This window comes from Meles meles, chromosome 4, assembly GCF_922984935.1.
Source record: "Meles meles chromosome 4, mMelMel3.1 paternal haplotype, whole genome shotgun sequence".
Taxonomy (NCBI): Eukaryota; Metazoa; Chordata; class Mammalia; order Carnivora; family Mustelidae; genus Meles; species Meles meles.
Window position 1 is genome coordinate 136,049,471 of NC_060069.1, and position 72,089 is coordinate 136,121,559.

The following is a 72,089-nucleotide window of genomic DNA, read 5'->3' on the forward strand; positions in this document are numbered from 1 at the left end:
AAGATATTAATGTTTTCTTTCTTCAGACAAGTAAAATTGGCCTCAAGAATGAACAAGTGACCTAAGAGAAATGTGCCTGATGAGTCACTCTGAATGTTGCTGAACAAGTCCCAGGCTGTTCCAGCTACCAGGACCCCATGTTCCAAACTCAACTATTTGACTTTGACACATTCTCTCTTTCCTGCCTTGCCTTCGGGTGACCCCCCAAGCTAGAAGATGACAGATGCAGCAGAGAGATTCCTGACTGCCCAAGTCATAAGCCATTCCTCCCAAGCCCACTAACTCTTAACCCCTGAAGTGGCCTGGCCTGTACAATCACCTTATCATCTCCATGTCCTAACCTGTTTTTATAATTCTTCCAGAACTCTCATCACAGATATCAGGCGATACTAGGTATTAGCAGATTTGATGATTACAGTGATTTAAAATAAGGTCTGGATGACAGGATATATTTATATGATGTAAGCTATCTATTTAGTTTACATAAATATTTAGTCACATAAATAACATTTAAGCCCTTGAATCTGGAAGTCTTCTGAACTCATCCCTTTCTCTGCTCCATAAGTAGAATAGGGACCAGTCTCTTGCTTTCCTCTTGCAGACCCACATTAAAATGAGTTTAAAAACAAGTAGAATTGTTGAATGCCAGGCAGAAACAATATTGAAGAATAAAGTCTAATGAAGATAAGGTTTAGCTATTTAGGAAATTATCTTTGAAAAGGGATTATATAAAACTCAATTCTTAATTAATTGATTTGTCATTCTTAAATGAGAACCATTAAGCTAAATTATGAAATTATTTATCTCAAATCATTCTTGACCAGTGTATGAATAATATATAAACTGATAGAGAGCATGCAGTTTGAGTGGTTTAAGTGATTTCCAGTAATTCTTGGGAGAAAACAGAACAGAGAATGTAGTCTTTAAACCTAATGGGATGGGACACAAGACTGAAGTAAAGAGAAGGAAAAATATACCTTCCAAAAGAGAAACTTCAAAAATTCACAAGCCAAGGGGGAAAAAATCTCGGATAATGTTTAAAATAAAAAGGACACGATACAAATTCTGCACACAAATTCTGTAGGAACATATTATGGCCGCCTGGACAGGTTAAAGATATAAGAGGTTATCCCAGCAGCCACCTCAGAGATTGAATAAAGGAGTTGAGAAGAAGTGAGCTATTCACAAAGGTGCTGGAAGTCTGAACATCTAAGAAGAGACAAGCAAGAAAGCTCTTGGTTCTATAACTTTCAAGCTAAGTTTTATACAATATAATTATGTCATATTTTCTAGTTATAGAAAATGCTGCTACTTCATTCACTTGTTCCCTCACTCTGTAAAGATCTATGCATTCCTACTTTGCTTCAGGAACTGGGAATATAAAAATAAATAAAAAAAAGCCTCCTAAATCTAAATGAATATAACAAAATATCGTGGTAGATGCACAAAGACAGGTATGCAACAAATGGCATAGGGGAGCTCGGCAGGGTGGCCTAAGATGGAGGCCACAGGGATGGCATCCCAGCAGGGACAGATGAGTCGGGGGCCTAGCAGATGAGAGCCAGGGACAGAGGTGTGAAGGAAGTGGGTGCTGCAAGGAGGAAGAGCACATTTAAGAAGTTTGGTGTGTTTGGAACCTCTTTAAGATGGGGTCTATTCAGAGAAATGGCTGAAGAGGTCAGCATGTTGAATCTGGGAAATGAGAAGCCAGTCGAGTGTGTTAAGGAAAATGCAACATAATTGGAGATGAATTTTAAGAGGTTCCCACTGATTCCAGTGAGGAAAATTTATTGGAGGAGAGCAGGATTGGGTGTGGTTAGTCATACCTCATTTTCTTTCTGGCAAGGTTGCAAAATTGCTAGATCAGGAAAACCCAGTAGACATGTTTTTAGATTTCATCATGGCACTTGACAGGGAGCTCTCTTGTCAACAAGTTCTAAAAATATGTACTGATGATAGTACAATTAAGTAGATCCCTCACTAAGTTCAACCTACCTTTCTAGTCTTTTCTTGTAGTGTTCCCCTATACTTCCCAGTGTTCCAGTCATTACATCCCTTGTTGATTCCTGTGCACACCCTGTGTGTTCCAACCTCTGAGCCTTTGTTCATGATGCTCTCTCCATCCTTTCGTTTCTTCACTGTGGAAACCCCATGTATTGTGCAGTGGCCACTGCCCTCGTATGTATTTTTGTACTTGTCTTATGATCCTTGTTTTATTCCATCCTGCATTAGAGGCATTTGAGTAAGTAGCTAATACTCCCCACCACATTTTAATGTAACTTGAGGGTGTAAACTTTTTCATATTCCTCAGCAGTAAGAAGCACAAATAGATCAGTCGCCCAGACCCAGGTTAGCTCTTAGCTGTAACGCTTATTGTCTATGTGACTTGAGCAAATTGATTAACTTCTCTAACTTAAATTTGTTCTGAGGATTGAAGGAGATTATGATTTAAAGGGCATTTAAAATAGTGCTTAACACACAGGACATTCTCAGGATGCAAATATTCTCTATGAAATCATTGCTAAACCCATTACACAGATACCAGGAAGACACAAAAATGCATGTGTACCCCTCTCAGCGAGCTTACAATTTAGTGGCGACCAAAACTTGTCAATGCTATCTAATTTTGACAAGTGTGCTAAATCTAGAAAAATGTAAAAATGACAAACACTATAAGCATTTCACATTTACATTGATGTTTCGAGAAAAAACACATAAAAGTTAAATAATTTTTCCAAAGTAGCATACTTCGTTTACTCCATGTAACACATTCATACTTCACAAAAGACATTTTAATTATCCATTCAACTTTTTTTTTTTTAAGGTGGAGAAAAGTCACCCTCGGAGTATACCAAAGAAGATATGAAATAATGATGCTGAGAATTTTTTTAAAGTTTTTTTGTGTAACTTTCACCCATTCTTTTCAGCCATGCACTTCTTCCTCTTCAAATAAAACATATCCACAGAATCTGAGGTCTTGAAATGATCACAAACCACCATCTAATTCAGAGAGGGAAGAACAGGCTCAGGACCCCAAGATTTTACCAGGGTCAGGTAATGTGCTAGGTGGTTCTCTTTGCCAGGAAGCTCCTCCCCATCCTTTACCACACTGCTCTCTGCCATGGGAGGCTGACATGTGTGAACTATAAGCACAATCTCTCCTGTCCTCAGGCTTCCAGTTGGGTTCTGCCAAAGGGAGATGGCATCAAGGGACACCATTTGGGGGGAAAGTGAGGTTGAGATATTTATTCCCCCAACAGGAATAATGATGATGATGGTAGGATGAGGTCTGCAGCTTCCATCAGAGTTCCACACCTTCTATATCTACATCTATAGCTCACTCAGCCCTTGAGAAGGCAACGCTAGTCCCCTCAGCATTTCACTGTCTTTTGTTTGTTTCATTGTACCCTCTGTACCCTTTTGTAAATTGCTGTATCTTTAAGCTCTCTTCAACTACTTTGCTTGAAAATGCCATTTGGGACATTGCTGGTACCCTGCCTGACTCTTGGTTTCTAGGACAGTACTTTCCCCCCTTCACAACGCTGAGTTGAAGTGTGGAGATAAAAGGATTGCTTTCATGGGAATGGGTTTTACTTTTTTATTCAAAAATGATATTTTCTTGGAAATATTTTGATAGTCAAGAATTGACTGCAATTTCATTCTCTTTTGTGATGACATTGCGGTTTCCTTGAAGAACAGGTCAGAAACAAGATTGGAATTTTTCCTAGGCGAATTGCTGATAGAATCACGTCCCTTTCTTAGTTCTTTTCCTTCCTAGGATAAAAATGAAAAGGAGGTTATTCCATGTGATAGTGGAGCCCCCAAACAACAAGATAAACTCATAAATAAAGTCCGTCTTAAGAACACACCAGAAGTCCGTGCGTGCAATATTTCAACTATAACATAGCATGAAAAGAGGACATGCTGAAAGAAAAAAGTCAACAGGGATGCGTTTTCTTTACATACCCTCTAATAGTTCTTCTTTTATAAAAGTAATGAAAGAATAGAGTGTGGGGAGAATAGGTAGGAAGAGAAGACACGCATGCCTGGTGTTGAAGAAAAGCTATTTGTACCTAGGACATTGTAGAAATTGTTCAAGAACAATTCAGCCATGTAAAAATATGACCCTGTAATACTGCCAAGGTCAATCAGACCCGTAGTTATTGCCTTACAAAGAGCTAGCCTTAGAGGATACCATGGCTCAGAGTCTGCTAGAGTTTATACAACACCCCCCATTATTAGCATTTGGAAGATATTTTTGAACCCTGAGAAATCAATTGCACAAAAACTAAGACGTAAAAGTCATACTTTTTTTTTTTTCTGGTGGATGAGACTTTGAACAGCTACCATAAAAACATAAAGGAACTACTCAGTAACTCTATTATACCAGTGTATTTTCATTATTTGAAGAATAGTTATTGCTATATGAAATTTTTCCTATTTACACATTTATTTTATTTGGCTTTATTTCCCTAATAGAATTGAAGCCCTATAAGAAGAGACACACTTTTTATTCCCTGTTCGTTGGGCAAATTAATTAAATATTGACTCACTTATAAATAACAATCCATAGTCAGTTACCCATTAAACTTCAAATCTATATTCTCAAAAATGAACAATTATGATGTTCATACCAGAATAAGAGTAAAGAATATTGTGAAACATATGCTTGTTACCTTATTTATGCAAAAGAATAGAACAATTTCCCCCACCACCACCAAAAAACTTCTTTCTATGTGTGCATTTTATATTAAAAAAAATGCATGTATTTTTTGGTAATTTTTAAAATTACCATGTTGTAATCAATTTTTCCTTCCAGAGAATTAGGTTTGGGAGGTTTTACATTTTTTAGACTTCTGTATTGTGTGATTTTGCCATAAGGAACAGACATTGCTTTTATAATTTGTAAAAAAAAATAATAATAATAATAAAATTATGAGATCAAATCTTTTTTTTTTTAAGATTTTATTTATTTATTTGACAGAGAGAGATCACAAGTAGATAGAGAGGCAGGCAGGGCAGAGAGAGAGAGAGAGAGGGAAGCAGGCTCCCTGCTGAGCAGAGAGCCCGATGCGGGACTCGATTCCAGGACCCTGAGATCATGACCTGAGCCGAAGGCAGCGGCTCAACCCGCTGAGCCACCCAGGCGCCCCATGAGATCAAATCTTATAATATAGTGACTTTGGAGACAACTATTGTACCAAGTTAGAATCTGAATTTATAATGACCAATGATTTTGGTTTCTGTCTCTCACTGTTTGTGTGTTTCTGTTACCAGAGTAATGAAATCTTTCCCAGATTTCAGCTCCTCTCCCCAACCCACCTTGTAATATGTTTTGCAACCACCTTTCTACCCATGACCATCCACCCTAATAAATTTTTGTGCCCAGTACCGTTTCTAGGCTGAGCCAACTTTCAGGTTGTAGATAGTCAATGGTGAAAGGAACAATCCGGAGGAACAGGATGAATATGATTTTAGATGGCTGGGGGACATAGGCCAGGGGAAAGGGAGAAGAGCTCTAAAAATATCTCTTCTGCTTCCTACCTTCTCCCAAAGGCAGAGCCCTTCAATGTCTCTTTTTACACAGATTGAGGCAATTTGTATTAGAACTAGAAATACTGAAGTATCAAGTATCCTCAAGCCTGAACTGGCATTTTGCCCGCTAGTCCATGAGCCCTCTCGTTGGGTACATCCTGAAGCCTTCTTGGAGATTGCAGGTCATAAATGTGCATGATTAATTGCATGTGTTGAAACCAAAAATAATGTTATTTCCAGAACATTCAGAGTAGAGGGTGAAGCAAGATCCCAGCGGGTGACAGGAGAAATCTCTTGAGGGAGTCTGACAGTGATGGCTGAAGAAAGATTGAGCTCAGGGGGGTAGCCTGATAAACATTTCTAGTAGATAGAATAACAAAGGGATAAAACCAGACAATAAAAATTTGGTACAGATTGTGAAAGATACCTAAAAATTAACTAAAAATTAACACAGGTTCTGGAGCAGTGATTTCAGTCAAAGGGAAGAGGAATATGTAAAGCAATCATCTAGAGACATTCACGACATGGTTTCTAAATAAAATTTACCCAGTGATAGGGGAAGGCAGCAGCAGTATGGTGTCTCCCCTAAAAATAGAGATATTTACAGGTATCTACTGCCTATGGGGAAGAACAAATAGTTTGTTATTTCCCTCTTCTGGTTTATAAACTGTAATTGCTTCCCTTGGGATTGTAACTGTGTACACAAAAGTTTTCACTAAATTTATTGCAGAAGGTCTGCCCAGAACCTGGTGAAGAGAGCCCAGTGTTGGTCTTACTTGAGGCCATGCACTCTTCAACACTTCACAGCTGGCAGATCAAATATCAGAGAATAGGGTTTAAAATGTGAATACCCCAAAATCTGTCTTTAGCAAATGAGATTATATGTCCTTTCTTCCTTTCTTCCTTTCTCCCTCCCTTCCTTTCTTCATTCCTTTTTTCCTTCCTTCCTTCTTTCCTTCCTTCCTTCCTCTATCATAGATATATCTCTTTATGTTGGTACAGCTAGTGATGTCTCTAACCACAAATTATGTTTCAGAAATCCAGATACAAAGGCAATCACTTGGTCACTCTTTCTTCATGTTCAATTAATTGCTGTAGGACCCACATGCATGCTTCCTAACCGGAGGTCTCGTATTTTTCTCTTCAGGTTTCTCTGCCTTTCTTCTACCCACCAACTCCTTACCCAGTTCAAAGAGGGGCAGTTCCCACTACCATTAAGTAAAGAGAGAGCTGGAAGGGATTAATCTCTGCTGCTGCTCCTCTCACTGTTGAAGACCACCCTACACACTTGGAACAGTGTTCTAAGTTTGAACTGTTGTTTGTTGTTCAAACTGTTAGAACAGTGTTCTAAGTAAGAACAGGTTCTAAGTTCGGTCAAAGATGGTATAAAGCCCCAGCAAGTCCAGCATCTAAAGGCAAGCTAGGTCTAAGGGAGTGGCGCAGATCAGTCCTGATGTGAACTAACTCCTGAGTCTGGCCTTCCCCTCAGCTCAATTGCTTCTCCTCTTCAGACCTACCCAAGGAGGAGTAACTGATATTGACTTCTTTCTTTACACCTTTCAGATTTATCCTATGTCCACATTTCTCAGGGGAGCAACCTGGCTAACTCAGTGAGTTAGCCAAGGTGATCTATCCTTTTAATGGTGATTCCCGAGTAATTTTAAGGTACCATACGTAAATCAGGCTGATCTCTGTGACGACAAGGCACTTTTCCACCCTGGTTTAAATTATGAGGGTTTTGGCATGTCTTTCTTGAAGAAAAGGGAAAAAAACACAACTTTTACTTCTGATTGGTCACTGCTGGGTAGAGCACCCCTGTACAAATGTAGCTTTTGCTTTCAAAATTAAAAATAGTTTTAGCAAGGTACAAACCACTATCTTTAGATGCCGTAAAACCTCAGGACTTCACAATTCTCTGTAAAGCAGAACTTTGTACTCATAAGGACCCTTTTGGCTGTAAATGACAGAAATCTGACATCTAGCGAAGGAAAAACGTGAATTTATTAGTTTAGCTAACTGAGAATTCCAAGTAGGCCCAAGTGGTGTTGTCAAGGCTCTCTTTCTCTGTACCTTGGCTCTGCATGAGGTTTGTTATTGTTGTGTTGTTGTTGTTGTTATTTGAATATTGACTTAAAGTTTTCACCATGTGTCAGGAAAAGTTGTTAAGCCCATACCCTTACAGGAAATGGTCCAAAAGAAAGAGAATAGTCTTTTTCCCAATTCCCGTATATTGAATTGGCCTTGCTTGGGTCCGTGTGGGACCACCAGAGAAAACATGAAAAGAGAAGAAGTAATTCTCCAATGACAAAAGAAAAGCTGGATCTAAGAAACAGATGGGGAGAGGATGTAGCGTTGGGTCTTCTTGAGCCTATTAATGTTAATGGCCAAGTTTCCAAAGTTCTACTGAGAGCGGTAATCCTGTACATAGCTTGATCAGGCATGCAGGTGAGCACAAAAGACTCAGTACAAATCTTTGACCTCATGCCCACAGGTTTGAACTGGGTCTAAGGAGCTCGGCCTGCAGACTCATTTGATAAAATGTGCTGTCACAGATGCAAATTGGAATGTCAGGAAGTGCTTTATTGACTTTTGTGCCGAAGCATGGGATCTGAAAAGTCATTTGTTCTGCAGTCTTTTTGAAGGACAGGGGCCAGGTAATATGATCTTCTTCTACTGCGGTGTTACTGGAAAGTGGTCTGGACCTCTGTTCTAGTTCCATTTTCTGCTAATATGTAATTGTGACTGAGGGCAATTTATTTCACCTCCTGGGAACTTGGTTTTCTAATGTGTTAAGTGAGATGGTTATGTGGGTTGATTTCCAACATTTTTGATCTTTCAGGTCTGGATTTAGAAGGTTTTAACTTTTTTCATTAGTTTTCAACTTAGATGTGGGCTGGGAAAGAAGACCATGGTAAAAGGCGGGCAAAATCATTGTTCTGGACAACTTGAGTAGGTTATCTAAAAGATAATCGTAAGTCAGGTGGCTATCTTTTATTTGTTTTAATTTCTCTAAAAAAGATATCAATTCCAAATGTCATTCTTTGCTTTTGAATTACAAAAAAAAAAAAAATCACTCATTTAAGGAGGACTTTATACAAGTCCAATGAAACAATTTCAAAAGACTTAACAGAACAAGCAAATGCAATGAGCGGAAGTTTTTTGACCTAGGCTTGAACAAAATAGCTGTAAAATATTTGTCATGCAAAATTGTGGAAAACTTGAATGCAGCTTCACTATTAGATGATATTAAGGAATTATAATTTTCTTAAACACGATAATATCATTATTGCAAATTGTGTGAGACAGTGGGAAATATTCCTTGTTTTTCAGTGATGTATCCTTAAATATTGAGGGTTCTCTGTCATGATATTACATGATATTACAAATACTTGAGCAAAAAATATATTTTTATATATTATATAGCATGTAAATTATACACGAAGATCAAATGTGACACGTGAATGTTATATATATTATATATATGCATATATTATATATAAAAATAAAACTAATGTGCCAAAATATTAGCCATGATAGATCTTGATGAAGGTTCTATGGCTTTATTATTAGTATATTTCATATAATAATCTTTCAACTTTTCTGTAAGCTTGAAAACTTAAAAAGAAAAAAAACTAATTGGGACAATTGATTATCCTTTAAAGTTGCAAGCTGTGCTCACCTTACATCTTCATTTCAAATACAGTTGAAGTTTTTATTTTTCCCAGTCGAAACAGCACTTAAATACTTTTAAGTCAACTAAAATATGGCACCTGGATTTTCAACATAAGCAACTATAGCAATGTAGATTTTCAACGTTAGCAAAGTGGCAGCCTATTTTCTATGAAATTAGGCCTTAAATAGAAGCCTTAATATTGAATCCCTCCCCACACATGCATTAACCCCTGAATCCTTGTAATTTTTACCAATTATATTGATGAGGCTGACTGATAGAATGGTTATGCAGCCAGACTTTGAAGTCAGTTGTCTGGGTTGGGATGCTCCTGGCCTGCCATTGATTACCTGAATGACCTTGAGCAAGGTATGGAACACCCAGTACATCAGTTTCCCCTGCTATAAAAATGGGGCAAATGTTAATCACCACTATGATGGGATCTTTTAGAAAATTGGGAGTATAATACACTTAACACAGGAAAAAAAATACTTTTGCCTCTCAGGTGACAAAATTTGTTCAAGATACGCATCCTGCCCTATTGTGAACAGCACTGAGATGGGAGATTTTTAAAAACAGAAAGGGCAGAATAGCACTGTGGCATTTCTTCCATTTTAGTAATTTCTTAAACCAAGTGGTTTAGCGAAGGTTTTCCCCAAATGCTAGAAAACTAGTATCTGAGAAAATAAATTTCTCAAGGGTCTCTAAAAATAACTACATTTTCCCAACAACTTCAGGCTGGAAATATACTTGATAGATGCTTCATGGTACTTGGCAGACATATTAAAATGATGGTGTGGCTGCTATTACAAAATATCTTGCAATCATTTATAACCAAGTAAGACTTCTTAGTTTATGTACTTATTATAAGCGCTTAGCAATTAAGGACTTGATCTCTTTGTAATATGGGAGGTTCCCATTATCTATGACATTGCTAAATTAAATATTGCCCAAGACTATAACAAAGAAATTATTTTAATGCAGATACACAAATATCCCTTTTCTTCCTAGGCCATATTATGAAAATTCAATACTATTGAAATTTATTAAATGAAACTTTATAGAAACTGCCAAAGACTTACATTTCATGTTTGTGGTAAATCTTTATGACACCTGCGTTTTACCCAAAGTAAATCTTTTCTTCTCAGGAAGGTAAGCAGCCGACGACCTCTTTATGGAGACTTCTGAGAGGGAGGTCTTCGTGTCCTCCACCATGCCAAGTACAACCCTTTGCCTATCGCAAAGAGCCATTTAAAATAGTCTGCATGATTAAAATTGTTGTCTTGCTAGAATCCATGTAAGGAAATTCTTAGCACAACTGCAAGAGGCCGACATCTAGCCCTGTGAATGAAACTTAAATCGGGGAAATCTTTTCCTCTCAGGGAGCTGTTGGGATCCCTTTGGAAACAAGGTCATTTCAGTTCAGGCCTCGTGGCTCCCTTTCCCAACAAGTCCTCCTGCAGGGAGAACCGAAATTGAAGCCGTTCAGGAAGGCCCAGTGGGAGAAGAAATGGAGTCTAGGCTCTCTTTGGGCCCAGGGACTCTGTATCAGGTTGAAGGTGATAACCTTTAAACATGGCGTCACTCACCTTCGCTAAGGGCGAAACAGAGGTCTCGATTCCATCTTCAAAATTGTCAACACAAACATCAGCACGCATATACCAGACGTTCCTTGTAAGGGAAAGTCATTTTGGTAATGTGATTCCTAAGTCTTCACCATTTCCAACTAGCACTATCACTTTCTTCTACCATTTGGAAGTTTTTAGTTTTCTGCCCAAGGTTTAGTACTAAGAAGAGTACTCAGACCTTGAAATATCCATCCATCACTGCAGGAGGACACAAGGATGCTGCCAAATTATCGGGTATTTCGTCCTCTCTTTTTCAGCTCCTTATGGGATCACCATTTGGAGCCCTCTACATATTTACATATTTATCAATTTTATCTACATATTTACTCCTAAATCTACCAATTTACCCCAAAACCCACAATACCCATAGACTTACATGCTTATAAACAATTATTGTGATTTTTATTATTATTCTCAGATTGTAAATTTGTGCCCCGTCCTCCATTTCTTTAGATTCATTTGTTCTTAAGAAATGTATTTGTAATTGTCTTTGACCATATCCCTCAATTCCAGCCCCACCTGGCGACCAAGCAAATTGGCACAATTAATGAAAATGGGAAACAGCTCTGGTTCTAGGTGCGCCCTTATCTGTGGCTGGCTGTCCCTGTGAAGGTGTATTCTCCCAGCCTTTGGTTAGCAGCCTGAGAGCCCCAGAAGGAGTGTGACGGCTGCTTACACTCTCCAGTGGTGAAGCCGGCAAATTTGGACACGGCAGCTGTCTGCTCCTGGAGACGGCCGCAAGTAACCAGTTCTGATAAGATCGGCTATCAGAGACCCGGTGGCACTGTTGTGTGTAAACAGGATGCTCTCTCTGAGACTCCAAGACACTGACACCAGCCGCTCCGGGCTCCACCTGCCCCCCCAACACGCAGGGAAGACACTTGACATCCAGGCTTGTCTACGTGGAATAAGAAGCACAGACTTTTCGGGCTGAAAACCCCTTTGGAGATCATGTCACAACACTCTTGTTTTACAGATTAAACAACGACAACGACGACGATGAAAGCCTAAGACCAGGGGAGATATGGAGATAGGTGGTATTTGTAATTGTCACAGACGCATGGATATGTATAGCCATAAGCCCTTCCGAGATGGATCACTGTCTCATGCAGAAGCTAGTACGTTTGTTGCCTTCCAAAGAGCTAACTCTGCACATTGACGAATTTCATTAAATTTAGCCTTAGACAGAAGAGGTCTTGGATCTACCCTCAAACCGTATCCACCCTCAGCACCAGCGACGTCACCGCCTCTCTCGCCTTTGTCTGAGATGAGGCACGGGAGCTCCAAAGCTGCCAGGCCCAACGATCTAAAGATGTTCACAGTCAGGGGCAGCTGGGTGGCTCAGTGGGTTAAGCCTCTGCATTCAGCCCAGGTCATGATCTCAGGGTCCTTGGATAGAGCCCCGCATCTGGCTCTCTGCTCAGTGGGGAGCCTGCTTCCCCCTCTCTCTTTACCTGCTGCTCTGCCTACTTGTGATCTCTCCCCTTCTGTCAAATAATAATAATAATAATTTAAAAAGATGCCCACGGTCAGATGTCAGAAACATATAGAAGCGAATAATTAAGAGACATTCAGCAAGTGCCATATAGAAGATTTATGTAATGTGTAATATTAGCAGATCAAAAACGAACCACATAGCAAATCAATGAAGACAGTGCAGAAAAACTCATATTTAAATCTCTGTAGTAACTTCGAACCCTAGAGAAGGGGATAAGAAGGGTGAAATGAGGGTACAGAGTAGTGCAGAGAGAAAAGTTCCACCAAGAAGTCAGTGTTTTATTTAATGTGAGTTAACATGAGAGAGTCATTTTAACAAAACAATGAAGAAGGTATCAGTTTTCTCTCTTTGATTCTTCCATTCTGTCACTAAAATTTGTATAAACAAACTCCGTTACAAGGGTCTCTTTTGGAGTACTATCCATGAACTTCAGGACTTTTCCTTCATGACTTCATGATTTTCCTTCATTTTAAGGACCCTTATATTTTATTTCTTGGTTTATATCTGTGGTCTGTCTAATTGAGGTTGTCAGAAATACGATCCTAGAATGGATAAGAAGCATTGTGGGTTAGAGGTGACCAAATAAGGAATGGCTGATGTTAATTCTCAAACTGGAGAAGACATTGGGAAATTGAGAAATTGTAAAAGTAATCCAGAAAGACTGTTACTATGACTTCAGGTTAAAAATAAACAAACAAGACATTCACAAAAATAAAATAGAAAGGCCTAAAGCACAGATTCCCAAAGTTCAAGGTTTTAGAAGTCAAGAACACGAAAATTATGACAGTAACATATCATTGTTTGCCTATAACTCGGCTGGGCTTTAAGAAATACAAGATACTTCCTTTATTTCTGAGGGGATAAAAATTAGTAAAATTTACATGACTATCCTAGAAGATAATGTCTGTCTTCCCCACTCTGTCTCTCTCTGTGCACACACACACACATTTACACATACACATATTATGTTTACATATATTTAAAAATAAAATATGTATTATATAAATGTATACATTTTGCTATATCACCTTTAGGTTTTATAAGTCCACAGACTCTCATCCCAAGAAGGTAATATATATGCATGTAGACTATGGTAGAAAGATGTTTATGGCAGAGATATTATTTAAACCACAAAATGAAATAAATCTAAATATTTAGTAATAAGATATACTTCCAATATATTGATATGTCTGTATAATGGAATGCAGTACTATGTAGTCATTAAAAATGATATTCTTCTAGAAACCATAAGGATTTATGATTTATGTAGACGTAAAGTACTAAAACAGTGCCTGGTACCTAATAAACACTCATTCAGTGCTAACTTTTTCATCATCCGCAGCGGCAGCAACATTACTGTTACTGGTATATCTTAAGACTTAGGGAGATGTTCTTATATGTAAAATGGGAACAAAGTTGCAAAACAGGATACAAATTTTATGATATCGATTTAAAAATATTTATGCATATGCCCATATGTGTGTGTGTGTGTGTTTTATACACGTGCTTAGCAAGAAGATGAAGAGTGTATTCGTTTGCTAGGACCGCCATAACTAAGTGCCACAGACCAGAGGCTTAAATGGCAGAAGTTTACCGTCTCACAGTTCTGGAGCCTAGAGGTCCAAAATCAAGGTGTCAGCAAGATTGGTTCCTTGTGAGGGCTGGAGGGAAGGATCTATTCCAGGCTTCTCTCATAGATGGTGCCTTCCCTCTAGGTCTCCTCACGTTGCCTTGCTTCTATATATGGTAGGTCACAGGGTTCAAATTTCCCCTTTTCAAAAGGACACCAGTCATGGTGGATTAGAACCCACTCAAATACCCTCACTTTAACCCAATCATCTCTGTAAGGACTCTCTCAAATAAAGGAACATTCTCAAGTGCTAGGGGCTAGGCCTTTAACATTTGAATTTGGGGGGACACAATTCAATTTATAGCAAATTATAAGTATATTAGTAATTTTAGAATTATGGATGACATTTATTTTACTCTTTTTGCTTATCTGTTATTTTCTACCCTGGACTATGACTGATACCATTAAAAAACATTTTTAAAAACAACATTTTTTAAAACTCCATGCTTCCTGTTTAGACTTTAAATGAAAATACTTTTAATTCCTCCTATAGCTCTCTATTTAAATATCACCTCCATTTCCACTGTTTAAGACTAAACACAGGACTTTTTTTTTTTTTTAAGATTTTATTTATTTATCTGACAGACAGAGATCACAACTAGGCAGAGATGCAGGCAGAGAGAGAGGAGGAAGCAGTCCCCGCTGAGCTGAGAGCCTGATGCAGGGCTTGATCCTGGGACCCTGGGATCATGACTGGAGCTGAAGGCAGAGGTTTTAACCCACTGAGCCACCCAGGCACCCCTAAATACAGGTCTTCTAAGAGAACACTTAATATTCTTCTCTTCAAAGGGGAAGTTAGAAGATTGAAGTGGATATTCAGATCTTATGTATTATGTATACTACCTGCTACAGACTTCCAGGTTATTATTTTCCCTTGGAGTTTTTGTTTCACTGTGAATTCCTGAATTGTATCGACCTAGGATCAAATGGAATTATTATGCAGCTTTCGAATACTGTCATTTTGGACGAATGCTTATTCCTCCGTCAGTTTCAGAACTTGTCAAATCTAAAGCTGATGTTGTGCATTTTTCTTGAATGGTGCGTTGCTGTTAAGTAGGAATCTTGAATATTGAAAAAGTTATAGCAGGGGTAAAACATGTTTCATACAACAGATAGGCTTCTGAGCAATCATTGTTATAGAAAATACATTAGACTTAAGTACGATCGAGTATTGTACTTAATAAAGAATAGATTTGTAAAGCAACAAAGTGATAATTTGTTTTTATATATTTAAAATTTATTACTAAATTGGGCTTTTTTTTTGACGCCAATGGTGTGCCTTGCTTACAATCATAAAAATGGTGGAATTAAGATATGCTTCACAAAGAAGAAAAGTTTATATAAGAAAAGTTTAGACAAAAATTGTTTTGAAATCTATTGTTTGAAAGTGCTATTCATTTCACTTTAAGCGTCATAGTTCATTCATGACTGAGGTAGTCTGTAAAATTAATTCATTTCTCATAATTCACGTATATTATCAACATACTATGTTTGGTGGCTTCTATGGCTAATGCTTTACCAGCCATCATTACTGATCCAATTTCATGAAATAAATCAGATGCCAAAAAAAAAAAAAATTCATGTTCTTTACTAATATTGCTGATGATGCTAGAGAATTAAAAAAAAATACTGAAGCACGTTCGGTGGCTAATATCTTGGAGGGTGAGAAAATTACTCATTATGTTAAGTAATATCTTACAGCAGCATGTAAATCACTTTAGTGATTGCTTGGAAAGAAAACGGCTCCAAAGAGAAAATTAATGTATCTGATTTGTTTATTTATTCATCTAATTTAGGGCTGAAAGATTTTTGGACTGATACTAGATATGAAAATGTGTCACTAAAATTTATTAGAGCTCAGAGCTTGGGACCTTACCTAACTATAAATACAGATTTAAATAGGTGCATGCTTGGTTATCTCTGATAGTTAAATCAGATAAGAGATTTAATATATAATTTCCCTTGAATGTTAGAAGAGAGTCTACCCATCTCTTGGTTTCTGTTGGTTGTAGCCTGGACGGGAAATTAAAAGTTAATTTTGTCTTTGTCCTTTTGTCTTTTTCTTATCAGCAGTGCCTGGGAGGCATGGTAAAGTATGCTGAAAGTGACCTTCGGTTTACTCATATCATCTTGACACAAATGAGCCGGGCACTTGTAATTTTCATTAGTGGCCCCAAGAAGAGGAACTTCCCTCAGTAGGAAATATACAACGCCCAAAACACATAGGTATTTTATATACCTCGCGAGCGATTGATTGCTTAATGAAGATTGCTTCTCAGGATCGAGAAGGTGATGTGTGAAGGAGGGAAGATGACAGTCTAATGCCAGCGTGCAGAGGGCGATGTGATTCGCTCAAGACTAGAAGCAGAACTTCTCTTTTGATCCGGTTACGATCAAAACTTGAACCCAAGCGTCCTGGCTTCTGGTACAGAATCCCTTCCCAGATTCCACCCTGCCTGAGTCGATGGAAAAGCAAATGAACTTCCCTTCTCAAATGGGGCAAGAGAACTGATTTCGGCACTCCACGGCCACGTGTCAGCATGTCATGTTGTTTCTTTACCTCTGCCCTATTCATATTTTTGTCTCTCTCAACTGAAGTCAGAAGGCACTGCTTATAAGGACACCAAGTGGCCCCATGTCAACTTTCGCTCTGTAAATTATTTTTATGAGCATACCAACCAAGGGCATATCTAAAACACATGATTGCTTTTGGCATCTAACCAACACTTCTCTGCCCCGCCCCCACCTCCCACCACCATTTGATGGGTAAAAAAAAACTTTTTCTGGTCATTCTTCTCAGATGGGATCCTTGGAACAACTGCCATGTATCATGTTAATATATCAACTAGCAAAGAAAAAAAAAATAAGTAGCCTGATGAAACCAGTCATCTGAAAGTTCAGGTTTCTGAGATCTACTCCCATTTCTTAGAAATAGGGAACACGTGACTTCAGGCTATTCCTGCATCACTTTTCACAGCCCAGTAAAAAGCTGATTTTAGAAGAATGTCCTCTTTAAGAGTCGCGACGCTAAAAATGTTAGAACTACAATCTTCTCACAGCCATGGCTGCAGAGAGAGGTGGGGCTGCAAATGACTCAGTTGTGTGTTGATGAAAAGTTTGTGTAAAGACCTTAACCTGGATTTCCTGAGAAGCCACTAAGTGTCAAGTAAACACAGGGCAGGGCATGTGAATTCAGCAACGGACACAGAGCCGTAGTCTGTGCCCTTGGGAGCCTTCTTTATAATCAAGTCAGAGCAGAGATAGAGACCTCATGTTTCCCAGGGAACATCTTCACTGGGTTGTCCTGAAGTCACCTCAAACTCAACACGTCCAAAATAGAACACGGTCCTTCTCACACATTCATCGGCTCACATCATCCCTCTATCTGCTGGGATTAGAAGCCCCACTTTCATACCAATGACCACTGGCTTCTGGGTCTGCCCTGTCTCTTGGATCTATACCTTCCGTGTCTCTGCCAACATCACTAGCTTGGTGCAGGTTGGAATTACCCCCTTACTCTGACTTTTGTTATGACTTCACAACTGGGCTCTGCAAACGCAGATTCTCCTGGAGCAGCCCACCTGGTGTGTTGATATAGGGATAGCTTCTGAAAACATTGCTATGTTAGCCACCTTACCGGAAACTTTCATGGGATCCTTCCTGCCTACAAGATAAATTCCAGCATCCTTAGTCTTGCAGGCAAAGCCCTTTCATAACTGGGGCCCAGCGTGCCTCTTCTAGGCTCATCTCAGACTAGATCACTAATGAAATAGATCAGTTTCCTCCAAATATGTGCTACGTTCTTCAGCCTCCAAGAGAATTTGAAGGAGTTCTCTTCCCATCTGAACTACCTTTTAAGATCCTACCAAACTTTTGTGTCCTTTTCAGGAATACAGAGTAAGTGTCAAAGGGCTACCTTTGGCCAACCCGGGATGGACTCCTAGCAGGTGGCCCTTATTCCCAGATACAATCAAATCATAAAATAGGTAGAGATGAGAGAACATGATACGGGAATGGCTGGCTGGGTAGCAACAGGCAAGATTACATTACAATGTGACATGTGCTGAAGACACAATCACACTATACATGTGACCCATACATTAATTGTATGGCAGAGAAAACCGCAAAAATATGTGTAACCGTAAGCAGTGATGAAAGTCAAGGAAAGTAGGGGGCAGGTGTAGAAGATGAATGGGAGGTCTTCAGTGCCCATCTTTGTTTCACAATTAGCCTTAGGGGGCATTTTTTCCCCAATAAATTCCAAATAAATTCCAAAGAATTTATTTATTTATTTGAAAGGGAGGGAGAGACAGAGAGGGCATACACAAGCAGGGAGAGGGAGAAGCAGACACCCCGCTGAGCAGGGAGCCCAATGTGGGGCTCGATCCCAGGACCCTGGGATCATGACCTGAGCCAAAGGCAGAGGCTTAACCGACTGAGCCACCCAGGTGCCCCAGGGATCATTTTTAATACTAACTTTGTTTCACTACTCACAGCTCAAGCCAGGTATAGGAAGATTACATTTAGAGAGTTAAAAAAAAAACAAAACAGAACTTTCTTATATTTCATGTTGTTTCTTTCAAATATATTTATCAAAGCACATTTTGAGGGAGGGGTGGGAAGTGCCAGTTACACAAGAAAATCTATCCTCTGCCCGACTGAAGAAATTGTTCAAACAAAGTGCATTCTTTCATAAGCACTGCTTCCTGACGTGGTCGGGGTCAGTGAGGGCTGAGGTTATTAGTTATGTAATCCCTAGTTCCTCAAACGGCAGTTCTGATTTGAACACATGGTTTCAATTAGTTGCTTCAGTTTTTGCCTCTAGATGGATTTCATTTTTAGAATCAAGAGAGGCTCAGACAATCATAGCATTTTAGAGCCACTCCTCTATTTCACCAACGTACACCTGACCCCTGAGACAAAATTGACCACACCCATGGCTCTCAGCCCATAGCGCTTTCCATAATGACACTCACAAGTTGAATTATGCCCCCCCCAAAAGACACGCTGGAGTCCTAACTGCACCCTCCACACTCCCCTCGTATCTGTGAACATGATCTTATTTGGAAATCGTCTTTGCAGACGTGGTTAAGATGGGAGAAGTTAAGGTGAGGTCATATGAAGCAGGGTGGACCCTGAATCGATACGACCAGGGTCCTTGCAAGAAGGAAAGGGATGTGGAGACAGACACACAGGAGAACAGCATGAGACAACAGGGGCCATCCAAGCTACCCCCAAGAATTGGTGTCGCCCACCAGAAGCTAGGCAGACCCAAGGAAGCCCGGCTCTCTTGACGACTTGACTTTGGACTTCCAGCCTGCAGAACTGGGAGATAATACATTTCTATTGTTTTAAATCACCTGCTTTGTGTACTTTGTTACAACAGACCTTGGAAACGAATATGCTGCCTTCTCTTTTTTGATTGCTCATTTTTATCTATGTCATGTTCTTTTGGGGCATCTCAAAACAAAATGACTTGGGTAGTGTCTGGGTGCCAGGCCCTGCCTTCACGCCGGTGAGATCATCGCCCCCCAGCCCCCGCCCACTGCTCCCGATGTACAGCTGTTTCCAACTTTGTGGCCAGGATCATCCGTAAGGTCACATTAAATCTTCCAACTGCCAGTATGTTTGCTCCAATGAGCACTTCCAATTCTGATCCCTGGATGCCTCTGTCAGCTGCACAATGGTACAGTAATGCATGTCAGACCTGCCTCTCCGTGCTGCTGTGGGGATAGTGACATAAAAATAATTTTACAAGTATAGCATTACTGGGCTAACAGGTGTCCAATACCGCTACGTGCCCAGGACCATGCTTTACATATGATGTCTCATTCAAGACCCACAAAATCTCAGAAGTAGGTATGACCATCATCTATGCCAATTTTACAGGTCATAGACATTGAGGCACAGAGAGGCTACCTACCTTGCCCAGAGCCGTATGGCAAGAGAGCAATGGAGCTGGGATTTCAAGCTACATCCAAGAGATTCCAAGGTTCATGGATTCTCCTTGTACTGTGGTGTAGGCTATGACCTTAAACTGTTTACTTTAGAAACTCACTTGGAAAACCCCCTTACTTACTACAGGAGTTTGATCACAACCCTTTTTCTAGCCTCATGTCATGTCATTACCCCCAATACCACCTCCCTGCCCCCCACCACATACAAACACACACACACACACACACACACACACACACATACACAGAGAGAGAACACAGCACAGAAGGATTTTCACCTTTGCTGGAACACCCGGGCTCTTTCATCTCTGTTTATTTTCTACATTCTGCTTGTTGGGCCCTGGATACCATCCACCATGCCCTTGCTCATTATAAGACTCCTCCAGACCCCATGACCCAGAGGAAACATCAACTTCGCTGAGTCCCAAATTCCCCCCAAGTAGCTGTTTCCTTGCTGCATCACTTACTCAAGCCTATATTCTGACACTGGGCGGGGACTAGGATGAGGCCATGAGCCACCAAGCACAACAGCTGAGGAGACACTCACTCTTAGGGCTGAGGGGCAGAATCATCTCTAAGAGGTTGGGGGTGGAGGAAATACAGAAGAGGGAGACAAAGAGGATTAAGCTTGCAGGCAAGAAAGAGAGCAGGGTTGGGTAGGTCCTGTGGGCCACATGACCTTAGCAGGGCCCCTGCAAGGTAGTAGGACCACAGTGGTCCCAGGGAGGAGGGGGGAGAAAGGTAAGGGGGAAGTTGGTTGGGGGTGGGGAATGGCTATCTACATATGTCGGAAGATGCTCTTTGGTGTCTAGCTCCCAGGTTCTCAAGGATCCAGTAGCACACCTGTACCATGGAAGTAGTGGGGCTTCTAGACCTCAAGCAACCAGCCAGGCTTAGACCATGAGCATCCAGCCATAGCCTGCAGGGACCCAAGTCAGCAGGCACCTCCTCACATGCTCTTAGCTTTGAAAAAGCACAGGAACTTTGCAGGACATGGGGATAAAACAGGAAGGGATCCTTCATAATGATTGAGATTGAACTTCTCAGATGCCCTGCAGGGTGACAGTTCAGAGCAGCACGTAATCTCCTTAAAAAAAAAAAAAAAAAAAAAAAAAGACACATGATGCTTATTGCACATACACCTCTGTTTGTGAGTCATGAGTCACACCCAAAGTGTGTTTCCATGTCTGTCTCTGTCACTGGACCATGAGCTTCTCCAGGGCAAGAACGGATATTTTTTTGTCTTTGCACTTTTAACCCTCGTACAGTGCCTACTGCAAAGCAAGCCTTGAAGAGATGCCTCTTTCGCGGATGAATGAGTAAATGAATGAATCAATCTAGCTGTTCATCGGTCTCTGAGCATTCTTCGTGCCCTAAGATTCTAGGGAGGAAATGGAAAAGTCCCAGTTGCTCCAATTCAGACTTTGGGACCGGAGCTGAAGCCCAGCCAACCCTGCCCACCCAGACAGCCAGGAGTGGAAGAGAAGGGAGAAGGAGAGAGAGGTTACTGACTTGGAAAGGCTTCTTCCTTCTTTAGGCTTTTGATTTGGGGGAGGAATGAGTGAATTTGCCTCCTTCTCTTTTATTTGGGATAGCACTAGATTCCTACGGACAATATGAGAAATCAAGGAGTTGGGCTGGGGAGCTACATCAGAAAATTTGATGCAGGACCATTGGAGGCCACCAGGAAGTGAGCTTCGGAGGAATTCCGTTAGCGCAACAGTGCAGCTTCTCTCTTTCCCCTCATGCCTACTGAAGGCTCAGAGCTCTACTATCCGGTTTCTTCCAGGAGTGTCCGTTCTGGAAGGTCATGACCAGGATAATTTGAATGGGGGAATTTCTGCTCATAACTGTGTAGTTACCCGGAGTCCTAGCACCAAGGACACCAGGACACAAAAGAATATTCTAGGGTAGCAAGGTTTCATGAGATTTCTTTAATGTACAGGTGTTGGGACTTCTCTCCAGGAGAAGATAGGACCATCAAAGAGCCAAATCGGAAATATTTTAGGGGGCAATCAGGAAAACAAAATAAAATGAACCCCACAGCTCTCATGGGAATTAATAAGCCAACAGACTGCTCACCTCTCTCTTCCCAGCCCACTACAATGAGGTAGGTTGACGATTTGATAAAAGCTGGGTCATATCACAAGGAGCCCCGGCTTCCCAAAATCTTTCCCCAACCATGGCACTTCATTCTTTGCTCCATTCCTAGGAATCCTGAGAGTCCCTTTCCTCTCAGGAGTGGAAACTGGGAGTGGTTTAGCTCCTAATTAAATTGCTTTCTCTTAGACAAATGAATAATCTGGCTATTAGTTCCCAGTTCCAAAGGTCTTATTATCTTTAACCATCTATGAGAGCTTAAGTGTCTTGCCTGTCCAAGAGGGAAGACATGGAGGCCAAGAACCTCTACCACTCTAGGGCTACTTGGCCATCTTCCCTCTTCTTCCTTCCACACCCCTTCTTGAAGTAAGAGTCATCCCATTCCTGCTCCTTTTAGGTTCTGCTGGAGTCAGAAGGATTAGGCAATGGGCATGACTGAAAGGCTCCAGCCCCACCCTTAGGTCAGGGCTCCCAGCCAGGTTACTCATAAGAGGTCACTGTAGCTGTCTGCTGCCACTGAGCCCAGGCTGAAGCCACTAGCTGTAGGTTACAGATGCACAAGGGCAAAGACCTAGGGGTCTGGCTCTATTGGCTGTAGAACCAATTTGTCATGGTGACCACATGGGTATTCCGATGACCCAGCAGCCCTCCTCATGCCCTCTTGGGTTTAAGGCTAGAGAAACAGATTTTGAAATCCAGAGAAATAGAAGCCAAGAGAGAATTAGAAAAATGCTATAAAACTTACAGACTAGAAAAAACAATTTTGCCTTTATAAGAATGTTTTTGATTTCTGATAGAAATATTATATATTCATTACATTTGTGAGCCAAATACTGACCTGACCATGGCTTTTAATTATAGTGTTAGGTTGAACCTATAATTCCTATATCAAGGAATAAAGTCAGATAAAATTAGATATAAATAAAACCAGTGTCTCTAAGCTTAAAATCTCCTGGATGCTTAGGGATCACTTTCTAAGTTCAGTAGCAATTTGTCTACCTTCTTGACCTCCTCTAAAACAAGTCTGCTTTCCCTCAAGTGTTAGCAATCATGATGTGTTAATTTTTTCTTTCCTACTTTATTTCTAGGCTTTTCAGCTTTGTCTAATTGGTCATGTTTTTTAGAGCTGCAAATTGACCAAGGATCTATCTTTCTTTCGTGATTCTTGACACACCCTGTGTATTTAAATAGATGCTTTGAAAATAAACGGTTTCATTTACAACATTGTGAGTCTGGGCAAATTCACCATTGTGTTTGGGTTAAAAGGAACAGGATTCATGGATGATCTAACTTCTATCCCTTCTGTAGTGGCTCAAATTTCTTTGACTTAAAACGTGCAGGGAAAGGGGAGACCTGGGTGGCTCAGTCTGCCTTCAGCTCAGGTCATGGTCCCAGGGTCCTGGGATCGAGCCCCACCAGGAGCCCACTTCTCCCTCTCCCTTTGCCTGCCTCTCCCTCTGCCTACTTCTCCCTGGGCGTGTGCTCTCCCCTTCTCTCTCTGTGCCAAATAAATAAATAAAATCTTAAAAAAAAGAAAAAAAGTGTGGGGAGAGTCAGAGGTCGCTTTGTGCTCAAAGCACCTTATATCTTTTTGAAAAATAGTCTTAGGTACTGATGCACTTCCTTAATATTCTCTATAATAAGGTATGCATCAATACCGTGGTAGAAACATCCAGACAACCCAAACCTGTTATTTTATTCTGTTTTATTCTTCAGTTGCTCCTAGAGTCCATTTCAAACAGAAGAATGAAAGTGATCATAGAAATAGGTTAAGTAGGGGAAAAGGAAGAGAGAAATGCTTACAAGTTGCAAACAGGAAAAAGAAATGAGGACACCAGGGCTTCAGAAAGCCTGCAAACACATCATAAACAAACAGAGGGTGCCCTCCAACAACCTTCATGTTTGTCTTTGCTCCTATGGTGCAATGTGGTGTAGTGGTCTGACCCACTGGGAATCCAGGGCCCAGCTGCCCCGTTCTGCCTCCGACTGTTCTGTACTGAATGGCCTTGGGCTGGCTGGATTGGGGCAGGGTTTCTTGATCTGAGAGCTAGGCAGATTTCCGGGCCACCAGCCTCAACATTTGGAAGTAGAGAGGGTGCAAAGGGCAGAAGGGCATTGTTACAACCAAAGCAAGACTGTCCTGTACGAACCATCCATCCAAGGACTATTATTTTTACTGGCACATTTAACATCAAACACCAATCCTCTCTGCTTTGCTCATACAGTGCATTTATTTGTTTTGTTGAGGTCCCTGATAACCTGGGCAGTTTGGAAAGGGGCGGGAGTGTGTGTGAAGAGCAAATGGATATCTACTGATGGTCTTTGCCAGTTTCCGGTGTTTGGTGTGAGTTCTTTCTGCATGTCCAGCACCATCTCTCTCTCTCTCCCTCTCTCTCTCTCTCTCCTTAAGAATTTATATTGCAGTGTTAGATTTTATAATTAGTATGACTAGCTTTTTGTATTTGTCTGTCTCAAAATGACATCATATTTACATATCATAAGGCACGATATTCAAACATATCCAAAGTCCTCTCTAAATGCGCCCCTGTTTTGAGAAAACCCCACTTGCATTAAAATCCGGAGCTACTCGGTTTCGCCGAGCCTGCTGATCAGTGAAATCCATAAATAGTTAAGAGCCTCCAGCCCATGTTAAAGAGGAAGTAAAATAGACTGATCTCATGACCCCAAAACACATCAAGAACTGCAAAATAATTGACTTTTTCCTTGGTATTTAAAGGAAATTTAGAGTGCGAACCCAGTTATTTCTGAATTGTATTTTCATCTCTTAACATGGGTATCTAATAAACTGGGAAATGATTCTGCTCTCTTTGATTTCCAAGTGCAGGCTTTCATAAGAAAATTATTGCTTTTGTTTTTTTAAAGCACACAACCACTCAAGAGGAATTGTATCAAAATTACTGTCATTTAAACCTTATGAACAAGTTATAAAATATAAAAGCTAATTCTTTAAAACGTGTGTTTTATGTTTAATGGATTTTTTTTTTTAAATGTTGAACACTGTTCTATTTAGAGCTCATTTCTGGCTTGAAAGGCGTAGAAAAGTGGTTTGAACCAATAGTAGTTTGTTTTTTGTTTTTTCCCTTTCCCTTCCCCTTCCTTCTCACCATTCTTTCTGTTTTCTCTCCCTTTCCCAAGCTCCTTTTTTTCCTCCAAGGTGTTTGAGCTCCTACTGTGTGCCTGGAATTATACTGCTGAGAGCCGTGAATTTTAAGGTGAAAAAAGACTCAGGTTATTTGGAGAGTAGTCCAGGGAGACCAAGGACCAGAATCCCCACTAGAAGCTGGGAGCCCTAGCAAGACACAGAGACAAACAGGCTGTAGGAGGTAAGGTTTCAGGGAGAGCTTCTCAGAAGAGGGGAGCTTTGAACTGATACTAAAACATGGGTAGTGACCAGCCAGGTACTTTAGGAATGGGAAAGCTAGAACAGCATACATGAAAACACAGAAAGAGAATGCAGCTAGTGCCTTGATTTACCTGGGTGGATTGGGTGTAGGGAAGTTGGAGGTGGGGGTTAGGAGATGAAGCTGGAGTCTCAGGCAGGGGCTTTCCATGTCAGGCTGTGACATTTGGATTGACTCTTGTGGGCAAGTGGGAGCCACGGAAGGTGATTTAGCTAAAAGAAGGACAGGACCACATCTGCATTTTCAGAAGTTCACCCTGGCATCTTCTAGAAGGCTGGAAGAGATGGGGGTTGGAATTAAGAGCTTGCAGGAGACACCATGTCCTATGGTTGAAAATTTTCTTTCAGAATAAACCTGGGCCCATGCTTTTGTTCATTCAGCAAGACTTTACTGAACACCTCCTCTATGCAAGGCCTCTTGTTCAGTGCTGTGGTGAAGACAAAAAGAGGTAAGACACAGACACCGCAAGTTTCGCAGCATCCCTCCCAAATACCTTCTTTTTGCAAGGTAAGCTTGCTACTGCCCGAACCCCCACACACTTTGTATCATATCCATTTCGTGTGCAACTTAATCCCATTTTCCTAAAAATTCCTTTCTTTTGTTTCAAGACACAACCATTCAGATAAGTTTAGTAGCACCCATTCCTCCTCTTCCTTAAAGGGTATTTTCATTGTCAATGGACATCTCCCCAGCACTAATCCTTAACAGAACCTGTAACAAAATGAAGATCAAAACTTCAGCCTTGTAAGTCGACACAACTCCCTGATCTAGGGGGACGCATTTCCTTCATTTCCAAGAATGTTCAAAGTGCCAAAAGTTAATTTAAAAGAAAAAAAAATAGCTGGTTGAACATTCTCACTCTAATTCCACTTGTAGGAAGTAAAGAAGGGTAGAAATTAGCACCTGTCTCAGTGGAGTGTCCTGAGAAATCACTGTGCGAAAATACAGAGTGTGATCTCAGTCAGAAGCTTCTACAATGAGATGTTGGAACCAAATATAGCCCCATAAGCAGACTTGGCTTTAAGTGGAAACAATTGATCTTACAATTAAATTTCTAGGGCTTTTAGAGAATAGAAAATCCAAAATAATCTTTATTCATATCTTGCACCGATCTCTTTAGGTTTCAGAAATCACGGCACTTGACTATTATACAGTCTTTTCTAAAGGTACTTGTACAAAACAGTTCCATTTTCAACCATTAGGAAAACCTTTTAATATAAAATAGCTTAAGGGAAATTTAAAAAAAAAATTGGGAGCTCAGGTAGCACTGGAAATGGGACTACATGCTGAACAAATGGATGGGAGACAAGGAACAACAATGGAAAGCTGAATGCAGAACTCGTGGCTCATATATTAATAATGCAAGAACCATATACATTTATTCATAATAATTGAAGATAATTTGCTACTAAATAATTGAACCAGAACTAATTGTTGCTCTATGCATTTCATTTTAATACTATAACCTGTTATTACAAAGATTTTCATACTAAAATTTAATGTCAATTCAATGCAGTATTAATATCTGATTATCTATTCATACAATACATATATTATGGATACTATGAACAAATTAAACACATTGCCAATTACTAGTAGAGGCCTATTCTATTGGGAAATAGGGTTCTGTTTATTTCTTGGAAGAAAGTTTCAAACATAATAATGGAGCCTGCAGAATCTATAAAAATTATACGAAGAGGACCTCGTCAGCTGTCAAGGATACTTCAAACTGTGTGAAGGTTATTTACTTGTCCCACCCACAAACACAGGGAGCCTTCACTGCCCTCTAGCTTCTTCTGCTGAGAAGATTTGGTGCCATGGAACAATTGGAACCCAGCCGATGCTAAGAATGGAAGACTAAAATCAAGAAAATTGGTGAAACATGAAAGCATCAGTGTGTTCTTGGTGTCCAGAGACTTGACCTCAAATCTTGCCTCCACCAATAAATAGCTTTAAGACCTTGACTACAGGATTCACTTACCCTGGACCTCAGTTTACTTACTTGTTAAGTGTAACGTAATGATATTTCTACATTCCACGAATTGTGAGTAACAAAAAGAAATGATGGGATAAGAAATGTATATAAGTGTGTCTCAAAGTATAAGGCAATGAAACTTTGCTGAGGCAATGAGTACCATTCTTTCTGGATGGAGTTCTCTCTCTTCTAGTGGTTTCTTTACTTAGGTACAAAGAATACACAGGCTTGTCCAAGGATAACTTACCCAGGACATTGTCAGAATAAATATTTTTAAAGTAAATTTTAATCATCAGAGAAAATACTTTAGTCCGGTCGAGAAACATCTATCTTCAGTATTAGTTTATTTAGATATTAGTCCATTCAGATATTCAAGGATAAGTAAAGTACAGCCCCTACCATACTTTACTTACCCCGTACCGTACAGGCTCAAGGGCTGGTCATTTCAGTAAATCTATAAACGGGGAACTTTTGTTCTATAAAGTGCCAGTATGGTTGTGGTCCTTTGATACTTGCAGTGTTGATCTTATATATTACAACCTCCTTGAGCATACAGAGTTTTGGTTGGGACAGGCCTTGCAATGCCCACCCTAGGACCACTAGAGCTATGTTGTAACTGAGTACTGATAAGATACCACTCTACTTAACAGCTTTATTCAGTTCAAGTCAATGCAATTCAGCAAACATTTCTGTAGGGTGAATTCTGGGCTGGACACTGTGCTCAGTACAGGGCTAGTCAATCAGGATTTAGATTATAGTTTAGGGCCTCCAGGAATTCCCACTGCCTATGAGATACTTCCTGAGTCCATTGGATGGCATTTGACCTTCAAACAAACAAACAAACAACAGCAACAAAAAAAAACTGTCACTAATTTCATAAACTAATCATATAAAAAGACCGTTTTGAAAAAGACAGGGAAATTCAATATGGCCTACTAGCAGATGATGCTTGAGAATGAACATCAATTTTGTTTGTGAGAAGAGCACTGTAACTATATAAGACACTGCCCCTCTTTTTAGAAACACGTATTGGAGTCAGAAGAGGTGAAGTGGTGCATGTCTGGGATCTCTTTTTTAAAAAACTCAGGAGGAAAAGAAAACAAGGCAGAGAAAACACATGTGGGGCAGTTTGGATAATCTTTAAATGGAGGTGATAGGCATTTCTTCGTGGGATCATTTTATTATTCTCCTTCTCTTTTTGTGAATGTTAGGATTCTTTCAGAATAAACACATCTTAAAAATTGGTTGCTCAGGGGCACCTGGTGGCTCAGTGGGTTACAAGCCTCTGCCTTCAGCTCAGGTCATGATCTCAGGGTCCTGGGATCAGCCCCACATCCGGCTCTCTGCTCCACGGGGAGCCTGCTTTCTCCTCTCTCTCTGCCTACTTGTGATCTCTGTCTGTCAAATAAATAAATAAAATCTTAAAAAAAAAATTGGTTGCTCAAACTTCTAGCTTTTTGTGTTCTCCCCCTTCTCCCCCTACCCCCTTCTCTCCCCTGAGGTAAGGCCCAGCACTTCCAGCAAGGGCTACCCACTGATATGTGCATATTCAAGGAGCAGGAGTATCTCTAGTTCCTATTCCAAGCTACCCTTGAAGGCCTCATGTGCTACCCCTGCTGCGAAAGCCTTCACTTAGTGGCCCAGATAGAACTGATGGCTTCTCCCATCTGTGGGTACCCGGAATTTGGCTTCTAATTCTATTATGGTATTTGTACAATTTTCTTATAATTGTTACTTGTCTTTTCTTCCTGCTTGAGTGGAGACTCCCATAAACTGGGCACGGTAGCTTAGTCGCCTTTCTTCACCCTTAATCATCACAGAGTCTGACAGTTTCCATCAAACAAGGTCCTCCCAAATGTCTGGGAATGGTAGCGTTACCAGTCTTCATGTAACTTAGCATGTAGGGCAGGGGTCATTTTCGTGAGTTCAGTAAAGATCATGCGAAAAGTATATTTTAGCAGCTAATCTGTGCAAATTATATTTGACTGTAGAAATATGGAACTCTGCAAAACTGAAGTGCATTTGTTTAGCTTAACCTAGTTACTAGAGCGATTTCTGAAACCTCACTCGTTTCAGGTATTAGGCGTTTGACTGAGCAGAGGCAGCAGGAACTCATTTTGGAGACGACTGCGCAACTAGGTCTCATTCTGGTGCAATGCACACTGTTACTAGCCACAAAATGCTTCTGATTTACCAGGAACTCTTTTGACAAAGCTCTTCTCCCTTCAGGGAGGTGTTGGTGGCAGTGCAGATGAGATGGGACAGAGGAGCAAAAAAAAAAAAAGGCAATCCAGATAAAGCAGTGAGTTCTTCTGTGCGATCTGATTCGATAAGGAAGATCTGCTTTTTACCTTTCCTTTTCACTGAGATCATTTCCACAAATCTTTGTCATAAGCAACATTCTAGGGGCAAACCCAACATGTGATACTTTCTAGAGGCAAACGCTATATATAAATGTAGACTTTGCTAAAATAACTCATTATCAGGGACACCCATCTTCACAAGCTTTAAAAAAAAAAAGAAATCAGTAAGGGAAATATATTTTATTAGTTTGAGTCGGCAGTCAGAGCCCAATCTCGGTACAAGATTTCCTCAGGCACATGGCATGGGTTTTGAAAAATCAGCCTCCTTTGGGAATGGTACTCTTAAGATATTTATTCAGATATGTTCAAGCTGTCAGTTACAAGATTCCTGAGCCAGAAACGGACAAGTCTGGGCAAAGTGCAATTGTGATGCAGTTTGTCTGTGTGTGTGTTTGACAGTTTTGGTCAAATATATAGGTGTCCTCTCCCTCAAGTAATCTTTACCATCTGTTGCCTCCGCTCGTCTTAGGGTTCGTAATTGTGTTGTTTCTCTTATGGCCGAGTTGGGAGTATAATGCTAAGCTTAATATAGAAACCTTAGCAGGCTTTTTTTCTCCCCATAGTCTAACCATGTGTGTTTGTCCGGAGAAGGCTACAAACTATTTTATAGTATTTGATCATAGATTGGGACTTCCAACTTCGCTGCTTTCTTTCTGCCCGCCCCCAGCTGTATCTTCCCTGTGCCCTTTAACCTAGTCAGTAAAATGGTGGCTGAAGCATTTGGTAAAGAATTTGCCTTTTGGGGGGCAACCCTCTAACGAGGATTTTTAAAATGATTATTGTAAAAACTAAGGAAAACTACAGGATACAGAGATTTTTTTTTTTTCCCAGGCCAAATTCATTAGCCGTGATGAAGGATTCCCCAGTTCTAAAGACTGAACATGTGTCATTAATATACTCGGTGGTAAGTTTGCTTTAAGGTAGGAATGACCCCTCTAGCTCTTTGAAGAAAAACGTACCTTTGATTTGGAGTGCTTGGACAATCCTATGAGCCTAAGTTAACTGAAGATTTTTGTTCTATTCAAGCCATATTTTCTTGGGAATATAAACTCTATGTTTGTTATGGGCCTTCTGTAGGGATCTGTGTAGTCTATGATAGGTTAATCCTTTAGGATTCAAATCACTCTAACCTTTACAGGAAGTACTGTGCTATTTTCTACATGGTTATGTAAGTTAACAGCAGAATTATGTTCACTCTCTCAGTGAATAATATTCTTTTAATAACAGCATCTTTAGACACAGATAGAAGTTTAGTGATTGTCCAAGTTTCTTTTATTGAACAGAATGAGGATGGCGTGCTCTTGGAAATTCAAAGAAAATCTTGTGATATATACTTACAATCTACAATGTAAACGTTGTGTGTATGGCATACTTGAGAGCATGCAACGAAAATAGTGACAAGTAGGGGCACCTGGGTGGCTCAGTGGGTTGGGGCCACTGCCTTCGGCTCGGGTCATGGTCTCAGGGTCCTGGGATGGAGCCCCAATCGGGTTCTCTGCTCGGTGGGGAGCCTGCTTTCCCCCTCTCACTCTGCCTGCCTCTCTGCCTACTTGTGATCTCTGTCTGTCAAATAAATAAATAAAATCTTTAAAAAAATGGTGACAAGTAAACAATAAAACAAAAGTAAATCAATTTGCCAAACCCAGAAAGGTGAAAGCATTTGCTTGAGACGCAACTCCACAAGAAATTTCAAGTGCTGACAGAACTGTTATATAACCTTCAATTTATTTTAATGACATTGGAAGGGCAGATGTCATTGCTGTTCCTGGAAATCTTTTTGAGGTTTCCAGGATGTGTTCCTATTATTTTTTTTTTTAAGCATCTACTATATTGTGCAACCTGCAACCAGCATTGACTAATTTATATTATATTTCCTCTTAAGGCTGAGTCAGGTTCAGTTCTCTTAAAAGAGGCTCAACGGAGCAGCACGTAGGAGTCATATGCAAAGAAGCTTCTCGAGGCAGGACAGAGCACAGCCTCAGGAAGGTCACAGGGGTCAAGCTGATTACCTCCTCCAGCTCTGGCAAGCAGAGGGCTCAGCTGGGTTACCCAAGTTCACAAAGAGCTATTGACATTCAGCTGCAGCTCTCACTCATTACCGATCAGCAGGGGACTGTCAGGGCCTCAGGTTAACTCTTCCCTGCCCTCACTCAAGATTGTAGAGAGGCTAAAACAAGCTAGAAGCTCTGCAGTGACTCGGCCTCAGTGCATTCTGGTTGTTAGTCAAGAAACGGACCTTTTAAACCAATATCTGCAGGGGAAGCAACAATCATCTTAATCATTTTAAAAGTGTTAATAAAACCCAAGTCAATGTATCTGTCCTGCATTTGTACCCTATGCTGTCAATGTTTCTTTTGGGGGAGGATGGTAATGGGGAGGATGTTTTCTCTTCCCACCAAGAAGTCCTGTTTCGGCTTTAATAAAGAAGGCCCCCGATGATTTCTAAAAAGATAATAGCGTCTGTAATTCTTTGTGCCTTAAAAGTGTGTGTTTCCCCTGAGTTGCTCATGTAAAACTGACCTCAGGGACAACCTTAATGACTCAGGATCTGAGAAGTGAAGTTTTGGGGAAGTTTGGAACCTCTCTATTAGGTTATAGCTCAGAGCCCTTGGTGAGCAAGTCCTTTCAGGCTTGGAACTCCTGCTGACACATTATGATCTTCTAGAAATGACTCAACCTGTCTGCCTCCATGAACTCATTTGTAGATTGAGAATAATCGTTAATAAATCCATAAAGAACGTCTAGAAGAAGGCCGATTCTCTGCTAAATCCAAGCGTCCCTAGAGCATCTTTATATTTGTTAGCTCTTTATTTTTCAGCATTCTTCTGGTCCTGGCACACACATTATGCTGAGTCCTCCAAATCGTTGAGGATTACACGGAGTTGAGGCCGGTTTTTATTCTACTGCTGCATTTAACAAAAAAAGGTATCAAGCTTCCTTTAAGAGCCAAGCACCTGAAAGACCAAAGCCCTACCTTTAAGGAGCTTAGACTTTAGCTAGAAGACACAGAGTTACCCAACAAGGTGCTCAGTTCTGGAAAATCCGAATGAATGATTCAGACCCCAGGTGAATTTGGTGAGTTAGGAGTTATCCAATTAGATTTCTGACTATGTCAAATGACTTACCTAACTGCCAAATCTACACTTGACCTGAGAAAATAAAAAGAGACTGCTTATGTAGATTCTCTGACTCCTGACTTTAATCACAAGCACAAACAGAAATCTGCAGATCTACCTTCTACTGTAACATACGACAACGCTGGCCGTTCTCTCTAGTGTGGCGGTTCTGGGAGCTGTGTCATTCTTACCGTTGGAATTTAGTGTGAGTGAATGAAGTCAGTCGGGTGTTGTTAGTCCCCAGTAGTTATTAGCTCCCTACCTTTCTGTCACCGCATTCTTTCGCTGGACAATTTCAATCACTGCCTCTCCCCACCCTGGGCTTTAGCCATTTTCCAAATGTTTAACACCCAGCCCTCTTCTGAGCGCCCACTCCATTTCTGCACTGGCTTCCTCTGCGTTTCCCACGGGCATTTAAACCCACGGGCATTTAAACTCGGCAATTCTATAGGAACACCTTTCCCCAGACAAGCTGCTGCTTCTGACTTCCTTTTTTGTTGGGCCTGTAGTCACCAGCCACCCGGTCCCCAGGCTCCCAACTTCGGAGTCGTCTTTGATTTCCTTCTCTGCTTGACCCACACAATTTCTCTCCCATCAATATCTCTTGCATCTGATTTTAAGACTTCTCTTAATTTATTTTCTACACGCCTGTTACCAGATCAGTCTTCCTAAAACAAAACTGTCGTTCTCCCCCACCGCTGCCACGCCTGTAAGGACCATAAGGGCGAATGCCAAATTCCTGAATGTTGCATTCAAACATCTAGAAGCTGGTACTGATTTGCCTCATGTCAGCCTTATCATTAATGATACTCTCTACTGTCTTGATAGCCATCCTCTGATGTTACTACATCCCCAAATTTGCTCCACAGAGAACTGCCCCCTCCCGTCTAGACTCGCCTCCCTCGCGATCATTATCCTACGGTTCTTCGAGAACTACATCAGATGTCCACGGAACTGTCACTGGTTGCTCTTCTAAATCACCTGTCTTCGTATCTATAGCTATCAAGTTCTACTTTTCTTGTGGACTTTAACCTTTACTATTAAGACCATCCCACTTAAGAATATATGATATTTTTAAGTTCTAAGAAGATGGAGGAGCTTCTGTCTTGTTGTCTGATTCTTCCTCAGTGCTTAACACAAGGCTTTGTAGATAGCCGATGGTTAATACTCTTTATTGTGAAGATAATATGAAAATTGGATAAAGGCTACCTTTTTTTCTGAATGGTTGGAAATATTTAAAATTTTCAAATGTCAAAACGGCAGTAAGATTCATTTTCGTTCCTCATTTCCCGTGCTCGCATTTCTCAAGAGGACAGAGAAAATCTAATTTCATTTTTTTGACCTGTAGAGTTAAGGACAACAGATGGCTTATAAATGAGGATTAAAATTTAAATGTGAAGAGTTAATAACATCAAGAGTGACTATCCCATTGGATTGCAAATAGAATGGGAAAAGTCAAATAGTATAATCACACCATTCTCATCTGACTCTCCATTAATAACCTGCAGTAACCAGGTTCTCCTCAGGAATATTAACAGAAATGTCCACGCAGGAATTTCTGTGATTGGATCCATGAAATCAAGAGAAAGAAATGAAACAGAAAAAGAAGTTTCCGGAAAACACGGATATTTTGTTATTATATATAGTGAAATAATTAACAATTATTAGTAAGTCCAATGTTAAAAGAAAAATGCGTTTTATTATCTCTCTCTATAAGAAAAGAGACTAGATTGTGTGGCATGTGGTAGGGGACTCTAAGAAGAATACTAAGTTATCAAAGAGGCTGATGCAAAACTACCTTTCTGAAAAGGAACAGTGATGAATTTGGCAATACGGTCAAATGGGTCTTGTGAAAAGTACCGTAGGAAATACCCACCACAGAGATGCACATTTTTCATATCAGAAAAAAGGAAAGAAGAAAATTGAATTTTGTCCAATCGTTGCTTTTAACCTCGAAGGTTGAGTCTGTCACTCCTAGGTCATTAGAAATGCATTTGTTTTCTGCCAGTGTTCTTGACATAAAATCATGGGATTCCTCTTGGGTGGTTTTCCCTCTGACAGTGATTGCTCCTATTCAGAAATAAAGAGCTCTGGCTTAGCACTGTTAGAGACTTCCATATAGGTAGGAGACTGTGGCCTGGTCTGGACTCTGAGATGTGGCTTACGTGGGGCATCATGGAACAATTGTTTGCAGGGTCTGCTTAGGTTTTCTCTCCTCCGCTTCTACCTGCGGCAACCTGACCTGGGCTTTTGCCAACAGAGGTGATCTCAGGAGAGACTGATCCACCTGTCTTCTGCTTTCCCAGACCATAATTGTGGTGCAATCGAAATTGCATTTCACAGTAACTTGAAGTCATTGCTTTCTGGACTGCCTAGAGTCATGTTGGTGTAGATAAGGGCACCATTATGTTGCCTCTTGGAAATCTGGCATCATCCATTCCTCCAACATCTTCATATCCACACAGTCGAGTTATGGTAAGCATTGCTTCAGTGCTGGTATGTTGGAGACTTCATATTAAGTCACCTGCGAGCAATCTGTGTTGTAACAAGCCCTCCTGGTGATTTCGAAACACGCTAAGTTTGAGAGTCACTAGTTTAGGTAATTAAAATAACTGCTGGAACAGACAACCCCCAATCTCAACTGCTTAATGTAACCAAAGTTTATTTCTTGCTCCCATCACAGTCCAAAATGGGTCAGATAGGCTCCGTCTGTCGTGTAGCTAAGACACCTTGAACACCTGGCTTCCAAATTGCTGAGGAAGGGAAAGAGATCTAGAAGATTGCTTGGGAAGAGTTTATGGGCCAAACTTGGGAGCGGCTTACATCACATCTGCCCACATCCTGTCTGCTAGAGTCTAGTCACATAATTGCAACATCCTACAAGGAAGGCTGGGAAAGGTAGAGGAGCACAAGGTTATTTGTGAAAGTTAAGAATCGGCCACAAGCAAAATCAGAGAAACATTATATTACTTCCGCCAGGTAGATAGGTTATTCTAATTTTTTGTTTTATTGTTTTTTGCTTTTTGTTTTTTTATAACATCTGTGAAATCTTGGGTACTGAACCACAACCTTGAAAGACATCTTCCTACATGTACTTGACCCTTCAACAAGCATGAGGTCTCTTCGTTATTTTCGGAAGCTTTATCTCTGAGTCAGTCTGTGGACAGGTTAGGGCCCGGTAAGACACCATCATAGACATAGACATACAAAGACACATAGACATAGAAATAGAAGAGCTGCCTAAAACTGCCCTGGAAGGAAAGAGATTATTTCCCAAACTATACTCTTCCTGCCCTTGATCTCATTTCCCCGGAGATACCAACCTTGAACCAGGAATAGTTCTTCTGGTATTGAACTCCACAGCTATCAGTGAAAAGGCAAAGATTCCAGCCTCACAGGAGCTAGGCAAGTGATGTAGACAGAGAAAGCAGGGTGCAGGTAACATAGCTGAGGACTGCAGAGTGTGGCCGACGGCACAGCACAGGCTCCACGCAAGGGAAGGCTGTTTGCCAGCTCTGGCCAGCTGCTCCCATGCAGGAATGCGATCTCTGTGTTACTAGATCTTTCTTTCACTCTTTTTTTTTTTTTTTTTTAAAGAAGGACTAGAAATCTGAGTGTTTTGTTTAAGTTTATTCATTTTACAAACATCCTCAGGGACATAAGAAACAAACAAAAAAAGTTCTCTTCTGCAGAATTAGCTTGTGGGTCACCAACTTGGAACCCCTGTGCTACACGGCACATGCAGACCTCTATTTTCCATTAGTTTAACGATTATAAACCCTCGAATTTACAATTTAAAGTATCTGTGTTTTTTCATGTGGAAGCTGATGAATTTGCCAACTTACACTCTCTCTTTACTTCCAGTTGATTTCTGCCCCCTTAATTTTTTTGTTTATCATGTTTTGCTAAATTTCATGTTTTCTTCATTAAAGTTCATATCCATTACTCTTGAACTCTCATTATTAAGATAAGTGCTTCTTCATACCATGTTTCCCCCTTTCCTCCATACTGAGATTTGTCAATGGTGCCATTATTTTTATGCTGACCAAATTCATATTATTAAATTCTGTATTACTGTTATACTTATTTAACCCTTTATTATATTTACAGTCTAGAATTCAGAAGAAATGTTTTCAGTATTATAATTGCAGCAATTATTAATCACCTTGGAACTTGGTAGAATGATGTAATCTTATTTCACTAAACCTGGCCCACTGGACAAATGATGCCTTAAGAGTGAAAGTCAAGAGAATCTCTTTCCTTCCATGCCGTGCATAGCTCAGAAGTATCCTGCATTGCACCTTTCTTCCTATTTGGTCCAAGGCTTCCTTATATAGTTCTTTGTTCTTCCATGAATTTCTAATTTTCTTTTACTTTTTCTTATTGAAAGAGGAAGCATATACATTTATTTCAGCTCCACAATGAGCCTACCTTTTAGCTATACTGTATGTCAAAGCTAATCCATTTTTTTCTTGAAAACATCATGGTTAGAAACTTCTATATTCATCTCCCAAGTTTCTTCTCACATGTCACAGATCCTACTCTGAAGCAATTTCTACTCACTGCACTTTTGTGTTGGGTGTACCATTTCTGGAATCCTATGGCTTCTCTTTCCTCAATTCCTTTTTTGTTGTTCTGAGAAGAATCCACGATTACCTTTTTTTTCTTTTTTTTTTAAAGAAAAGATAAATGAAGACAACTCATTGTATTTGTGAAAATATTTTGTTTCTAGCTCCCATTGGTGCCAGATATGAATGCTTCATCCTGATTCCAACTGGCACTTAGGCATTTCTTGAACTCTTGCAAATTTCTTCCTTCTCCTCCACCTTCTACATTTTCTTCTGCTTAATGTCTCCCGCTTCCATTCTGTTCTATTCTTTCATTGGGAATTTCTCTTAAATGGGCATATTGAACCTCTTGATTGAGTCTCCATGTCTATTCATTCTTCTTGACATATATATAATACAAAGTGTGTGTATATACATATATATTTATATACACATAATAGAAATATATATATGTAACAACAAGGTATATATGAAATATATTTTCTTTACAATACAAAGTATATAATGATAAAGTTATATATTACAAATTAATTATGTACTTTATATTTAAATATACTATATATGTATACATTTACATACAAAACTACACATTTACCCGCATATGTACAGGGGAGCCATTAGACTGTGGTGGTTCTCAGGCCTTGGTAGTCTATGGAACAAATTGAAACCTAAATCAGAGTCAATGCACTCCAATCCAAGAAAATGAAATTTAAGAATAGCTAATTACAAACATCGAACTGGCTTCCCTAAATAAGGCAATAGCTTAAGTGGTAGCCAATCACATAATTCCTTCACTTTGCTTCCCAACTTCTTTATAAAAGTTTTTTCCACACTTGTCAGGAGAGCACTCTTAACTTTCAATTTGGTGCTGCCTAATTCAAATGAAGTTTGCTCAAATAAAGTATAAGTTTTGAAGTGCCTCAGTTTACCTTTTAACATATATATTTAATCTTTAGAGCTTTGACTCTGGGATCCAAATTACAATTATTTTGACTTATATGAGAGTATTTTTAAAAATTTGCCAGTCATACATCTAATTTCCAAGAACGGTAATTTTCTAGTTGTGCAGTTTTCATAGTGATCTCTCGATGTGCTAGTATTTTTTGGGGGGGGGAACATATTCTTGAATATCTCTGAAAGTCTAATTACAAATCTGTTTCATGAATTATTTGTTTTCTCAGGGGTCATTTGTTCTCTTGTTCATCTTAGTCCTTTATCTGACCCTCTGGTTTTCCTCAATTGAGTGGTGTTCTTCGGTTTGTCCACTTAATGTTGTGAATAATAGATTCAATTAATGAATATAGTATTAGGGCTGGGTTTTCTCTGCCAGGAATTGTGTGTGTAAAAAACAGTGGATGGATTTCATCACACAGAGAAGAGTAGGCAGGAAGACCTTCTCCTCCTCACTCCTGGGGGTGGGGGGAATGGGAAGGAAGGTTTGCTCTAGGGTATTAACTCCCACTAGAGCCCCTAATTCTGTCTTGTCAGGAAATTAGTTCCTTTAGAAGCATTTACTTGAAAAATGTCTCTAGATTGCCATATGGCTATCTGGTCTCAGGTATTTCTCAATCTCCTCATGTCCTGCTCCACAGAACATGAGCCTTATTTCTTAGGTTTCCTTGTCAGTTGGCCGAGTTCAGCCAGCAAGAAGTACAGATAAAAGACTGGGGCATATCAGGGAGATTCAAATTAAAACCACATTGAGATACCACCTTACACCAGTTAGCATGGCCAAATTTAGCAAGACAGGAAACAACGTGTGTTGGAGAGGATGTGGAGAAAGAGGAACGCTCTTACACTGTTGGTGGGAATGCAAGTTGGTGCAGCCACTTTGGAGAACAGTGTGGAGATTCCTTAAGAAATTAAAAATAGAGCTTCCCTATGACCCTGCAATTGCACGACTGGGTATTTACCCCAAAGATACAGATGTAGTGAAAAGAAGGGTCATCTGTACTCCAATGTTTATAGCAGCAATGGTCATGGTCGCTAAACTGTGGAAAGAACCAAGATGCCCTTCATCTGACGAATGGATAAGGAAGATGCGGTCCATATACACTATGGAGTATTATGCCTCCATCAGAAAGGATGAATACCCAACTTTTGTAGCAACATGGACGGGACTGGAAGAGATTCTGCTGAGTGAAATAAATCAAGCAGAGAGAGTCAAGTATCATATGGTTTCACTTATATGTGGAGCATAACAAATAACATGGAGGACATAGGGAGATGGAGAAGAGAAGGGAGTTGAGGGAAATTGGAAGGGGAGATGAACCATGGGAGACTATAGACTCTGAAAAACAATCTGAGGGTTTTGAAGGGGTGGGGGTTGGGAGGTTGGAGGAGCCAGGTTGTGGGTATTATGGAGGGCACATATGGCATGGAGCACTGGGTGTGGTGCATAAACAATGAATTCTGTTACACTGAAAAGAAAAAAAAAAAAAAAAAAAAAAGACCAGGGTGTGGTAAGAAGAGAGGAGATGGGGTATTTCTCACTGTCTATGTGTCTTCGGCAGCCGTAGCTTCTCAGGCAGCATTTGAGGATCTGGCAGGGCCTTCTGCATACATCTCCTGCCACTCCATCCTTTCTTCTGTGGTCTCAGTTCTACTCAGCAGGCTTGCCACGGGGTCAGCTTCTATAGAGGGCTGTAGTTTTGGACTCTATTAACACTACCTTGACCTTTGGTCCCTCTAGCCCTTGGGCATGGTAGAGGTTTACTGCAATCCCCAGTCTCTGGGTTGCATCACCCCCTTGGGCTCTTGGGCATTCCCAATTCTTCCCATTATCAGGATAACTTATTCTTTGTAGCGGTTGATTTCTCTTAGTTTAGAATACCTATAAAGGTCTTTCTTTCCTTCTTTCTTTTTTCTTTCTTGGCTTTTGTTATTCTGGTTAGACCCTGACTGATACCATTCCACAGCCCATTCCAGCTTTTGAATCTAATGACTTTCAGCTTAGACTTTCTCCAGATCTTCACCTCAGAGGAAAGGTGGGTCCTTCCTGAATTGTAGTGTTCTTCCGTGAGTGTGTATCTGTTGTGTGTATGGCTACCTCTACCCTGGGGGTACACTTCCACGTGACCCCCACCTGCTTTCATTGTCTAATTAGGCCACCTCTTCTACTATTAACCCCTTTTATGATATCATTCCCAACTTATTCTTTTTTAAACATTTTTACTGTCATTTCAATGGCATTTGGGGGGAAAAAAGATGACTGTGTGCACTCAGTTTACTGCTAGGTCATAAGAGGGTTTTGGTCAGTTAATTTTGAGGGGTTACTTATCTGAAAAAAAAAACAGGAAACTTGGTAATTTTGAGAGTGATTTTATTTTTACAAATTATGTTTAAAACAACAAGATTCAATAATACTTATTTATGTATTGAAAGGCTAGAGGCTAATTATTTTGAATGAGGCAACATTAGGGAAGAATTTAGGGGAGCATTTTCTGACCTACTCCTTCATCTATGTCCAATTACATCCTCAGATCAGAGGCTCCTCCTATTTGATGTTTCTGTGTATTAGAAACTGCCTCTCTCGAGGTTCCATGGTTTAATCGGTTATTCTGTGAACACACCGAAACTATTCAATTTGCTAATTTGGTCCTGCAGTGATTTGAGTATGTCCCTTTCATTTAGCCACTCTGTTATGACACAAACATGATTATAATGTAATAAGAAAAAGACATTTCCTCTGCACATTTTCTTTAGTTCTAGTTACATTGAACTGAAAACATCAATCTATTTGGGAGAGTGGAGAAAATTACATAACAGCCAGCTAAGGTATGGATTCAGTCATCCCTAATGAATTTTATAGTGGCTAGAAAATTGTGGTCTTCATTTTTAGGACTGAATCTACTACAAACTGATTAAGAAACTGTGTCCTCAATATTGCATATTTGAAATATCTGGCAAAATTGTAACATACAGACACACTAACTGGTTTCCATGCAAGGAAAAATTTGGATAAGAACATGTATGGAATGGACAATCATTGGGACATCTGCTCAGTTAACACTGACTCTTTTTCCCTGAGAAATGTACCCCTAGGCATCACTAGGTGGTTTTTTTGTTTGTTTGTTTTGTTTTGTTTGGGTGGGGGGGCATGTGTACAAGACCTTTACTACTATGACTAGCGATTGGCCCAGAGTGGATGCCTGAACATGCTGAACCAATCAGATTCTCTAAGAAACTGATTCTCAGAGTCATCTAGTTAGTCTCTAAGCATGGCTAGAGATATACACATGTAACATGTCACTGGGTGAGCTATCCATCTTCCACTATGTGGAAAGAGAAAACAGAGAAATGACAAGAAGCAATGATGGAAACAGGCAAAGAGAATGGAGGAGATAAGAGACAGAGAGTCACTGCCTAGGAGCTTTTATTTCTGACTCCAGTTCCTTTAGAGATATAAAGTTTATAAGACCCTCTTGGATTTTTTTTTTTTCAGATTTATTTATTTTTAGAAAGAGAGAGAAAGAGAGAGCCTGAGTCAGAGTGGCAGAAAGAGAGGGAGAGGGAATCTGAAGCAGGCTCCACCCGGAGTGCAGAGCCCCATGCAGGGCTCAATCTCAGGACCCTGTGGTCAGGACCAGCGCTTGGGGGACTGTGCCTGCCAGGTGCCCTGAGACTCTCTTAAATTCTTATAATTAAATCTTTCTGCTTAAGCTGGGTTGAACTAGTCTGGAACTTGCCTCCCAAAGAGCCTAAAATATAACAGAGCGCACAGCAGCATGGATTCTCTGTTTACTGCCAATGGATGAGTAGAAGAAATGCAGGCTGCTGGGTTTATATCCATGTAAAGGGAACAAATTGCCTGCACTTTTTTGCTCTGATTCTTAGTTGGCGTCCACTGATTTTTTTCTTTATTAATACATAAGAAACACATCTTCAACAATTTTCATAGTAAGTCCTCAGCAAGCATCTAATTCTTGAATGCTGTTTAGAAGATTTGCTTCGCTCGGTTAAAGTGTTATAAATTTGTGCTATATTTTATGTAATGTAAAAAAGGTTTGATAAATCAAGGACTTTTGATAAAACTCCTTAGATAATTCTGAATGAGCTTTATAGAATCAGCACAATGTCTGGCAAATAGTATAGATGCTCATTAAACGTTAGCGCATGTTCCCTTTCATTCTTAAATTGGAAAGTGTTTCATTGATTGAGTGCTTCGATTACTCAGGAAACATTTGAACACCAAAGTCTATACCAAGTCCTGGGACCATGAAGTCTTAACATCAGGAAGGAATCTAGTTAGAACCACAGAGGAGGCACATTGAGACAGATATTTTCCAATACTTCCTGCTAAGGATGGCAACAGAAGGATGAAGAGAAATTGACAGGCTCACAGAGGACCAGTAGCTGCTTGGCAGTGAGGGTGATGGTGGCAGATTTGCCAGTTCTGTCCTCAAAAAGAGTTCTTTAAATTCTATAGTCCCCAGTTTAGTATTTGTTAAATGAGGCTACTAACAATTTTCTCTTTGGTTTTTTGCCATGGTTAAGGAGGATCTTAAGAAATTAGTCCTCCAGAAGTACGAATCCTACCTGGAGAAATTGAGAAGCCACAACCTAGACGTAGCCCTTGAAATGAGTCACGTTTTGGTTAGCAGCGTACATTCTCCTGGGGAAGAATATTTTAGAAAGAAGAAACAGGATATATGAGAGCAGCTCCTCCCCAGTTTCAGAGGGAAGTGTCTTCCCGCAGTAGGGAAGAACTTTATGTGACCCAGTACAGAAAGTGTTGGAGAGGAGTGGTCCAAGAGACAGGGTGAGGGTCACTGGGAAGGGCCACCTACCGAGATGGAGACGGAGTCATTTCAAAATACTCAAATATCTTTATTTCTGTTTCTAGAACACCACAAAGAGAACATGAGTCCATGGCATTACTTCTTAATAAACCCATGTATGAGTGATTTATCTATATAAGAAGCCAACAGAGATTTTCAAGCTAAGTGTAGCAGTGTGGGGGAGGAAAACATTTCCCTCTACCTAACTCAGTTTTATTGGCTGAGGCTTTGTAAATTGGACTAACAAAAGACAGATTAACAAGAGAAAAACAAACAGAAATTTAGTAATGTGAGCATACACGTGGAAGTACCCAGTGGGAGTAACTCAAAGGGGTGATTAGAGTTTGGGCCTATATGGCATCTTAACAGAAGAACAACGTATTTTTGGAGAAATGACAAGACAAAGGAAAGATAACTGAGTTTCGGGGGTGGGGGGCAAATTGTGGGAAGGTAAAAAATGGGAGAACTAATGGACGATAAAGGGTAGTTGGTAACATTTGTTATGTTGGTTCATTTGGTGCCATCTCTGGGCTGATAAGGATCTAGAGTTGTCTCTAGTGATTAACTTCTGTCCTTCCTGGAGGAGAGAAGAGGGGAGGCATATTTACAGTTTATGTCCTGCTTTTAGATAAATAGGGGGAAGGCAGAGAGCTTTTCTTGCATCTGCTTTTTCTCAGTTGTCCTCAGCTCAAAATAATCTTTATGCCAAGTGGCGTATTTTGTGGTGGCATATTCTGCTACCCTCTAGCAATCAAATTCATTTTTAGGATAATGAACTGCAGGATTCGTGCAGAAGGCACCAGAAGGAAAAGAGGGAGAGGTCCAGTTAAGAATTCTCTTAAGATAATAATGCATCTATTTTCTGTGTTTGTTTCTTAGGGACCATTTATTCTCAAGACTCAAAAGGCTAATAATGATTGCTGTGGAAAAACACTACCTTCCCCAAGTGCTTATGGATTTAAACATCATCTTAAAAGACAGAGAAGAAGAGACATGTGAGCTGAAATATAAAGGAGAAGAAATGTGTTTCTTAAAACATATTTCTGTTTTCTAAACAAAATATTTTTAAACAAAAGAAAGTGTTGTTTTTTTTTAATTTGTAGGAAAAATAAAAAATGCAAATTGCTGAAGTGACTCAGAGAATGCAGCTGTATAAGGATGGTTGAATGGATTTATTGATTGTTGCTTGGTGGAGCCCAGGGCTGAAAGCTATTTAGCCAACTCCAGCAACAGGAATTGTCCTTATTACACTACAACAACTACTTGTACTGCCTCAACTCTTTCTTCCTGTACTTTATGATAAACTCTAGTCATGCACTTAACTTGAGTCATGGTTATAAATCCATGAACCATGTGGTCCAGTCTCAGAATGTACCACAGTTAAAGACAAACTCAGAAAATGAAAAGTCCTTTCAAAATACTCAAATACCTTTATTTCTGTTTCTAGAACACCACAAAGAGAACATGAGTCCATGGCATTACTTCTTAATACATCCGTATATGAGTGATTTATCTGTATTAGCAAATTGGATCAGAGTGAACAAAGTATGAGGAAAGGGTTATTCTAGAGAAGAGGGTCAAGGGGAGGTATGGGATAAGGTGGCATATAAGTTTAGTCTTTGGTCTGATAAACTTTACTTCACTACATTTTTCATACTGGGTCAGTGAGAGTGAAGTGTCTGAGGGGTCTGTTACATTTTCTCTCACTTCTTTGGATAGGGTGTGATTTGATTTTCCTCAAGTCCTTGGTTGGGGAAATGAAGAAAGACAATTTATAAGTAAATTATAAAAAAAATAGTTAATATTTATTGAGTGCTTATGAAGGGCCAGCCATTTTGTGCATATTATCCTGTTTAATCCTCATGGAGACCTTTGACATATACTGTTATCTCTACTTTATAGGTAACGGAACTGGCCGTAAAATGTTTGAGTAATTTGCTCAAGTTGGTGGGGTTAGAATTTGAACCCAGTCATTTTTAGTCTAGAGTTTGTAATTTAACAATGGTGTTGAGAAAGTGTTGTAAACTTTTCCTTCCACACTAAGTCCCTGGAATGGAATGAAGGGAAGAGAGAAAGACCATAAAATATATTAAGGATATTGTCTTACTTCAAGATACTTCCTCTGAATTGTTAGCTTTTATAAAAATGAGACTAGGGGCACTTGGATGGTTCAGTAGGTTAAGCATCTGACTTTGGCTCAAGTTATGATCTCAGAGTCCTGGGATGGAGTCTTGAGTAGGGTTGCTCACTCGGTGGGGAGTCTGCCTGTCCCTCTGTTGCTACCCCCATTCCTACTCTCTCAATCTCTCTCTCAAATAGATAAAGTAAAAAAGAGAGAGAGAGAGAGACTAAAATTAAAGATTGGTTAATTTTAGACCTTTACTGATGGCTAATAGAATGATTAAGCAATAATAACATCTTTGGGAAGAAATCACTTTAAACACTCTTTTCAAATAAACACACACTTTCTGAATACCAGTTTTTGCCCTGTGTTTTGGAATTCAACAAAGAAAGAAGTGTAAAACTTTGATCTTTTAAACGGGGATAACATAAAGAAAGTACGTAACCCGTTCCATTGTTGACAGCAGGCCAATTAATGTCGGCTCTCTTCCCTGTGCTCCTTGGTGAATTTAAAATCTAGCTGGGGAAGCATGATTAACATATGCGATATGCCCATGAGCTAGTGAGGTAGGATTAGTATAGGTGATACAAGCTATATTTTAAATAGAAGTGAGTAGTTAAGTAAGGCCTCCCAAGGGAAATGGACACTGAACTGAGATTTCACCATTTGGTGAGATTTACTTGGAGTTGAGAACTTATTTTAGGAAGATGAAATCATTTAAATGTACACAAGATTAAATATGAGTTTAGGGGAACATTGAATATATTTGATTGGCTGAGTTAGACTCCTTTCTTTAAGAAAAATTACATAAATTTCTAGCAAATGATAACATTTTAAGTCTTTTTACTCCCTAATTTGGGTTAAACAGCATAATCATGATAAATGCTTTGGTGGCACATTATCCCAAGTGAATTAAGCATTATGAGTGGAGACATCGGACCCCAAAAGAGCTTTTGAAACAAAACAAAGGTGCTTATCAAATGGTTGGTTCTACCTCAGAATCTGGCTAAAGGGAAGTATTTTAAACATGTTTCTTAGGATAATGGCCCAGGTTTTAGGATTCTTCTAAGTCATTTGAAGAAGGGGCTGTCAAGATAAGGACATTATCATAAGGACTATCTGATCAACTATTCATTTGCCCTTACAAATATAAACCTTTCCCCTTGTCCTGAAATATTAAGTCGGTCGTCACACACAACTTTCACTACGTGATAAATTACTCTGGAAGTCACATACAAATCAGAATGCATGGTTTGAAACAGTGATTAATGAAACACCACTGCATTATAAGGCAGCAACTGTCTATAGCCACATATTTTTGTTATTTTATAGTCTTGACAATTCTTGTGTATTTTTAAGGGAATCATTTTTAAAATCAAAGTCTAAATCTTGGGAGTGACTTTTTAGTTTAGAGGAGAAAATTGGATCTTGCTAAAGGTGAGATATATAGTTACTAGTCCCACTGAAGTATATCTTGAAAAGACAACAGAATTACACTTCGACGTTCATATCGTCATTCTCTATTATGCAAACTTGCGATATTCTGTACGGTGCCTAGTACATTCCACAAGAGAGAAGAGGCAAAGATGATAACATTTTAATGACATAGGTCATATGAATTTATTTTTGACACAATGCACACTGGATGAAATATATAATCTTATTAGAGCTAATTGAAATCACATGCCAAAAATGGAACTATAGTTCACTGTCTTTAACTTGTCCAAGTGCCCTTTAATACCAAAAATATTTCACAATTAACTTGATTATTTACATATTGTGCATTGTGTCTAGTGAGAATCCAAAGGAATGGTGTATACTAAAATGTCCTGTGCATTAAAAAGGAGACTAAAATAAAAGGTCTCCATAATAATAGCTTTGGCTAGTGTGTTTTGAAAGAAAAATGTGGTCTACACCTTATACTTTTTATTGTAAATCTTCCTTTGGTTATCTTGTTAATGACTGGTTCCAAATTACTGGCTTTATCAAATCTCTTGGTACTGTAACTTTCAGAATGAAAATATGAAATGAAATACAATAGACCTAAAATTAAGATACTTAATTTTTTCCCTCAAAGTAATTTTGAAAGAAAGGTAGACACAATTAAAAATTCAGTTAAAAACTATTTAAAATGCACTTTATCCGTATTTGAAGCGAATACCGTAGGGTCATTAATGCCTCATTTTGGTCTCAGCAAACACATGGAACACAGTGCTAGGAAACTGTTGGCTCTCGAGTCTCGATGTCATCACTTTTCAGATCCAACTTCTGAAGAATATAATCATTCTAAGCACAACACAGAGAAAAAGTCACTAGTGGTCATGACTATGCACAAAAAACAATAGTACTGACACTCTGGTCCTTAGATGGAGACAAGCACACTGGACGCTGGTATATGTCAAATTCTTCTTAGCTCAACTTAAATTGAAAAGCGTGTTTCCCAACACATCTGGGTTTGCCAGATTCCATGGCCCAAATTTCCTTAACCCTGGCCAATAAGCCTATTGATTTTTCTCTTGCTACATCCTCACCCACGGGGCTCCTTCCAGTTCCACACTCTGGCTGAAGTCTGGTCGGCAGAGCATGCTGACCTTTGTGACACAGTCCTGGACACCCTGAACTTAGTGGCCTAACCTCTTGGTCAAGGAACCTCTGATCTTTGGACCCCAGTCTTTCAGGAGAGCAGAGGCACTCCACATTTGAAATCGGACACCTGCCAATTTTACAACCACAGGGCGAAGGGCACTGGGCTCTAGGTGGGCAGTGTTTGCTTGATTAATAACACCAGCTGTGCCACTGTCTTAGAGGAAGAACAGCTATATTGTTCTGAATGCAATTTCTGGCTCTTCGAAATTCTCCATGTACAGGAACTTCTGTCCTTAAATTCAAGGACTTAGTTAAAGGGGTGAGCAAACCCAGCGGGGAGTCCTCTTTGATGTGCAGGAGCTCAGATATGTAAAAGTCTTGATCAGCAAATGCTTGAAAAGTGCTTAACTTGAAAAGTTACTTGGCCATTAACTCACTTCTAGGCATTCTCAAGTAAAACTGTTTTTCTGGTTGCTTCAACATCAGTCAATGTAGAGGCTGCCCCTCAGCAAGTGTTAATAACATTCTCCCCCAAAACGGCCAACGCGAACCCCTTCGGTGTTAGCTCATCAGCATTTGTAAGGGACAGCCCCCTCTATCCACAGGGAGCTCCTAGATGCCACAGGCTTCTATCTGTTCTCTTTGCCTTCAAATCTCTTCCGGCTTCACTGGATGCTATACCCAACTGTGTTTGAAATCTTCACTACTCACTTTCCGTCATTGGCTCAAGAGCTGGACTGGGGTCCATGCCCCATCTTGGTGACCGCCTGCTCTTCATCATTTCTCACCAGTTATTTCTCAGCATTAGTATCTTGTCACCTCCCTCAATCACTTCAGTGTTACTTACCTGCTCCTGGCACCATTATTTTTGCTTCCAGTAGGTTTTTTCCCCTCCATTCTATGACTTCCATTTACGTTACACTTGAACATTTTCATATCCCCTTCTTTTTTTTTTAAGATTTTATTTATTTATTTGACAGAGATCACAAGTAGGCAGAGAGGCAGGCCGGGGGCAGGGGTGGGGGGTGGCGGGGAGGGGGTGCAGAGGGGAGGAGGAAGCAGGATCCCGGCTGAGCAGGGAGGGCCTAGATCCCAGGACTCTGGGATCATGACTTGAGCCCAAGGCAGAGGCTTAACCCACTGAGCCACCAGGCGCCCCACCCCGTTCATATCCTCTTCTTCCAGAAACTGTGCTGATTACGCTGAGCCATCCCTTTCCTATTCAACGCATCCTTAACATAAATATATGCCAGTTTACCTTATTCATAGGTATATGAAATTGTACTTTTTATATTTAAGCTATTCTTTGATAATAAAGACAAAATTAATTTTCCGAGTCATACTGCATTTCTTCACATGTCGCTTTTTTACCATAGCGACAGCTCTCTGATACAGACATACTTATTTGATAGAGGAGAAAACTGAAACGTAAGAAAACACCATAAGATCACCTGTGTGGTCAGTGTGGGGTCGGATGTGAACTCAGATTTATCTAAAAGCAGAACATAAGCACTTAATTACTCTGTTGTGCTTCTGGCTACTTAAGCACCAACCCTTATTAAGCATCTAGTAGGGACCAGACTCCACAACCGAAGACTGGAGACAGTCACAACACAGATCCTGCCTGCCCCCATGGATACAATGGGGACAAATAGATAAATGGTAAAATGTGTGGAAACACAGAGATAAATAAGGAAGACTCAAAGAAAGTGACAGATTTGAATCTGAAATGGAAAGAAAGAGTTTGTCAGGCCAATGAGGGAAAGGGGTGGGAGGAGGTATAGATAGAAAAGTGTAGAAGGAAGAAGGGTCTTGATATCCTCAAGAATACAGGGACTTGGGTCAGGATTAGCCACAGATGAGGCTTCACAGGCAGAGAGGGTTACATCCCAAACGGCTTGTGTAAAGTCTGAGGGGGTTGGACTTTATCCTCTGACATCTGGTTGCCTTTGTAACATGTACTTTCTGCATGATTTTCTCTACTGATTAAATTGTGAAGGCTGCAAGGACAGGGTCATTATCATCTCGATTGTTTGTGTTCCCACCTGGATGATCCTTCAGGCAGAAAGGGCTCCATCTGGCCCCTGGAGACCTTGGATTCCTTGCTGCTTTTGCCTAGTGTAGGCCTGGTACCATCAAGAAGCACTGGGTACCCTTACTCTGGAAGGCTCTGGAACATGCAGCGTCCCTATTCCATAAGTTTAAGTGACTGTCATTCGGCCATGTGATGCTTATGGAATCTGTAGGAAAGGTGTGATTTAAAATAGAAAGTGAGAGACCCCCCAACAGGGTATTTAGAAAAGAGCAAAACTGGAGGGTATGAAACAGAGAGATACAGGAAGAAATAGAACAGGGAGTGGGGGGAGGGAAAAGCATCATAATTGATATTCACCAGCTTTGCTATGGCGAGGGGTGTTGTTTTTAATCATTAAAATAAGACCACTCCTCAAAAAAAAAAAAAAAAAAAAAAAGCTTTAGGAAGGAGGTAATGTAATTTGAAAAGTGAGAGGAAAATCAGAAAAGAAATCCGGGAGTTGGATCAGTACTTCTGTGAAGGGAAGCTTAACTTGGGTGTGCTTTTAACCTGTGACAGAGACATTATCCCTTCTTGCTAATGAAAGGGGTGTGCGGTCTTAAAGATTTATAACCATGTAGTTTGGGACAAATGCTGCTTTAACTGTGAGAAGAGATTTTCTTAGTGCTGTGTGTTAAAAGACCCTGGAACAGATGGAACTGTAGCATTCCAGAAAGCACCCTGACCATCCATCCACTTCACAGGGGATGAGGGTGTTTTGACGTTCAAGTTCCTGGTAGGCTTGATGTAGGAAACGTGGCATTTTGTCCTCTTTTACTCTGGAGTCTCAAAACAGTTCTGTGGAGTAATACAGACTTGGGAGGTTGAAAAAGAGGACATCGGTGTGGCTTGCAAATAGTAGAGAAAAACGAAATAGCTATGTAGAATACCTTCAATGACAAAATGATATACAAAGGTTTGAGATCCAATAAATGAAATCATGGAAAGTAAATGTTTCCAAGGTGCTTGTCTGCTGCCCTAGCTCACTCTACTGCTTGCTAGTAGAGGCACCCTGGGAGAAGGGTCAAAACGCTAGCTTCTGTTTCTTTTGTTTCTTTTTATTTTATTTTATTATTTTTTTAAGATTTTATTTATTTATTTGACAGAGAAATCACAAGTAGGTAGAGAGGCAGGCAGAGAGAGAGGGAGAAGCAGGTTCCCCGCTGAGCAGAGAGCCCCATGCGGGGCTCGATCCCAGGACCCTGAGATCACGACCTGAGCTGAAGGCAGAGGCTTAACCCACTGAGCCACCCAGGCGCCCCTCTTTTTTTTTTTTTAATGATTTTATTTTTATTTATTTGACAGAGAGAGATCCCAAGTAGGCAGAGAGGCAGGCAGAGAGAGAGGGGGAAGCAGACTCCCTGCTGAGCAGAGAGCCCGATGTGGGGTCTTGGGATCATGACCTGAGCTGAAGGCAGAGGCTTTAACCCACTGAGCCACCCAGGTGCCCTAGCTTCTGTTTCTTCATCGGTAAGAGAGGGGTAAACATGGTACCTCCTTTCCGAGCTTCCGCGAGAATTAAACACATCTTCGTGTGTAAACCAGTTGGAAGAGTGTTGACACACAGGAGGCCCTCACTAAACGTTAGCAATCGCTTTTATTCTTTTTTTAGTTCTCCAAATCTCTTGTGACAGTATAAAGATTTACAAAAGAGGTGTTCTTTGAGTGCATACTGCGATTGTTTCCAAGATGATTAATTTGATAGTTTGAACAGTATTTATGTATTTAATTTTTTAGTAGCTGTGTGTTGGTATCAGGTGTTTGCCTTTTTTTTTCTCGCTCTAATAATACATATGTTCTTCTGCCCCCTTGTCTTATCCCTAAGGCAAATGGTAGCATGTATGGAAAGAGAGGAGGGAGCTGACCACTACGATATTAAAATTTAACACATACACACACATACACATTCTAGAAGAACATTTCTCATCCCAAGACCCTTTGTTCATCACCCATTCTTTCCTGTCAGCTACTGAACCAGGAAAAACGGGGTGCCCAGGAACCTGCTCTTTGAACTTAACGACTTGGTGATTCTCAGGCACACATGAGTCCGTTGAACTAATGCTGAATAACCAAAGTTTTATATGCTCTGATTTAAAATGTCTATTTGGCCCTTAACATATAAACTCCAAATTCCAATTCTTTAGAGTACATTGATTTTTTTTTTTTTTCCTTTTTATAAATCAGACACTCTTGGTGGAAGGTGTAGGCGGTGTCCAAACAAGCAGTAAGACATGTTTACGGGCTCAATCTTCAACACCGTTTCACCAATTTCATCAGGGATCATGTAACGCGGATCTCATGATATGGTTATTTTCCTATAAAGGACGGAAAGGAAATGTTTTCCTGTAGTTCAGCAGAGGTGGGTCTTGGGGCTGAGCTTAAATTTTCTGTGTTTCCGCATGATTTTGTCTGTGGGCCATGTCCTGTGGAAATGTTCCCAAGATGAGTATTTTCCTTACAGCCGTCCTCTGCTATCATGGCCAACATGCACTCAGCCCCCAAACAGGCACGGCCCTTTCCACAGAAGCCTCCGCCTTCAGAAGGAGCTGTCTTTTCTGTGTCTCATGAATGTGGTCTAACTGTTCCAAGCTCTCCTCCCTGACCTTTGTCCTATTTAGTGGAGTTCAATTCTCTCCCACATTTATTTAAGCTAATGATAGAAGCATTAAGCAAAAGTTGAAAAAAGGGACAAATGGATTCATCATGAAAATGCACTGTGCCATAAAAAAGGCCATACACCAAGATGCTATTCACAGTGGGTAGTAAATTTATGAAACTCATTGCCTCGCAGTATTATATAGGCTATTATATATAAATAGGTTCAAGAAGCTCTACAGCAGGTTATTAAACAAAATTGGGATGCCAGGGGTGAAAATGGCAGGCTCATCCCTTACCTTCCAGAACACTCTGGAAGTTGGCGGAACATTGCTCAGTGTCTCTGTTACAGAGGTACTTAACTTGGGGTATGTGTTTCCTGTGGCTGCTGTAACAAACTTGACCCCAAACTTGGCAGCTTAAAACAACAGAAATGTATTCTCTCACACTTCAGGAGGCCAGAAGTCTGAAGTCAGAGGATTGGCAGGGCACACTCCTGCCAGGGGCTCCAGGGAAGAATCCAGCCCTCTTTCAGCTTCTGGTGCTTGCCTTGGTATTCCCATCCCTGCTTCTGTCTTCACAACACATCTTCCTCTGTGTGTCAGTCTTATAAAGATATATGTGATTACATTTATGATCTGGGATAATCTCTGAGATTCTTAATTGTGTCTTTTGCCATGTGTGATAACATCCGTAGGTCCTGGGGATTAGGATGTAGGTGTACCTTCCTGGGGGCCACTGAAGGGAGACATCCTTCTTCTAAGCACTCTAGAGTTTGTCTTGTACTTCCTGGGTCTCTAGAGTGATAGGGCCATGCCCCTCCAGTCATGTAGTTGCCATCACAGGACTATCACCTTGGACTTTTGGTCGTTACCCTCCCTCTTCCCCACAGCAGTATGGGATACTGGTTCTGCTGGATGTTGCCAAGCTGTTGAATGAAAGCAAGAGTAGCTGTATATGTTTGAGAAACACTGGATCCAGAGTAACACTTAATAGCTCTTCTCAGAGACTTGCTAGACCAGTCCATCACTGTGATGTTCCCAGAAGACAATATAGTCTGCTCATTTCCCAAACACTCAACCACAAACTCCCCAGCCAGCGTTCCCTAGCATACACTTTGGGAATCCGTGCTTTAAAGCTAATGCTTATGAGAATAATGTTTAATCGACCTTCATTGCTATTTTTCTTTCAGGGGCCAGGTGTTGGTCTAGGGCCCTTCCAGTCACATCTACAGGTTGTGATTTCTGCACCATTATTGGAATTAGTACAAAATAAGATTAAGTTTTTGACTTAAGTCTTTGGCTTAAGTTCTCTCTGTATTTGAGCAGATTTTCTTTATTTTGAATTTCCCGTACAAGTCAAGAACTTACCCTGGAGCCATCCAGCTACTATAATCTAAACATATACATCATCCAAGAAAAACCATATATAGGCTTCTGGGATTTTGCTGTCTCATTCTGGGTAGAGAGCCAGAGCTGCCTGTAAGAAACTCCTGGGTACTCGTCTTGACTCTTGCAAGTCAGGCTGCCAAGTTTACATCTTTCAGAGACAGAGTAGATCTTAAAAAAGAACACTATACCTATTCCTCTAACATCCTTTCGCTTTTCTCTTGGAGTCAGGTAAGAGAAGATGAATATTATTTTATTACAATAAGGTGGGTGTCGTGTTAAGTCTTTGATTTTCCTTTTATTTTAAAAAAGTTCTTTATAAATGCTTTTGTATTTTCTTCACGTGGTCATTCAATAAATACCCAGAGGTACCAGCACCTGAGGTCAGTGTGGGTTGGGGAAGGATATGTAAATCTGGATGAGATTCTGCCCTGGCTTTAAAGGCAATCTCAGTTTCACGGAGGGCGTGCGGCAATGAGGGAAAGGGATACATCACAAAACACACTAAAATAGCAGTGTAAGAAATATGAGATAACGCTGGAGAGAAGAGAAAAACGAATGCTTCTTGGGAATGTTTTGCAAACAAAAGTAACATTGACACTGGGTTTTGAAGCATGAAGAGAAGTTCGTTAACTGTGGAAAAGTATAATCCGGGATACAAAAAACAATATATTTAAAGGAACAGAGTCATAGATGGGTCTGGTGTACTTGGGGAGTGGTAAGAAGTATAGAATTATCAGACAGGGTAAAAGGGCTATAGAACTGAAAAAGGAGAAGTTGAAGAGGTAGGCTAGTGTCTAATTGGAAGCATTCTGATTGCCCTACCAAGACGCTTAAATATCACTGGGCAGGAAATCGGGAATCTTTGGAGGGTTTTACACAAAGGAGTGATGTGATGAGATTTTGATTTTAGAAAGACAATTCTGAAAGTTAAGACACATGGAATATTTTCTTTAAAGGGAATAACCTGCTAGATTACTAGTAAAGAAACTTAATAACAGTCTGTTTAAAATGTGAAGAGGGCTTGCACGAAAGCAGTGGCATTTTAACTAGAATTAACAGGATTTATAGACCACACGATTGATAGTTTAGTGAATGAGGGAGTGACTGAGGCCAAATCCAAGACTTCTGTGTCAGTCACTTGGGTGCATGTTGAAGATAATAAACAAGACAGGCAAGGGAAGGAGCTGCTTGGGGGTGAATCCTAGGTAGGAGCAGATAGAGTGCTAAGTTGTAAATAGGCAGGGAGATAATCTAGTCTTTTGTGGTAGAGTATGGATTGGATTCTCTCACTCTCCTTCCAGCCCACCCCTTTGCCTAGTTACCCAATAACCTATACTGTATTGTAATGCAATAGTGTTAAAAACTACATTTCCCAGATTTCCTCGCAGGGATCCATCAAACATACACCCTTGAGGTTTGTAAGATGGAGGTGGACATCTTGAAGCGGATACTGTGTTCCTGTTACTTCCGCTGTTTCTATGGGCAAGCGTGGCCTTCAGTGTTCATTACTTCTGTGGCTGTTATAGCAGAGTTGCCAATGTCCAGTCTTTACTTCGATAGTATTGAAAGGCATTGTAGGGACATTCAGTTTGCTGACAGAGGTTGTGGAGAGGTAGCATGTTGGCTCTGGAGCTAGCAGCCTCCTGCTTCTCCAGTCTTCTGATCATCATAGGGGCCTTGTCTCTCAGGGAAGAATCTAGAGTCTTGTTCTGGAAGTCAGTTTGGGGCCCATGCCTCCAGTCTTCCCACAAATCTTAAGCACCAAGATCTTCTCTCTCTTTCTTTTTTTTTAAGATTTTATTTATTTATTTGACAGAGAGAGAGATCACAAGTAGGCAGAGAGGCAGGCAGAGAGAGAGGAGGAAGCAGGCTCTCTGTGGAGCAGAGAGCCCAATGCGGGGCTCGATCCCAGGACCCTGAGATCATGACCTGAGCCGAAGCAGCGGCTTAATCCACTGAGCCACCCAGGTGCCCCAAGATCTTCTCTTTTTAACACACCTGGAGTGGGTCCAGTTATCTTCATCTGATCTCTAATTCACCTTGCATATGGAAAAATACTTTATAACTGTCTTCTTTAAATGTTGTTCTTATAAACTCTTTAGTCCGTTTGGCATTATGCATAGCTGACTGCTACTGACAACGTACAGTCTTCTCAGCTGTGAGATTATGATGGACATGACCTTGTCTTAAACACCTTTGAGTGCCCGGTGCCTAGAACAGGGCTTTGCACTTGGTGGTGTCCAATAAGCTCGTTAGGTTTCATTGCATTTAATTGAATTGAATGAACAATTTGTGCTTCTCCTAATAGTGTCATATAATACAGTTGGCAATCTCCCTGAGTCTGATAGTTGTTTTATATGATAAATTGCCCATATTGTTAGTATCCAAAATACTTTGATCTTAAATTTCTTCAGAATTCTCAAATGCATGCCATCTGGCTTCAGTGACTCATGGAAATTTAATGTCTTGAGTTGTATTCACCACCTGTTGTTTCTTTTTTTATATTTATGCTAGTGAATCATCTTTGTTTTCAATGGAAAGTATCCTTTAGTAAAAATTCTACATCTACCCTGTCAGTGATGATCACTGATTGAGTGATACAGAGAAACAATTCAACCTTCTCTGACCCTTAAATGCGCCTGTCCTCTCTAGTGATGTGATTGCATTTTGAATTCCTTAGGAATGGCCAGACAGATCTCTTTAAACCCTCAGACTATTCTTACAGAAGAGTGTTTTTTTCTTCTGGATTTTATCTGAATTTGATTGTTACAGTTTTTCCCCATTTCAGCACCATTCAAATCTGATATTCTAGGCCAATATTACTGTCTCTTCCTTATGTTGTATTTTTTTTCTCATGGACACTTAATGATTTTAGTACTTTCTACAGCAAGGTGACTTCAAATGGCTCCCCAAACATTTCTGTATACTAAATCAACTAGAGGACATAAGGGGATGGACATAGACAGTCTTCCTATAACTTGTAGCAAGCAACAGAAACCCAACTCAAACTAGATAAAAGATAAATGGAATACATTAACAAAAGTACTGAGATAGGGAAGGCTTCAGATATAGTTCAGCTGGAGTTCTTGTTCCATTTCCTTGTGATTTTCTTGATTCTGTCCCCTCTGCGTTGGCTTCATCTTTGGGTTTTCTGAGAGTTGCGAGACGGCTATCAATCACAACTGAAGTTATAGTCTGCTGTTCCACATCCATCGACCAAAATTCCTAAGCTTTGCCTTCATTAGGCCAACAGCAGGGATGAGTCCTTCCCTGGAGCACCTGTATGAGGTGTACTTCATAAGTCTTACCCAATGAAGGAAATGTGAAGGAACGTGGGGAAGGAATCTGTGTCTCTTCTTCCCGTGACCCAGTTTTGCCATGGTCTGATCTGGACTCCAGGAGGCCAATTGGGCATATTTCCCAGTATCCTCAAGGTCAGAATAACTTCTAATATACATCGTTGCATCATTTTTACTGTATATATTTTTCCTGTTTCCTCTGTTAACAATGCAAAGCTTGAGGGCAGATTTCATCTATTTTGTACTTTTTTGTTGATGCTCACCAGCTACAGCAAAAGTCTCCTCACTTTAGGAAGCCAATAAATGTTCATCATCTACATGTCATTCCGATTATGTGGCCTCAGAACAATGCAATTTTTTAATTTTGTTTTGTATAATTCTTGACTTAGGCTTTACCTCTTTTGTCCTTTTGAGCCAGAAATAGGGAACAAATCATTAACCACATATTAAATCCTACTGTATGCCAGACATTTGGTGGGAGCTTGAATGGGGAGTATAACACATGTAGTATCTCATTAAAAGATTTCAAAACAAAAGTAAATGAATGATGTTTATTTCCCAGATCTGTGCCTCTCCTATTACTTTTAGAATTCTCCTTACTCTCTTTGGTGCTGTCTTCATTATGAAAGCAAAGCTAAGGAATTCTGTTCAATGGATATGACAAAGCACCAAAAAAACCCTATTGTGATAGCCAGATTCCCAGTGCTATCCTGTGGGTTGTCCCGCATCATTGCTTTCTATAGCTGCAGTTCACTGGCTCTGGGAGGGCTCCTTCATCTACCAGTTCATCAAACCATTATGGAACATGATCCCGTGAGGATCCCAAGATAACTGAAGTACATGTCTTGTCTTTGAGTCTTTAAAGTCTAGCGGAAGGCTTACATGTGAATAATAATGTGATGTGTGCCAGGACACGAACAATCATTGGATAGAATCCAAGCTCCAGAACAGGGAAGTTAAGGAAACCTTCCGAGACACAGTGATGACCATGAATTTAAAAAGAAAAAAAAAAAAAAAAGTAAAAGTCAGGTGAAAAAGCATTGCAGTGAGAGGGAAGAGCATTGCTGGAAACCATGTGAAAGAACCTAGTTTATAGGGAAATACAGATAATTTTCCATATCTGGATCATTTAGTGAATGTGTAAAATTGTTAAGAACAGCCTCATCTTCTGTGTTCTGATTCCAATGCTGTGGTGAAAGTTCTTGGTGATCCTGAAGTCACCAGTTGACACCAAGGGGAATGCTTTCCTCACAAATATAGGAGGAAGCCATACCCGTAAAAAGCCTGGGAATATCTTTCTTCTCAGTAGGAAGAACAATTTTGTCTCCAGAGCCAGGCCTACATAAAAGGAAGCCTATTAAGGCAACTCCTTGCCTGGGGTGACTTGAGAGGATTTCTCAGCAAAACATCTTCCCAGTGGGGTCTCCTTCCCTTTCTCTCTGGCCACAAATTCTCAACAGTCAACTCACTAAGTGGTGAGGTCAATAAAAGTGGAACATCCTCTTCTATAGAAAGTCTTGGTGATAATGCAGCCTGAAGAGCACATTAGCCTAGATTAGCTCATTATCTTTGAGATGAACTTCAGAACAATTTCCGTTCAGTGGAAAAAGGACGATGAGATCACAGGGTACAAGGCTAGGCGGAGCCGGGAGAGGAACAGAAGGCATCGTTCTGCTCTCTCTTCTGTGGTCAGTTGGGTCCTTAGGTCTTGATTCCTCTTTCCCCACTTTTAGTTCTTTCTCTTTTGTAGCAGGCACAGTAATGCACTCCCTCCCCCAAGACGTCCACATCTTAATCCCTAGAATTTGTGAATACGTGCCCTTCCAGGGCAAAAGCATTGTTGCCAAGGTGATTTAAGTTGAGGAGCTTCAGATGGGGGAGATTATCCTGGATTCTCCAGGCAAGCCCAATGAAATCATAAGTGTCCTTCTAAGTGAAAGAAGGAGGTAGGAGACTCAAGAGATCTGTTGGCAGAAACAGAAGGCTAGCACAGCCATGATCCAAGAAGTGTGGGCAGACTTTAGAAGCAGAAAAGGGCTCCCCTAGAATCTCCAGAAGGAATGCAGTCCTGCCAAACCTTGATTTTAGTCCAGAAGACCCATTCGGGATTTTTACCTCAAAACTCTAAGATCATAAATGTATGTTGTTCTAAGTCAGCACGTTTGTGGTAATTTCTTATAGCGGTTGTAGGAAACGAATACATGTCTCTCCCCTTTGACACCCCTGACCCAGGAAGTCAACCCTCCACCATCCACCACCATCCCCCTCCGTCGAATCCGTTTAGGGTCTTTGATTCCGTGGGCTGATGCTGGGATATTGTCTCAGGGTCAAACCTTTCCCAGAGCCATAAGTCAAATGCAAGTCACATTGCAGGGAAACATGAGAGGAATGGAGGGTCTGTGGTGATCGAGTCTATGGCACACCACCAGCAAAGTGTCAGAAGGAACAGGGACACCAGAAAAGAACATTAAAAAGAACATGAACCAATTCTGTGCAGGAATGGAGGGAATTGGATGGGGCACAACGCAGGGATAGCCAAGAACATTTCAGCATGACTGAGACATGTGTATTTTTGTTGGGTTCCACAACTTGAGGAACACAGTGACCCAGGTGTGAATGCACGGTGATCCTACCCTTCATTGTTACATCTTTAGATAAATCAAGAGAAAATAAAAAAGAATCAAGAAATGAAAACTTAAAAATAATTGTTTTAATGTATACATAGATATTTGGCTTGAAGAATTTGTGGAAGCCCACATTATATCCAAAAATACCTATTAAAATTTTCACACAAACTTTATTTTCCACCTGACAGTGCCACGGAGCCAAACTCTATGAAAAGTCATCCAAAATGACTCAAGTTTTGACCATAAATCCTATAAAGGAGATTTTTTTTTTAAATTTCTCACAGATGTGCACTAATATATACCATTTTTAGAGGACATTCATCTTCCTTAGCTCCTTACTATCACCTTAAAAATTAGCTTGGAAAAACACTATTATTACCATTTTGCAGGAAACTGAGGCCCAGAGAGTTTAAGTGACTTGCCTGGAGACATAGACTTGTAGGAAGGAGAAGCTAAAATTGTAACACACATGATTACCTCATTAAATCCTCACAGCATGAGATGAAGCAAGTAAATGATATTTTTTTATTATTTTAATATTTGGAAATTAAAGCCAAATTGGTGAAACAACCGAGTTAGCAAAATGCAGCAACGTGGAAGGGGTTATGACTCATTGCCTTTTTCATCCCGAAGTACCTGAGATGTCAGTTTTTCTTCCCTCCTAAGAAGCAATTTGTAAGATGTCTTGGCTCCTTCCCTTCTTCTGGAACTAAATCCCAAGTAAAGTGCTGACAGAGGATCCAGCTGGGGAGTTCAGTGACCTTTGCTCAGCTGAGAGGCCCACAGAATCACCAAGGAGACAGGTTCTGGGTCAATGCCTGGAGGAACCCCTTATTAACTCCACTAACTGCTCTGTCCCTTCTTCAAGCGATGACTGGAGTCTCCGCAGATGGTGGGAGTCCCGTTTCTGAAGTCGGTTGGGAGCACAGTCTAGTGAGGAGGTCTGTGGGAGCAAGGCCTGACGTGTACTGTGAGCCTCACATTTGTTTTGAAAAAACCAGAAGGGGAAGATTCTTCTCTTTGACAGGTTGTTCCTTGGGTTACCATGGGTCCCATTAAGAGAGAATACCACTTCAGGAAACCAGTTCTCCCTCAAGTTGGCATCCTCTATATCCCCAGAGAGCATGGGTGTACCCTCTGTGGCTCCATGTTTGCACTCTTGGAACACTGGTTCTGCCAGGTGGTCTGTGAAGGGGGGATCTTGTGGTAAAATAAGTTAAAAAATGCTACCACTATGACCTCACCGTTTAGACTCCCAAATGTAATAAACACATTAAAAGCTTTGTTTTACCAGGAAGAAACCTATCTCAAGCTTAGTTGATCATGGAACACGAACTCTCTCCCACCCCCTGCCCCACCATAAAACCAGGTATAAACATACTGAGAGAAAACTTCTCTCAATTTATCCTTCAGGTTTTTTGACCCTAAAATATTTTAGCAGGATTTCCGAAGAAAGAAGGTAGAGCGAAAAGGAAGAGAGAGGAAGTCCTTGCCATTCTGTTGTTGCCTCGAGCAAAAATTAGGAAACCTCTTCAGTTCTTGCTCGGCGATGTGTAAGATGTGTCATATTTTCCTCAACTGACGGCTTTGGGGCTATTGTAGTTTATCATTAAACTTTACTGAAGTGATAGAAAATAAAACGAAAACAATCCAAACACCTTAAGATGAGATGTTTTATTTTTCAGAAATGAATTCAGCAAACAGCATGGAATACTTTGCCCATTTAAAAGACGAATTTTAGTCAAATTCATGTTTTCTTCAAATCTTAGATGGAGCTTAAGGGCTTAATTTCCTACATTAGGTTATGTATAGAATTGAGACACAATCAGGATTTTGCAATAGCTGAAAAAAAGAGAAGACATCTGAGGGATGAGTGATGTGAAAGCCATGAGAATATAGACAGTTTATTTTCTCACAACCTAAATACATTGAGTTACTTTTCAAAGGCTGGCCCCATGGGAGAGGTAAAAATGTATTTACTTAACTGCTATATATGGGATGACATGGAAAATATATTTCTTGGGATCCTGAGGTGCGTGCCAAAGATTGTCTTCCGATGTCTACCATTAATCAAATTAGTTAGCTTAAAAAGTAACCAGTAGTTTAGAATAACAAGTAACCCAGTAAGATTATACTGTCCATTCACATCATTCAGTAGTTTCCTCTCATCAGGTGCTGGGGGTTAAGAGAGACACGGTGTGTGAAAAAATCTTGTGTATCCTTTTAGCGTCTTTGAAATATGAGTTACTTTATTCACTCGGTATTTAACATCTGCCTTGAATGAATATTATATAGAATAATACAATAAACACATCCATATTGACCTTGCATCGTGTTGAAGTATTTACAATCAATCTCTTAAGATAGAGACCCAGGAAGTTTGAGGATAGTGTTTTTGTTCAGGCCTGATCCTAGGAAAGTAATACAGAACATATGAGTTCAAACTGTTAATTTCAACAAGTGCTTCCCAGTTGCTAATAGCCTGAAATGAGAATCCCGTGCCTTTCATTTTAAGACCCAGCACAGTCTGCTTTCTCCCTAATTCCAGGCTTAGTTCCCATGGCTCCGAAGCAGCTAGTCTCCGAACCAGCCAAAATCCCTGGGACACACATTCCTCCTGTCTCCACTTCTGCGGCTGCTCATCAGCCGGCTCTCCAAACTCACCTCTTACCATCTGAAAACTATTACTATTATTAGAGGTTAAAACATACCCCCCCCCCAAAAAAAAAATTCCCCCCAGGTCACCAAGCAAGGAATGGGAAAAGCTGACAACTCAAAACCTGGCACTAAGCCCGCAGTCTTCACAGCGTCACTGAATTTGTGAAAAGCTGAACGCATGATATTGACAGAGCCGGACTCACACCCGGGCTCTGTGGGTTCCAGCACTGGGACTGGGGGGTGGATATTTGGTCCCCATAGTCATGAGTTTGCTTATCTGTAAAATGGGACTGATTATAGACCTTCCCTCATAGATTCCTATAAAGGTTAAAAAAGAGGATTCTTTGCGCTTGGCTTCGTGCCTGATCTATAGTGAGGACCTCAGAAACTCCAGCAGTTAAGTTTACATCTTTATACTGCAAGATTTCTCCTGCTCTCACGTATCTATATATATATCCCCCGCACCCCCACAGCCAGATTGTATGAATCCTGATGGGGAGAAAGGGTCCTGCGCTTTGTCAAACCTGTTTGGAACATTAAGAACAGTTCTTGAACTTGGGAGAGGCTAAGTATATATATATATATATTTTAGTGGATTTATTGGTATCTAATTACCAATAATTACTGTTATTCTTTGTGTTAAGATTTTCTGGTGGCTCATTAAGAACACTACCATCAAAACCTTATGTAATATAACCTGAGGGTTTTGAAGGGTCAGGGGTGGGAGGTTGGGGGAACAGGTGGTGGGTAATGGGGAGGGCACGTTTTGCATGGAGCACTGGGTGTTGTGCAAAAACAATGAATACTGTTACGCTGAAAAAATAAATAAAATGGAAAAAAAAACCTTATGTAATATAATAGTTACCTATCCTCTGATAGGACAGACACTTCTCAATAAAGTAAACATTTTAAGTAATCCTTTGGTATTTTGCTAACATTCAGTAAATATTTTTAAATGTATCTTCCTATGACACAATAGTATAGCCTAAGAGGTTTCATATTGCAACTTTCCAACTTTTTTTCATGCCATAGGAAATGTTTGGTTAATATTTTATCTTAGCTGAGCTAGTATGGTGAATTAATTTAGTGCTCACATGGATACATACCACATGTACTTTTCTAGGTGTTTCACTGTCATTTAGCTTTAGCTAATGGGCACTTAAAGTCTAGCTGATTTTTCCCCAAAGACCCATAGTCATCTATAACGTTCTTGAATAATTGGGCTTTAAGTGGAAGTTAACAGGGTTGACTACTTCCAGAAATACGCAGAAATATTTTTCCAATTTGAATTTAAAACTTGCATCACTCTTAAGATAGCAAGTTTTAAAATTCTCCCCTCAAAAACTGCAAGTTAATTAATCCATAAAACGGAATGACTTGGATTTTTGGTATTAGAAATTATTTATACAAGTCCTATTTTTATAAAAGTATTATTCAATATCATTGTAGTTCTTCCATTAAAATAACAACACCACCTGAAACGTGCAAACAGCTGCCAGAATAAATCAGATGTATCATTAAGACCTTTAAGAAGCCTTATTTTTAGGATAGTCTCATTTCAAAGTCCACTGTTGATTTCCCCTCTAGAGCCCTTTCCCTCTAGATCAGCATATGTGTTGACATTGATTCATTGTCTAAGAACTGGCCGACAATCATTTGTAAAATTAAGTCTTTCATATATTCAACTGTTTTTAAATCGAAGTCAGTATTTCTTGCAGTGGGGGCTGGGTCTGGTGGAGAGAGATTGGAGTGTTTCCACCACATAGCCCTTCTCCCTTTGGGAGTGATTTCCCGGGAAGGTGAATGGACGAAGGCAGGAGAATATTTCCAACTAGTATCCATCAATTTCACAAGAAACTCCTTTGCTTTCCTTTTGTTCCCTTCCTTTCCCTTCTCTTCCCCTTCCCTTCCCTTCCCTTCCTTACCTTTCCTTTTTATTGTTCTTGTTGTTGTTTTGTTAGGAGGAATGACCCACTGGACTCCTAGAGCAAAATATCAGTAACCTCATATTTATTATCTCTTACATCATCTCCTCCAAAAACCACAGCAACCCCGCGAATTTGGTAAGTTATTATCACCCTCATTTTACAGTTGAAGAAACTAGAACTAAAAGAAGTTAATTTATGAAGATCACACATGATTAAATGAAAGAACCATGACTCTAATAGAGGTCTGACTTACTACTTTACTTTGATGCATTTACTACTCTGCATATTGCCTGAGCTTTTCCAAAGAAATGGAAAATAAAATCATTGGTAATTTAATGGATACATCTTTAATAGTATTACTAATTGTAATTGTGCTATATGATAATAATAGCATAACAGACAAGTAGTGCATATAAATGACTGAAATTAGCCTGGCTTTTATTTATTTTTATTTTTTTTAAGATTTATTTATTTATTTGGCAGACAGAGATCACAAGTAGGCAGAGAGACAGGCAGAGAGAGAGGAAGGGAAGAAGGCTCTCTGCCAAGGAGAAAGCCCGATGCGGGGCTCGATCCCAGGACCCTGGGATCATGACCTGAGCCGAAGGCAGAGGCTTTAACCCACTGACCCACCCAGGTGCCCGTTAGCATGACTTTTAAACATACTTAGTATTTTTGGCAGCTAGAAGAAGAGAGCAGAGTAAGGAGCTGCTAAGATTTTCTGGATCTGTCACTTACTGTCTGGATTTGGGAAACTGAAGGCTACAAAATTCTATTTTTCTACCTTCCTATCAGAGTCCATTGAAAATAAAGTCTCTGCATTGCAATACAAGACAGGGCAAAGGCTCAAATCAAATCCACTTTTGTTTTAGGGCAGCTTAATTTCATTAGCGAGCAGTTGCCTGCACCCATCACTAACTAGGGTTCTTTCTTTCAAGTAATTGAGGAGCATTTTTCTCTTAATCATTAGAGTGAGGATGGCCAGAGTTTGTCAAGAACAGGACAACCAGAGTTGTTCCTAAGATCAAGGTAAGATTTTCTAACATCTAAGAGAGAGGTAACTTTGACAACCTGACAACTGAATTTCTGTGTTTCCACTCACCCTCCCTGGATACACATAAGTCTCTGTTTTTTAGACCCCATAGTGAGAAGTCGAGCCCTCATTCTGTTTGAAACACTGCCCTGAAGCATTCCAAAGTGCTTCTGATTCCAATTATTTCTTTAAAGATTTTATTTACTAGGGAGAGAGAGAGAAGGAACAGGGGAAGGACAGAGGATGAAGCAGACTCCCTGCTGAGCAGGGAAGCCAACTTGGGGCTCAATCCAAGGATCCTGAGATCATGAGCTGAGCCAAAGGCAGACACTTCACCAACTGAGCCATCCAGGCACCCCATGAGTCCCCAGTTATTTTAACCTCAAAGAAAACTCCCACCCCCTTAACATAGACCAGGATTCAGCAAACTAAAGTGTTAAATGGTAAATATTTTCATCTCTGGTGGCCAGATGATCTCTGTTGCAACTACTCAAGGTGCAAGTTATAGGGTAAAAGCAGCCACAGACAATATGTAAACAAATGAGCACAGCTGAGTTTCAATAAAACTTTATTTACAAAAACAGATGGCAGGTTAGATTTGGCTGAAAGACCATAGTTTTGGTGATGACCTCTGACATAGACCAACTCCCTCATTATACCATGTTCTAGGGTCAAAGTAACAAAGAAGAGGAAAGTAAAACGGACACATCGTTCTCAGTTAGTCAATAGGAGAGCACCCATAACATGCCAAGCCCTGTGCCCCACGCTGTGGATTTAGTGGTGATTAACTCAGACTTGGATCCTGGATTCATGCTGCTTCCCTTCCTTCTTCCAGAGGAGGAACAGTACTATCTCATCACAGGATGGCAGTATTCCAAATTTGTAACTCATTTCTTTTGCAACAGTATACATGCTCTGCCAAGAAAGCTCTTGGTAAACTTACAAAGTAATCAAAGTTTGCCCATCCACATTCCCTTCTCATTCTTATCTTGTGCCTTATCTCTCACCCCCAGGTAATCCGTGCCTTCCCTCTCTTCCCTCCTCTTTCACACTCGTCCCTCTCCATATTCCTCCTTCCCTAAGAAATCTTCCTGATCATTCCAAGACCAACACAAAGTCTTTAAAGTCTTGAACTGAACAAGTTAAATGCATTAACACCATGGTATGAACGAGACAGATTTTCTTGTTTAAAAGGCAAGCTTGTGAGCCCAAATTATACCGCAGCTGGTATGATCAAGTGTGCATCTCCACACTTTGCCTAAGCTGTCAGGGATCAAAGTTCCTTTTTTCCAGGCTTGATAGAAGAAATTAACTTGAATCCTGAATTAGGAGAGACTCTGGTACTGTTTTCAGTTTTCTGGAAGAAGAGAGAAAAGAGAGCAGAAGTGCTTATTCGGGGAGGTACACTCAGTTCAAGGCCTACCTTGCTTTGCCAGCTCAAACAGAAGGACGTGACAGATTAATTCAGGCCAGCACACAGCTTACTGGGAAGTATGCGCTAATAGAGGAGAGTGGAATTTACCATTTAAATATGTCACAATAAAAAAGTGAATTGCCTCTACCCCCTTGTCATTTCTTCCCCCCTAATTTTCCAAGGATCATTTTTGTCTGGAGATCGAGGTAGTCAACCCTGATTCATTTGAAAATTCAAAGGCCTTTTGGACTGTAGCCTAGGTTTGGGGCAATTGATGACTCCAGTTGTGTTAGATGAAAAATATAACTTTCAGTGAATACTTATGAGTGAATAGAAAAACATCACAAATAATTTTTGTTCATAGAAAGAGAGGTGAGATTCTGTCTGTACTGGTCTAAAAAAAAAGCCAATGGTTGTAATATTAGAAGAAGAGGGTAAGGATGTACATAAAACAAAAAAGGGAGTCTATAAAAGTCAATCAGCTTCTACAGGCTTGATACACACACACACACACACACACACACACACACACACAGGAAGCTTGGAGTAGCTCTGCATTTCAGCAAACATAATAGATATTGGCCTTCAGCCTACTCCATTGCATTTATTTTTCTCTAGGGAGTTGTTTTTATAGCCTAAGGAACTGGTCTAAAAAGAGTTGGGGTTACTTAAGAAGCGATGATTTACTATTTAGTCCTGGAAGAGCTGTAATGGCTTGGAAGTCTAACCTGTACCTGGCTCTATCTGAATGAATTCATCTCTTCATCAAACGTGCTCACTGGACAACAATGAAATGACTGAGCTAATTATGGTAACACCGGTGGAATAAAGACATCTTAATGTTGGATTCAGCCTAGTGAAAGCAAAATGAGGGCCATACAGAAAATGGAAAGTAGAAATTCACCCTGCTCTTTTTTCCCCGCAATATGGAGTGTCTCATTTCTTCTTCTTTATATTGATCTCATCTTTCTCTTCTATGTGAACCAAGGGTTATAGCCACTTTCATGCTATGGATGCCCTTAGCATCCATATGGGACCCTTCTCAGAAAGTGCTTTTAATTTATAAAATGCATTGTATAGAATTAGAAAGGAAACCAAATATATAAAGCGCCATTATAAAATATTAAGTTTGGTTTGATTTTTTAAAATGTTTGCAATTTATTAACATATGTGCTTCTTTCAAATACAGTCAATAAGAAGATGTGGCACTGTGTCAGTAATTACCATAATTCCAAAACAAGGACAGAGTTTTTGAGGGTTCTGACATAAAAACATCTGTAATTTCTACTGGAAATAAAATCATAGGTGTTGTTAGTACGACTATAGTTTTGCCTAAATTCATAATACAGTTAGAAGCTGTGAAAACCAATGTAATTTTTTTTTCCCCTTCCATGTTCATGGGCTCCCTGAATTCTCTCCCTGGATCAGATACCTGGGTTGAGGTTTAAAAGTGCTGCTATTTATTATCTTCCTTTTTATCTCTGTACGAATTGGGAAGTGATGGACTGCTTAAGGGTTTCAAAATCCCACATTCAGAGTCTCAGCAAGTGTCCCAGGACTAAGTGTCCCCAGCCAAATCCCTGGAAGAGTCAGTCTGATTGGCCAGGGGCCATGCATCCTTTCCTAGTCCCCCAAACAATAGAACCAATGCAAAAGATCCTGTTAAGGAAGTATCCTTGACCCACTCTTTTGGGGAACAAGGAGAAAGAGAATTCCAAAGGGAGTGTAATGTGTAAGAAATTTTACAGATATGAACTTAGAGTCTTTAAAAACAATTTGAAAATTCCTTAACTTTACAGATATAATGAGGGAGTTCTTCTCCTTCATTGAGAAGAAAAGTTGTCTGTGTACAAAAAAAAAGTTCAGATATTTTAAAAGTCTGTTATGGCACTGTCCAACAGAACTTTCTGTGGGGAAAGACATGTTCTTTATCTGCACTGTCCAATATGGTAGCCACTAGTCTCATACAGTATTGAGCAATTTAATGCGGCTAATGTGATTGAAAAAGTAAATTTTAAATTTTATTTAATGTTAATTAATTAAAATTTAAATTTACATAGCTATATGGGGCCAGGAAATAATATAGTGGATAGCCCAGCTATAACCTGTTAAATCTTTATCACTTATCTTGTAACCCTGACACGTTAGTCAAACTAGCGAAGAGCTACCTTTCTTCTTCTGACCTTTGTTGTGACTGTTTTGCCAGCAGCCAGGCATGCGATTACAGTCTGTCCGTTTCTCTAGGTCATCCCACATCTCATATGTCTAGCTCATATCCCACCTCCTCTGGAAGGCTTCTATTATCAGCTTAGCCCTCTGAAGTCTTATGGCACAGAATGTTATAGCATTCATTGGGACAAATCACACGCTACTTTGTACGGATATTTATACTTCTAAAGATTTTATTGATTTATTTGACAGAGAGATAGAGAACAGAAGTAGGCAGAGTGGCAAGCAGAGGGAGAGGGAGAAGCAGGCTCCCCAATCAGCAGGGAGTCTGACAGGGATGGGGTTTGATCCCAGGACCCTGGGATCATGACCTGAGCTAAAGGCAGATGCTTAACTGACTGAGGCACCCTGGTACCCTGTACTGATATTTATACTTGGAAAAACATTTTCAGTTTACCTTCAAGTAGAGTGTATGCTCCGCTGAGGGAAGAAATGATGTCTAATATATCTTTGAAAACCTCGTCTTGTTATGTGGATTTTTGGTGTGGTTTTGTTGAAGATGAGATCAGTAGATGATCTGGAAAAGCACATGATGCAAATAAAGACCTGAATCCACTAGGGCAAAGAAATCCGAAGGTAAAGAACTGTTGTGTGGGGGCGCCTGGGTGGCTCAGTGGGTTAAAGCCTCTGCCTTTCGCTCAGGTCATGATCCCAGGGTCCTGGGATCGAGCCCCGCATCGGGCTCTCTGTTTGGCGGGGAGCCTGCTTCCTCCTCCTCCTCTCTCTCTGCCTGCCTCTCTCCCTACTTGTGATCTCTATCTGTCAAATTAAAAAAAAAAAAAAAATCTTTATAAAAAAAAAAAAAAAAAAAAGAACTGTTGTGTGGAAACAGATACCTGAAATATGTTAGATCAAAGAGAAGCCAATACATTATTTGGTGCTATTTTTAGGCAAATAAAGTATTCTCCTTTCATGGATGAGACAGCCAAGCTCTAGTGATGTTGAATAATTTACCTGGGATCATATGCCAATAAAGGATGTAGGGGAAACTGGAACCTGGGTCTCTGGCATTCAACAATGTCTACAAAGCAGAATGCTAGAAAGATTGGGGAGATCTTAAGCAAGGGAGAGGGGCCGATAGAAGAGGACAGCATGGAGAAGATTCATGAAGAGAAATGCAAGAGAAGGTTTATGATGGATGTCCTTGGTCTGTTCAGGTTGCAGAAACCCTAAAAGGTAATGTCCACAAAATTAAAAGAAATTCAGATATCTGATGGAAAAGGAAGTCCTTCTAATTTCAAATGCAAGAATCCAGGCCTAATAACTAGATGTGCCTAAGATATCCCTCCATGCTCTGTGGTCTCCAGGTCACGTTCTTCTACCTGATAGAGACTCGGGGTCCATACCTCACTGTGTACTTGCATGCTAGAATTCAATGAACCAAGCATGGATGGGAAGCTTTGCCAGAGGAGAAATTATTTGACAGCATTTCCTATATGATTTTGACACGAAAATTGGAGAGAGTATAGGAAAAAAATGATTATGAATGTATAGTATGTAGTTCATAAAGGAGAAATCACCCATCCGCCTATCTCCTAGGCAGTAACAGCATCATGGAGAGAAGATAAAATTCAACACTCGCTAAACAATGGCATAATAGACCCCATAAACCCACTGGACACTTACACAACTACCTCAAAACTATTCTATCAGATCGGATCCATTTGTTTTCTTAGAATAGAGATAAATAGGAGACAGAAGAAAGAAACTCTTAGATGAGTAGATAGATAGTAGGTGGGTATTTCCACATTTAGAGAAAGGAGACTCAAAAGTCAAAGAATTATATTACAGATGCCCTTGATTTGTTAAGAATGCGATATGCTAAGAATGTTCTTAGTATCCACAGTCTAAACAAAGTGCTGATTAAAACATTTAGACTAAAGTATTGTTATTATACAAAATCATTCTCAACCTTTAATTGGAAGAATGTGCTCAGTAATCAATCTTTCTTTCTTTCTCCCTTTCTTTCCCTCTTTCTTTCAGTAGGCCTCACACCCAGCATGGAGCCTAATGCAAGGCTTGAACTCAAGCCCCTGAAATCATGACCTGAGCACAGATCAAGACCTGAGCTGAGATCAAGCATCAGAAACTTAACCAACTAAGCCACCCAGGTGCCCCTTGCTGAGTGATCTTTTAAAGTGGCTAGTGTTTGAATGTTCTTACTGAATGCCTACAACGTTGCATTAAGACCCCCAAATATAACGCTACTTCACATGATGCCAAAGCTAGGTGGTTTTCATGGGTCTTAAGCAAAAGCCCACTTTTGCTACTTAGTCATAGACTGGGAAAATTTCAAGTCCTTCCATAAGTTCTTGGGAATATGTCTGATCATCCTTGATGTGAATATATTTGAAAGCCAGCTATCAAAAGGAAAGAATATTTAGGGACATTAGGTAGTTCTTTTTTTTTTTTTTTAAGATTTTATTTATTTATTTGACAGACAGAGATCACAAGTAGGCAGAGAGGCAGGCAGAGAGAGAGAGAGGAGGAAGCAGGCTGTCCGCAGAGCAGAGAGCCCGATGCGGTGCTCAATCCCAGAACCCTGGGATCATGACCTGAGCCGAAGGCAGAGGCTTTAACCCACTGAGCCACCCAGGCGCCCCAGGGACATTAGGTAGTTCTATAGAAAAAGAATAACTTCATCTTCCAAGGAGTCATTATTTAAGAGAACCAGCCTATAAGTGAAATTGATGGAGAATAATTTCCAATGGAGAATCAATGAAGAGTGAACTTGTGAATCAGGAAAAATGAAAATGAAATTTTTGCCAATCAAGATGACCATGTATGTGTCTTGCAAACCCGGTGTTGTGCTTTTAGCAAAAATGTTAGCATCATTTTGATAAAAACAATAATTAATAAGCATTATGTGCTTATGATACGCCAAGTCACTT